This window comes from Ranitomeya imitator, chromosome 5 (genome assembly GCF_032444005.1).
Source record: "Ranitomeya imitator isolate aRanImi1 chromosome 5, aRanImi1.pri, whole genome shotgun sequence".
NCBI classification, from domain to species: Eukaryota; Metazoa; Chordata; class Amphibia; order Anura; family Dendrobatidae; genus Ranitomeya; species Ranitomeya imitator.
In genome coordinates, this window is record NC_091286.1 from 516,981,683 (window position 1) to 517,053,771 (window position 72,089).

Below are 72,089 nucleotides of genomic sequence, written 5' to 3' on the forward strand. Positions count from 1 at the left end.
AAAAAACTAACAGCAACAGTGAAGTTCATTTCCAGTTGTGCAGTGCCCCCTTGTGGTAATCTTTTGTAATAATTTATTGCAAATGCAAAGTTATTATTATAGACACTTCGTCTCCATGCTGAAACTGCAAGATCTACTCACAAGAGGATTGGGATCAACAAACCTTCATTAGTCATGGTCTTACAAGTGGTTTGGTCCCGATTAGTTGCCCTGTATATTTCTGGTTTGTATTTAGGCGTTAAGGGTATTTGCACACGCTGCGGATTTTGTTCGGATCCGCAGCAGATTTGACGCTGCAGATCTGCCGCTGTTTTCCATGAGTTTACAGTACCATGTAAACCTACGGAAACATAATCCGCAGTGCACATGCTGCGGAAAAAACACGCGGAAATGCAGTGTACATTGATAGTATGTCAATTCTTTGTGCGGAATCTGCAGCGGTTTACACCTGCTCCTCAATAGGAATCCGCAGGTGGAAAACCAAACCACAGGTGGAATCCGCACAAAAAACGTGGAAAAAACGCGTTAAATTTGCCGTAATTCCGCAGTAAATCCGCAGTGCGGTTTTTCTCCGAATTTACCAAAATCAGTGCGGAAAAATCAGCACACCTTTCCGCAGCGTGTGCACATAGCCTAAAGGTTGGTGGGGTATATAGGGCCAGGGACATTAGCAAGGGATCAACAAACCTTGACTCAGCTGGGATCTTGAGGATTGAATTGCTGATTTGTAAAGTAACCAATCTGAAAAATGTGCACAGGTAAGCACAGTACGTGTGGGCCAGGTTACTTATGGGTCAGCTTCCTCATCATGCTTCAAATGTTACTGGAGAGTGTCAAAGACTAAGACATTGGCGCTGGGCGGAAGTAAGCACTCACAGAACCAAAGATACAGGAGGGCTTTTACTGTAGACTGGGTGCCAGAGGGGCTTTTATTGTAGACTGAGTGTTAAAGGGTAGTGCCATAAAAAAAAAGTCAACATTTGAAAAAAAATGTAAAGTATTAATGTTTTAATTTTTTATTAAATATCATTTGTTTTTAATGAAGTAAATTATTTAAAATAATTTAACCACTTACTGCCATCGGATGTACAATTACGCCGATGGCAGTATCCCCTGCTTTGAAGTGGGCTCTGGAGGTGAGCCCACCGCAAAGCTGGGACATGTCAGTTGTTTTGAAAGGGGCTCAGAGGGGAACTGTTACCGGGCACGCTCAGAGCCGAAGCGCAGGAACTATGCACCGGGAGCCCGAGGCTGTGTTGTACTCCAGGTCGCACGGCAGAACCGGAGGGCATAGGACTTTATGTAATTTGCCTGCACCCACACCTGAAGGTGCAGCAGTACACTAGGAGCCCGGGTCGTGGTAGAGACCCTATAAAAAGGCTCACACTGCCCATCATACAGGTAACTGTCCCAGGACAGGAGAGAGAAAACTTTGTACAAAAGACACAGGCAGCAAGGACCTCGCATACGAGCATGAGTAGGAAGGTTTACGGACCTCACTTGGGAGAGAACTATCTTTGCCTCCAGGCCGGCTGGACCATATCATCACCTGTTCCTGGTACCCTGGACTGTGGCCTGCTAACATCAGTAAACCAGGTAAAGATGTGACAACTTTGTGTCCTCCATTTATTTGTCGGCATACACCATCATTGCCCAGCACAGCGGGAGTCCTGGGGACCCCGCTTCATCTATGGGAAGCATCACCATTTATGCTGCATTAGCATCACCCCAGAGGACCCCTTTAAGCAGTGTTGGTCCCCACTGACCGAGAACCACAGGTGGCGTCAAAAACACAAACTTTATTCCAAACCCCTTTAAAGACCTTTCCCCTTTAATTGGGCGCCCACGGACAGGGTTGCATCCACCGTGACACCCCCTTTAAGTGCGACCGGACCAATGAAATGGGTCCTGCGCACCATGGACTGTAATGGACTGTGTGAAATTGTTTAATGGCCACCATTATTGCACCACAAGGTGGATAGAGAACGAGGAGGATGTGTTGCCATGGGTGGAGCTCAAGAACCAGCGCGAAAGCTGGATCCACCCCCTACAGAGACTTAATGCCACCAAAATATGTCCGTTAGGAAGACGGATCTGCCCCTGGAGATGGATGGTGGGGAAGAAACCGCCCACGAAGTGAAGAGAAGGAGGTAGACATGGGAAAGCGTGGCCGCAGCATGGGCGCACGCTACCCGGGAGAAGCGATGGCAGCATTGGAGAGCCACCGGGACCTGCCGACACCAGAGAGGATGTGCCAGAGCAACAACAAGAAACACTGGACCTGATGAATACCTTGGATACGGAGCTCCTCGGCGCAGAGATGGAGGAGCTGGCCCGACAACTCCTGCGGACCCAGAAGACAGCGTTGACCGCATGGAAGGAGTCCCTGATCCAGAGGATGACGACCGCACAGCCTCAGACCTCACCACCAGCACTCACAGACCCAGTGGAGCCAGAGGGTGCGGTGCTACTGCAGGATACGGTGCCGATGAAAGACCCGGAGCCTGCACCTTTAAGACCACCGGAGCCGGAAAGCAAGACGCTGCTGGAGATGACAACGCCGCAGCAACAGGCCCTGCAACAAGCAGTCCTGACCCCAGCGGCGGCGGAAAAGTACATCGGCACCAGCGAGACAGGTACGCAAACTGCCCCGGTAGCTGAGGAAACCCTGGTAGGACCCATAGAACCCCAGCCAACCTTAACGCCTGGCCAGGTAGTCACCGTTACAGTAACCTGGGACCGCATGATAGACCTGGGGAATGATTTAACTGACCCAATGGTACCTGAACCCTCGCCCCTAAAGGCATGCAGGCCAAAAGAAGCCATACGCTGGAGGCACCCTAAAACAGATCTCATGGTATTCCCAATAGAGGCCCAAGCAGCAGCCAATAACGTAAAAATCATAGACAAAGAGGAGTATTGCAGACAACAGATTGTAATGCTCGTGCCCAGACTGGTTGGCGCAGGCGTCCGGGGGTGTGGACCCACTGGACCACTGACCAGACTACCCTGGAAGGGGTGTAACTAAGTAGCTTCCTTGGTGTTCGCTGGAGCCTCTGATGGTGAGCATCAGAGGACAGAAGCAACAGGAGAAGGAAAGGGGCTTAGAGGGGAACTGTGACCGGGCACCCTCAGGGCCGAAGCGCAGGAATAGGGCACCGGGAGCCCAAGGCTGTGTTGTACTTCAGGTTGCACGGTGGAACCGAAGGAGATAGGACTTTATGTAATTTGCCCACACCCACACCTGAAGGTGCAGCAGTACACTAGAAGCCCGGGTCGGGATAGAGACCCTATAAAAAGGCTCACAATGCCCACAATACAGGTAACTGTCTCAGCACAGGAGAGAGAGGACTTTGTATGGAAAACACAGGCAGCAAGGAGCTCGCATAAGAGCGCGAGTAGGAAGGTTTACGAACCTCACCTGGGAAAGGGATCTATCTTTGCCTCTAGGCCGGCCAGATCATATCATTACCTGTTCCTGGTACCCTGGACTGTGGCCTGCTACTATCAGTAAACCAGGTAAAGAGGTGACAACTCTGTGTCCTCCATTTATTTGGCAGCATACACCATCCTTGCCCAGCACACCGGGAGCCCTGGGGACCCCGCTTCATCTGTGGGAAGCGTTACCATCTATGCTGCAGTAACATCACCCAAGAGGACCCCTTTAAGCAGCGTTGGTCCCCTATGACCGAGAACCACAGGTGGCGTCACGAACACAAACTTTATTCCAAACCCCTTAAAAGACATTTCCCCTTTAATTGGGCGCCCAGAGCCACGGACCGGGTCGCAGCCTCCGTGACATCCCCTTTAAGTGTGACTGGACCCGGTACCAAGTATCCCCACTGCCCTGGCGGGCATTCCACTATCATCAGTTAATAGCCTGTCTATAGTAGATAGGCTGTGATTACATCTTCATGTGCACAAAATGATTATTAACATGATGATTCTGTGCAAATAAAATAGAATTGTTCTGTTGAAAATAATGATATTTAACGGGAGTCTGTCAGCACCAAAATGTCAATTAAACTGCATAAACATTTATGAAGTAGATGGAGACCCTATAAAATCATACCAGGCATATAATGCTTAACTTAATATTTGCTTAACTTAATATTTTACTTTTATGTAATAAGCAAATAAGGGTGCTTCAGTGCACCATAGGCATGACATATGCCTTGGTGCTCTATTATGCCCTCCTATATGCATATTTTGGCTAGTGTCTTGTCCTGATTGACAGCATTGAATTGATAAGATCCAGTGATGTCTAAAACCGTAGACTCTGATTTCACAGGGAAATGAAAAATACAAAAAACAGATAGGTCAACTGATTCTTTGGCTTCAGTTGGGCCTACAACTGCAAAAAAACATATCTCAGGCCAAAAGTCTTACTCCCAATACTTTTGATATTTGTCATAGCAGTGTAGTCATGTAGACCAATCAACTTTAAAAGGGTGGTCCAAAACACAAATTCATTTTCAGATACTAGAGTCAGACGCTCCTGATTCATGAGGAGCATTTTACAAGGGGTATACTGTACACCTCTGTGTACACCTCGCCTCAAGTCGGTAGCATACACTACCATTCATCATTAAAGAATTAGCTGGGTAGAAAGGCAAAATGAGCAATTGTACGTTCAAAGTACTATTTAACATGATGACTGCAATATAGTAAGAGGATAACATTTTTGATGGGAGTGCTTTAATTTAATGAGCGGCGGACACCATGCCTCAGACCCCTCAACTCCTCCATCTTGACGGAGCTGGGTGAAACCGGCGTGAAAAAAAACAAAAGTCACAAAATTAGTTGTGCCTAAATTTTGAGACTTTTCAAGCTCACATTAGAATTCTGTCTCAAAAGCTTTGATACAGCAGGCACGATGGCTCTGACTCTTCAAACAGCTTTCACCTTAAATTCTGATGTGCAATTGTTTGAATTGATCCAAAAATTCGTGGCAATTTTTATTTTTTTTAAAATGAGGGAGGTGAGGACATGGCTGTAAATTTTCCTAAAAAGAGGCATAAATTACAACAGAAATGTACAGACTTGGGTACATCTTTTGGGGCATCACACAGAAGTTGGACGTAGTGCACTCTGCATTAGGATTGGCGTATAAAATCCCGGTTGAATCAAGGCCTTTGACTAAACTTGTTAGTGATGATTACTTTTGTAGACAGTAAAAATGATGGCAATTTCATTTTCGTTACACCAACCTGAAACATGTAAAATGCCAATTTCTCAGTATAATCCCACTGCTTTACGGCCTGTTCCATGTCTTGTGTTACCGCCAAGGCATAGTTGCATTGGCTGGAGTTTGCATGATAAAAATCAGCGATCTTCACCAATTGATCTCGGAGATATTTTGTTAATATTTGGGTCCATTCTGCAAAAAGACATTAAATGAAAAGTGTAAGACCATCTGACATGTGGTTATACAGGGTGTCTGTACCATTTTGGAGCCAATTACTTGCTCTAGATTCTATTTCTAAGTGGTAAAAAAATATGTTTGACAGAGCAATAAGGTTCATTAGTAGTTAGCACAAGATACAATTTTCCTTCCACGCAGCAGCCTATTTCTGAGCTATATTGGCAGAGCCGCCAAGCTCAGTGATTAGCTGCAGCGCTGTAGACACAACATCACCACTGCAGCATGTACAGAATCAGTGGGGCAGCAGAGGAGATACAGCGCTAGACCAGGGGAGAGGGAAAACATGGATCACACTCAGTCCAGTGTTATTGAATACGGCAGTACAATTTTTTTCAATGACCGAATCGAGTGCGGAAAAAAATCACAGCATGCTCTGACTTCTGCCATAAATCGGATGAGACTCGCACATTAAAGTCTTTTGGATGCCATATGGAGTTACAGAATAGCATCCGATTTTTACAAATACATTACAATTCTGTAACAGAGGAAACTGTAAATGATTAATAGCTGCTGTAAAAAAATGAATTGTACACGGATGGCAAATGAGAAAAAAAATCATCCCACTTTTCTGGATGAAACTCTGAACAGTTTTTTACATCTTCATGTTAGCCTATCCTAATGCTGTTTCTAATGGAGATTTTCAGTATGCAAAATATATCTCTATGTGAGAGTAATCCAAGGGTTAACGTTCCTCCTTGCGGAGAGCGACAGGTCAAGACTGAGGTGCGGAGACTTTTAAGCCACAATGCTCCTCTGGTAAATATGCAAATTTTCTCTTCAGAGAGGACTATAAATTTAGTGCCATCTATGGAAAGTAGCAATCCTAAAAGTCAATATCGACTCTCTAACGAGCCTTGCCACATGACTTAGGATAAAAGCCTTTTTGAGGCCGGTTTCACACGTCAGTGGCTCCGATACGTGTGGTGACAGTTTCCTCACGTACCGGAGACACTGACTCACGTAGACACATTAAAATAAATGTGTCTCTGCACATGTCAGAGTGTTTTCACGGACCGTGTATCCGTTTGCAAAACACGGAGACATGTCAGTGTGCGTGGGAGCGCACGGATCACACGGACCCATTAAAGTCAATGGGTCTGTGTAAACACGTACCGCACACGGATGCTGTCTGTGTGCCATCTGTCTGCCGTCCGTGTGCGTTCTTCCTGTCATAGGGTTAAAATTGTAAAAATTGTTGCAATACACAGACACGGACACACGTACAGCAAACGGACAACACGCGGACCCTAAAAACACTAAAAACATACTCACGGACATCACATGAATCCCACACGGATGGCCTACATGGACACACGGACACGGATAACTCCGGTACCGTTTTCTCCGGTACTGGAATTATCTGGACGTGTGAGACTGGCCTAAGGCTGTATAGAAGAGACAATTTGCATCTGTGAGTGTAAAACACCCAGTTTTATGCATAGGCCAATACCATACGAATGCTATTTATATCTGTGGTAAATCAGCAGTAAAATTTGCATATGTGACATCAGTGCCGTAACTATAAACTTCGGGGCCCTGGAGCAAAACTTCATAGTGGGGCCCCTCAACATTTCAATCACTAGAGGTTGTGCGGAACGTGGTGAAGCCTGCTATGCAAGATAGTCTCTCCTGTCCTCCGGGTGACATTGTCTGACAGGAATATAGGAGCTGGGTATTTTATGAGAAATTAAAGTATTAAAATACAATTTTTTACCATCACTTAGGGGCCCCTTGGGTGGTTGGGGCCCCGGGGCAGTGCCCCGGCTGCCCCGGTTGTAGTTACGGCCCTGTATGAGACCTCTTTCACATGTCAGTGTCTCCGGTACGTGTACTGACAGTTTTCTCACGTACCGGAGACACTGACACACGTAGACCCATTATATGCGCATATTCCTCACTGTAATGAGCGGTCCCACGTGAACCTGCTGCCGGCGCTGAGAGGAGAGAGGAGACATCGCGGGAGCTGGGTGAGTATTTCTATGCAAGGGGTCGGGCGGCGCATGGGGGATGGGAGGCGGGAGCTCACCAGCAAACTTTATTTTTATCAAAAAATAACAAAAACTTGATCTTTCATCTCTTCTCTCCTGCGGGGGAGAAGAGATGAATGCGGCTTCAGCACCACACAGGGGGGACAGCGCTTAGTGTAGCGCTGTCTCTCCTGCACGGTCTGTGTGGTCCTCAGGCGGCACACGGGCGGCACATGGATGCCGCACGTGTGCCACACTGATGTGATACGTGAGCACACGTACACACAGACACGGATAATTCCGGTACCGATTTCTCCGGTACCGGAATTATCTGGACGTCTGAAAGAGGCCTAACATGCAGATTGTTCTGCGAATATTAAAAGGAGAAATCCACAGTGAACGAGCTATGGATTTGCTGACACGCTACAACCTATGTATATTTTTGAGACCACTAATATGAGCTATTTATCATGCATCTCCATCAAAATTATGGATTTCCTATTTATGGATGTAATTATCTCTCAATGATGTGTTCTTTAGTTCCAACAAACTTTTTTTCTGTGCTATTTATTTTATATTATTATTTTATTTATATATATATACAGTGGGGCAAAAAAGTATTTAGTCAGTCAGCAATAGTGCAAGTTCCACCACTTAAAAAGATGAGAGGCGTCTGTAATTTACATCATAGGTAGACCTCAACTATGGGAGACAAACTGAGAAAAAAAAATCCAGAAAATCACATTGTCTGTTTTTTTAACAATTTATTTGCATATTATGGTGGAAAATAAGTATTTGGTCACAAACAAACAATCAAGATTTCTGGCTCTCACAGACCTGTAACTTCTTCTTTAAGAGTCTCCTCTTTCCTCCACTCATTACCTGTAGTAATGGCACCTGTTTAAACTTGTTATCAGTATAAAAAGACACCTGTGCACACCCTCAAACAGTCTGACTCCAAACTCCACTATGGTGAAGACCAAAGAGCTGTCAAAGGACACCAGAAACAAAATTGTAGCCCTGCACCAGGCTGGGAAGACTGAATCTGCAATAGCCAACCAGCTTGGAGTGAAGAAATCAACAGTTGGAGCAATAATTAGAAAATGGAAGACATACAAGACCACTGATAATCTCCCTCGATCTGGGGCTCCACGCAAAATCCCACCCCGTGGGGTCAGAATGATCACAAGAACGGTGAGCCAAAATCCCAGAACCACGCGGGGGGACCTAGTGAATGAAATGCAGAGAGCTGGGACCAATGTAACAAGGCCTACCATAAGTAACACACTGCACCACCATGGACTCAGATCCTGCAGTGCCAGACGTGTCCCACTGCTTAAGCCAGTACATGTCCGGGCCCGTCTGAAGTTTGCTAGAGAGCATTTGGATGATCCAGAGGAGTTTTGGGAGAATGTCCTATGGTCTGATGAAACCAAACTGGAACTGTTTGGTAGAAACACAACTTGTCGTGTTTGGAGGAAAAAGAATACTGAGTTGCATCCATCAAACACCATACCTACTGTAAAGCATGGTGGTGGAAACATCATGCTTTGGGGCTGTTTCTCTGCAAAGGGGTTAGGACGACTGATCCGGGTACATGAAAGAATGAATGGGGCCATGTATCGTGAGATTTTGAGTGCAAACCTCCTTCCATCAGCAAGGGCATTGAAGATGAAACGTGGCTGGGTCTTTCAACATGACAATGATCCAAAGCACACCGCCAGGGCAATGAAGGAGTGGCTTCGTAAGAAGCATTTCAAGGTCCTGGAGTGGCCTAGCCAGTCTCCAGATCTCAACCCTATAGAAAACCTTTGGAGGGAGTTGAAAGTCCGTGTTGCCAAGCGAAAAGCCAAAAACATCACTGCTCTAGAGGAGATCTGCATGGAGGAATGGGCCAACATACCAACAACAGTGTGTGGCAACCTTGTGAAGACTTACAGAAAACGTTTGACCTCTGTCATTGCCAACAAAGGATATATTACAAAGTATTGAGATGAAATTTTGTTTCTGACCAAATACTTATTTTCCACCATAATATGCAAATAAAATGTTAAAAAAAAACAGACAATGTGATTTTCTGGATTTTTTTTTCTCAGTTTGTCTCCCATAGTTGAGGTCTACCTATGATGTAAATTACAGACGCCTCTCATCTTTTTAAGTGGTGGAACTTGCACTATTGCTGACTGACTAAATACTTTTTTGCCCCACTGTATATATATATATATATATATATATATATATATACATATATATATAGTATACAGTATATATACACATTAACCTAACTGCCCCTGTGTTGCCCATTCAAAATTTTTACCATAATCAGGTTCCTCGCATCATGTTCTCACATGCTTCATGCATTTAATAGCCCTCTGTGTCTGTACTGTTACATACATAGGATGAACACCTGATTCTTTCACTATGGCTGGTTCAAACAACGAAAGCATTTGTTACCATCCAACGCTCGTGTCTCCCCTTTTTCTCATAGTTTGTAAGCTTGCGAGCAGGGCCCTCACTCCTCTTGGTATCTGTTTTGATCTATGTGTTTATTGCTATGCTGTAATGTCTATTGTCTGTACAAGTCCCCTCTAAAATGTAAAGTGCTGCGGAATATGTCATACATAGTAACATAGTAACATAGTTAGTAAGGCCGAAAAAAGACATTTGTCCATCCAGTTCAGCCTATATTCCATCATAATAAATACCCAGATCTACGTCCTTCTACAGAACCTAATAATTGTATGATACAATATTGTTCTGCTCCAGGAAGACATCCAGGCCTCTCTTGAACCCCTCGACTGAGTTCGCCATCACCACCTCCTCAGGCAAGCAATTCCAGATTCTCACTGCCCTAACAGTAAAGAATCCTCTTCTATGTTGGTGGAAAAACCTTCTCTCCTCCAGACGCAAAGAATGCCCCCTTGTGCCCGTCACCTTCCTTGGTATAAACAGATCCTCAGCGAGATATTTGTATTGTCCCCTTATATACTTATACATGGTTATTAGATCGCCCCTCAGTCGTCTTTTTTCTAGACTAAATAATCCTAATTTCGCTAATCTATCTGGGTATTGTAGTTCTCCCATCCCCTTTATTAATTTTGTTGCCCTCCTTTGTACTCTCTCTAGTTCCATTATATCCTTCCTGAGCACCGGTGCCCAAAACTGGACACAGTACTCCATGTGCGGTCTAACTAGGGATTTGTACAGAGGCAGTATAATGCTCTCATCATGTGTATCCAGACCTCTTTTAATGCACCCCATGATCCTGTTTGCCTTGGCAGCTGCTGCCTGGCACTGGCTGCTCCAGGTAAGTTTATCATTAACTAGGATCCCCAAGTCCTTCTCCCTGTCAGATTTACCCAGTGGTTTCCCGTTCAGTGTGTAATGGTGATATTGATTCCCTCTTCCCATGTGTATAACCTTACATTTATCATTGTTAAACCTCATCTGCCACCTTTCAGCCCAAGTTTCCAACTTATCCAGATCCATCTGTAGCAGAATACTATCTTCTCTTGTATTAACTGCTTTACATAGTTTTGTATCATCTGCAAATATCGATATTTTACTGTGTAAACCTTTTACCAGATCATTAATGAATATGTTGAAGAGAACAGGTCCCAATAGTGACCCCTGCGGTACCCCACTGGTCACAGCGACCCAGTTAGAGACTATACCATTTATAGCCACCCTCTGCTTTCTATCACTAAGCCAGTTACTAACCCATTTACACACATGTTCCCCCAGACCAAGCATTCTCATTTTGTGTACCAACCTCTTGTGCGGCACGGTATCAAACGCTTTGGAAAAATCGAGATATACCACGTCCAATGACTCACCGTGGTCCAGCCTATAGCTTACCTCTTCATAAAAACTGATTAGATTGGTTTGACAGGAGCGATTTCTCATAAACCCATGCTGATATGGAGTTAAACAGTTATTCTCATTGAGATAATCCAGAATAACATCCCTCAGAAACCCTTCAAATATTTTACCAACAATAGAGGTTAGACTTACTTAGACTTATGTCGGCGCTATAGAAAACAAATTATATATATATGTACAGTATATATATATAATATACGGTATATAACATTTTGTAGGCCATAATCAAGGTCATGTGAGCAAAACGTTAGCCCACTGTTCTATGCAGACTTACCTGCTGATAAAATTAAAATAAATGCCTGAGTCCTTCTGAATTTGCCGTGTCTTGGTTTTCTCTTCAGAATTACCACAGAGCACCCAATCTTATTAGCAGCCGTGTGCCTACCATATTTTATATTTTACCACTTCATTTTTTTGCTATGATTAAGAACCTATTGGCGTTTGAAGTAGGCCACATGTTTCTCTGTCCTTCTAATATTTTTTTTATTTACCACATGATTTTACATAAAATAAAGTGTTATTTTATTATTATTATTATTTATTATTATAGCGCCATTTATTCCATGGCGCTTTACATGTGAGGAGGGGTATACATAATAAAACAATTACAATAATCTTGAACAATACAAGTCACAACTGGTACAGGAGGAGAGAGGACCCTGCCCGCAAGGGCTCACAATCTACAAGGGATGGGTGAGGATACAGTAGGTAGGGTAGAGCTGGCCGTGCAGCGGTTTGGTCAATCGGTGGTTACTGCAGGTTGTAGGCTTGTCGGAAGAGGTAGGTCTTCAGGTTCTTTTTGAAGGTTTCGATGGTAGGCGAGAGTCTGATATGTTGTGGTAGAGAATTCCAGAGTAGGGGGGATGCATGAGAGAAATCTTGTATGCGATTGTGGGAAGAGGAGATAATGGAGGAGTAGAGAAGGAGATCTTGTGAGGATCGGAGGTTGCGTGCAGGAGAGTACCGGGAGACGAGGTCGCAGATGTATGGAGGAGACAGGATGTAGATGGCTTTGTATGTCATGGTTAGGCTTTTGTACTGGAGTCTCTGGGTGATGGGGAGCCAGTGCAGGGATTGACAGAGGGGAGAGGTCGGGGAATAGCGGGGGGACAGGTGGATTAGTCGGGCAGCAGAGTTTAGAATAGATTGGAGGGGTGCAAGAGTGTTAGAGGGGAGGCCACAGAGCAGGAGGTTACAGTAGTCAAGGCAGGAGATGATGAGGGCATGGACTAGGGTCTTTGCAGATTCTTGGTTTAGGAATGTGCGGATCCGTGAAATATTTTTGAGTTGGAGGCGGCAGGAAGTGGAAAGGGTTTGGATATGTGGTTTAACCCCTTAATCCCATATGACGTACTATCCCGTCAAGGTGACCTGGGACTTAATTCCCAGTGACGGGATAGTACGTCATATGCGATCGGTTGCGCTCACGGGGGGAGCGCGGCCGATCGCGGCTGGGTGTCAGCTGCCTATCGCAGCTGACATCCGGCACTATGTGCCAGGAGCGGTCACGGAACGCTCCCGGCACATTAACCCCCGGCACACCGCGATCAAAGATGATCGCGGTGTGCCGGCGGTGCAGGGAAGCATCGCGCAGGGAGGGGGCTCCCTGTGGGCTTCCCTGAGACGATCGGTACACGGTGATGTACTCACCGTGTACCGAGCGTCTTCGCCCTGCAGGCCCCGGATCCAAAATGGCCGCGGGGCTGTATCCGGGTCCTGCAGGGAGTACTTCCGGGTCAGGATCAGGCTGCAGCTGCAGCTCTAATCCTGCCCGGCTGTATGTCAGATCACCGATCTGACAGAGTGCTGTGCACACTGTCAGATCGGTGATCTGTGATGTTCTTCCCTGGGACAAAGTGAAAAAGTAAAAAAAAAAAATTTCCACACGTGTAAAAAAAAAAAATCCCTAAATAAAGAAGAAAAAAAAAATATTATTCCCATAAATACATTTCTTTATCTAAAAAAAAAAAAAAAAAAAAAAAAAAAGAAAAGTACACATATTTAGTATTGCCGCTTCCGTAACGACCCAACCTATAAAACTGGCCCACTAGTTAACCCCTTCAGTGAACACCGTAAGAAAAAAAGAAAACGAGCCAAAAAACAACGCTTTATTATCATAACGCTGAACAAAAAGTGGAATAACACGCGATCAAAAAGATGGATATAAATAACCATGGTACCTCTGAAAACGTCATCTTGTCCCGCAAAAAATGAGCCAACATATAGCATCATAACCAAAAACATAAAAAAGTTATAGTCCTCAGAATAAAGCATTGCCAAAATAATTTTTTTTTCTATAAAATAGCTTTTATCGTATAAAAGCGCCAAAATATAAAAAAATGATATAAATGAGGTATCGCTGTAATTATACTGACCCGAAGAATAAAACTGCTTCATCAATTTTACCAAACGCGGAACGGTATAAACGCCTCCCCCAAAAGAAATTCATGAATAGCTGGTTTTTGGTCATTCTGCCTCAAAAAAAATCGGAATAAAAAGCGATCAAAAACTGTCACGTGTCCGAAAATGTTACCAATAAAAACGTCAACTCGTCCCGCAAAAAACAAGACCTCACATGACTCTGTGGACCAAAATATGGAAAAATTATAGGTCTCAAAATGTGGAGACGCAAAAACTTTTTTGCTATAAAAAGCGTCTTTTAGTGTGTGACGGCTGCCAATAATAAAAATCCGATATAAAAAACGCTATAAAAGTAAATCAAACCCCCCTTCATTACCCCCTTAGTTAGGCTAGGTTCACATTGCGTTAATGGGTGAACGCTAACGGACAGCGTTGCACGGCGAAAATGTCACAATTAACGCCGTGCAACGGGTCCGTTAGCACACCCATTGACAGCAATGTGATTTTCGGGTGTAGCGCATCGCTAGAGCGTGCCATCTTCGCCTCGCGCTAGCAAAGTGCCGTTCTTTTGTGGCATGCCTCGGACGCTGCTTGCAGCGTCCGCGGCGCGCCCGAGGTCCGATCCCCGATCTTCCAGAGCGGGGACGTTAACGCGACCACTAAACGCGACACCTAAAAAGACATTGCGTTAGCGCAATCCACTAGCGCTAGCGCTAAACGGATTTCCCTAACGCAATGTGAACCTAGTCTTAGGGAAAAATAATAAAATTAAAAAAAATGTATTTATTTCCATTTTCCCATTAGGGTTAGGGCTAGGGTTAGGGTTTGGATCACATTTACGGTTGGGATTAGGGTTGGGATTAGAATTAGGGGTGTGTCAGGGTTAGGTGTGTGGTTAGGGTTACAGTTAGGATTAGGGTTAGGGTGCATTTGGATTAGGGTTTCAGTTATAATTGGGGGGTTTCCACTGTTTAGGCACATCAGGGGCTCTCCAAACGCGACATGGCGTCCGATCTCAATTCCAGCCAATTCTGCATTGAAAAAGTAAAACAGTGCTCCTTCACTTCCGAGCTCTCCTGTGCGCCCAAACAGGGGTTTACCACAACATATGGGGTATCAGCGTACTCGAGACAAATTGGACAACAACTTTTTGGGTCCAAGTTCTCTTGTTATCCTTGGGAAAATAAAAATTTGGGGGGCTAAAAATCATTTTTGTGGGAAAAAAAAAGGATTTTTTATTTTCACGGCTCTGCGTTGTAAACTGTAGTGAAACACTTGGGGGTTCAAAGTTTTCACAACACATCTAGATAAGTTCCTTGGGAGGTCTAGTTTCCAATATGAGGTCACTTGTGGGGGGTTTGTACTGTTTGGGTATATCAGGGGCTCTGCAAATGCAACGTGACTCCTGCAGACCAATCCATCTAAGTCTGCATTCCAAATGGCGCTCCTTCCCTTCTGAGCTCTGCCATGCGCCCAAACAGTGGTTCCCCCCCACATATTGGGTATCAGCGTACTCAGGACAAATTGGACAACAACTTTTGGGGCCCAATTTATTCTGTTACCCTTGTGAATATACAAAACTGGGGGCTAAAAAATAATTTTTGCAAAAAATAAAAAAAATTATTTTCACGGCTCTGCGTTATAAACTGTAGTGAAACACTTGGGGGTTCAAAGCTCTCAAAACACATCTAGATAAGTTCCTTAGGGGGTCTAGTTTCCAAAATGGTGTCACTTGTGGGGGGTTTTAATGTTTAGGCAGATCAGGGGCTCTCCAAACCAACATGGCGTCCCATCTTAATTCCAGTCAATTTTGCATTGAAAAGTCAAATGGCGCTCCTTCCCTTCCGAGCTCTGCTATGCGCCCAAAAAGTGGTTTACCCCCACATATGGGGTATCGTCGCACTCAGGAAAAATTGGACAACAATTTTTGAGGTCCAATTTCTTCTCTTACCCTTGGGAAAATAAAAAATTGGGGGCGAAAAGATAATTTTTGTGAAAAAATATGATTTTTTATTTTTACGGCTCTGCATTATAAACTTCTGTGAAGCACTTGTTGGGTCAAAGTGCTCACCACACATCTAGATAAGTTCCTTAAGGGGTCTACTTTCCAAAATGGTGTCACTTGTGAGGGGTTCCAATGTTTAGGCACATCAGGGGCTCTCCAAACGCAACATGGCATCCCATCTCAATTCCAGTCAATTTTGCATTGAAAAGTAAAATGGCGCTCCTTCCCTTCCGAGCTCTGCCATACGTCCAAACAATGGTTTACACCCATATATGGGGTATCAGCGTACTCAGGACAAATTGGACAACAATTTTTGAGGTCCAATTTCTTCTCTTACTTTTGGGAAAATAAAAAATTGGGGGCAAAGTGGTCACCACACATCTAGATAAGTTCCTTATGGTGTCTACTTTCCAAAATGGTGTCACTTGTGGGGGGTTTCAATGTTTAGGCACATGAGGGGCTCTCCAAACGCAACATGGCGTCCCATCTCAATTCCTGTCAATTTTGCATTGAAAAGTCAAATGGCGCTCCTTTCCTTCCGAGCTCTGCCATGCGCCAAACAGTGGTTTCCCCCACATATGGGGTATCAGCGTACTCAGGACAAATTGTACAACAACGTTTGGCATCCATTTTATCCTGTTACCCTTAGTAAAATAAAACAAATTGGAGCTGAAGTAAATTTTGTGTGAAAAAAAGTTAAATATTCATTTTTATTTAAACATTCAAAAATTCCTGTGAAACCCCTGAAGGGTTAATAAACTTCTTGAATGTGGTTTTGAGCACCTTGAGGGGTGCAGTTTTTAGAATGGTGTCACACTTGGGTATTTTCTATCATATAGACCCCTCAAAATGACTTCAAATGAGATGTGGTCCCTAAAAAAAATGGTGTTGTAAAAATGAGAAATTGCTGGTCAACTTTTAACCCTTATAACTCCCTAACAAAAAAAAATTTTGGTTCCAAAATTGTGCTGATGTAAAGTAGACATGTGGGAAATGTTACTTATTAAGTATTTTGCGTGACATATCTCTGTGATTTAAGGGCATAAAAATTTAAAGTTGGAAAATTGCGAAATTTTCTAAATTTTCGGCAAATTTCCGTTTTTTCACAAATAAACGCAAGTTATATTGAATAAATTTTACCACTACCATGAAGTACAATAAGTCACGAGAAAACAATGTCAGAATCACCGGGATCCGTTAAAGCACTCCAGAGTTATAACCTCATAAAGGGACAGTGGTCAGAATTGTAAAAATTGGCCCAGTCATTAACGTGCAAACCACCCTCGGGGCTTAAGGGGTTAAAAGAGAGATCAGTGTCAAGGATTACCCCAAGACAGCGGGCTTGTGGGACTGGGGAGAGAGGGCAGCCGTTTACTGTAATGGATAGGTTTGTTGGGCAGGTCGTGTGAGATGGGGGAAAGATGATGAATTCTGTTTTGTCCATGTTAAGTTTTAGAAATCTAGTGGAGAAGAAGGATGAAATAGCGGACAGACATTGAGGGATTCTGGTTAGTAGGGTGGTAATATCTGGTCCAGAGATGTAGATCTGTGTGTCGTCAGCATAGAGATGATACTGAAAGCCGTGAGATTCTATGAGCTGTCCCAGGCCAAAGGTGTAAATGGAGAAGAGCCGGGGTCCTAGAACTGAACCTTGCGGGACTCCGACAGATAGGGGGTGAGGTGAGGAGGTGGTGTGTGAGTGGGAGACGCTGAATGTACGGTCAGAAAGGTATGACGAGATCCAGGATAGGGCCAGGTCTGTGATTCCAAGGGATGAAGGGATTTTATTCTATTATCTAACTTCTTGAGCTGTTTGTGGGACCCGGACAATGGAACCATGCACTAATCTCACTGAATATCGCATAATCACCAAAAAATAATGAAACCTTGAGCTGAACTTTTATTCTTTTATCTTGTACATATTTTACCGCTACATATATCTGTTTACATGGAGAAAGTCATTAAAGGGTTCTTGTCATGTGATTAATGTCCAAACCATGAAGCAACATGGATCAGAGTCTGGCTGTGTAACTACAGACTGTTAGGGTGCTTTCACATTGCTTTAGTGTCCCCGTCATGGCATACACCCAAAATCCCTAGAAAAATGGGATCCGGACATATGCGCTGATGAGGCCATAGACTGTAACAGTGACACCAGAGCAAACATGAGCTCTGACGTGCATCATTTTCGGGAGTGTATGCCTTTGTAGGCTGCATCTGAGTGTCTGCCTCCAATAGGTGTATGGAGCACCCCGTACGGCAGTGGGGTACTCGGTACCGAGTCCTTCGGTTCTCAAGGGGGATGTCACGGTGGCTGACCCGGTCCGTGGCCCTCGGGAGGTCTTTTGTAAAGGGGAAAGGTCTTTAAAGGGATACTGCAACGACCAGGACCCTGGCCTGGGGCGCTGCATGTACACTCCTGAAAAAAGTGCACCAATACAGTCTATGGTCCCATCGGCACATACGTCTGGATCTTGATTTGCTCTGGATTTCAGATGTATGCCCTGGCGGGGACACAGGATGCAATGTGAAAGCACCCTAATGCTTATACTACAACACTTTACTCTGAAAAGCTAAACGGAAACTATTCAACTCGAATGACTAGTCTAACACAGGTCCACGGCAGTTTCCCACCCCACACTTGTTTTGCCCTATAAACATACACAAGGAAGGATAGATCAGTCAGCCAAGTGGATGAGGTGTGGAGACTAGTCACCCAAGATGCATAGCCCCCATTCGGCTTTTTAATGAATATATTCCTTGAAACACGGCTGAATTACTGTACATGTATAACATCTATAACATGCATGCTGCAATAAAGCAGCCAGTTTCTGATTCATTCAGCATGCAGTACTGGCAGGATGAATCAGATGACCGGTTCTCTATAATCACTTTATAGCAAAATTAAATTTTATCTAATCCCTATCTATCTGCTGCCATAAGCAAAGGTATTTTCTAATATATTTGCTTTAAAAATTTCCTACTGTTCCCGAACTACACTAACTGCTTGTCTGTTTATTTTCTTTACTTCCTGTTGGATAACAATGTGCTTGAGAACTTATAGTGCATCCTGGCATACTCAAACAAACCAGAGCTGGGGCAGAGGCTGCAGTCACTTCTACAGCCCTTGCCCCCTCCCTGAAATCAGGCGTCATCAGTGACACTCGTTTTTGTGGCAGGGCTAGTCCCTGTTGTGTCACTGCACTGTGCAATATGCACAGTGACAGCCTCAGCTCTGTTGTCGGCTCAGATCTACAGAAATGAGCCGGCAACAGAGCAGTGTTACAATACCAAGCAAAGACCAGTGAGTGATGTCACCTGTGGGGCGACCTGTGGGGCAGCGCTGATCTCCTGCACATCGGGTACTGTAACACTGCGGTGATGGCGGCTCATTACTGGAGATCTGAGATGACAACAGAGCGGAGGCTGTCACTGTGCACATCGCACAATGCACAAGGCAGGAACCAGCCCCGCCATCCTGAAATGAGCCTCACTGATGAGTGACGCTTTGTTTCAAGTGACCGCAGCCTCTGTCCCCTGCTCTGATGATGCTTCCTTCGAGTTTCCCAGGATGCACTGGGGGCTCGCAAATAAATCGTCATCAGACAAGAAGTAATGAAAAAAAGAGACAAAACAGATAGTGTAGTTAGGGAACAGTAGAGAATTTTTAAAGCAAGTATATTACAAAATATCTTGGATTATAGCATCAAATAGATAGGGATTTAGATAATATTTATTTTCAGCTCCAGTCCACCCTTTAACCCCTTAGTGACAGAGCCAATTTGGTACTTAATGACCAGGCCAATTTTTACAATTCTGACCACTGTCACTTTATGAGGTTATAACTCTGGAACGTTTCAATGGATCCCGCTGATTCTGAGAATGTTTTTTCGTGACATAATGTACTTCATGATAGTGGTAACATTTCTTCGATATTACTTGCGATTATATGAAAAAAATGGAAATATGGCGAAACTTTTTAAAATTTTGCAATTTTCAAACTTTGTATTTTTATGCCCTTAAATCAGAGAGATATGTCACGAAAAATAGTTAATAAATAACATTTTCCACATGTCTACTTTACATCAGCACAATTTTGGAAACAATTTTTTTTGTTAGGGAGTTATAAGGGTTAAAAGTTGACCAGCAATTTCTCATTTTTACAACACCATTTTTTTTTTTAGGGACCACATCACATTTGAAGTCATTTTGAGGGGTCTATATGATAGAAAATAATGAAGTGTGACACCATTCTAAAAACTACACCTCTCAAGGTTCTCAAAACCACATTCAAGAAGTTTATTAACCCTTTACGTGCTTCACAGGAACTGAAACAATGTGGAAGGAAAAAAATGAACATTTAACTTTTTTTGCAAACATTTTAATTCAGAACCATTTTTTTTATTTTCACAAGTGTAAAAACAGAAATGTAACCATAACTTTTGTTATGCAATTTCTCCTGAATATGCCAATACCCCATATGTGGGGGTAAACCACTTTTTGGGCGCACCGCAGAACTTGGAAATGAAGGAGCGCCGTTTGACTTTTTCAATGCAGAATTGGCTGGAATTGAGATCGGACACCATGTCACGTTTAGAGAGCCCCAGATGTGCCTAAACAGTGGAAACTCCCCACAAGTGACACCATTTTGGAAACTAGACCCCTTAAGGAACTTATCTAGATGTGTGGTGAGCACTTTGAACCCCCAAGTGCTTCACAGAAGTTTATAACGTAGAGCTGTGAAAATAAAAAATCGCATTTGTTTACAAAAAAATGATTTTTCGCTCACAAATTCTTATTTTCACAAGGGTAACAGGAGAAATTAGACCACAAAAGTTGTTGTGCAATTGCTCCTGAGTACGTCGATACTCAATATGTGGGGGTAAACCACTGTTTGGGCGCACCGCAGAGCTTGGAAGAGAATGAGTGCCGTTTTACTTTTTCAATGTAGAATTGGCTGGAATTGAGATCGGACGCCATGTCGCATTTGGAGAGCCCCTGATGTGCCTAAACAGTGGAAACCCCCCACAAGTGACCCAATTTTGGAAACTAGACTCCTTAAGGAACTTATTTAGATGTGTGGTGAGCACTTTAAACCCCCAGGTGCTTCACAGAAGTTTATAAGGTAGAGCAGTAAAAATAAAAAAAATTGCATTTTTTCTACAAAAATGATATTTTGCCCCCCAAATTTTTATTTTAAAAAAAGTAACAAGAGAAATTAGACCCCAAAAGTTGTTGTCCAATTTGTCCTGAGTATGCTGGTACCCCATATGTGGGGGTAAACCACTGTTTGGGCACACGGCAGAGCTTGGAAGTAAGGAGTGCCGTTTTGGAATGCAGACTTTGATAGAATGGCCTGCGGGCGTTATGTTGCGTTTGTAGAGCCCCTGATGTACCTAAACAGTAGAAACCCTCCACAAGTGACCCCATTTTGGAAAATAGACCCCCCAAGGAACTTATCTAGATGTGTGGTGAGAACTTTGAATGCCCAAGTACTTCACAGAAGTTTAGAATGCAGAGTCGTGAAAATAAAAAATATATTTTTTTCCACAAAAAAGATATTGTAGCCCCAAGTTTTTATTTTCACAAGGGTAACAGGAGAAATTGGACCACAATAATTGTTGTCCAATTTATCCCGATTACGCTAATGCACCATATGTGGGGGTAAACCATTGTTTGGGCGCCTGGCAGAGCTCGGAAGGGAAGGAGCGCCGTTTTGGAATGCAGACTTAGATAGAATGGTCTGTGGGTGTCATGTTGCGATTGCAGAGCCCCTGATGTACCTAAACAGTAGTAACCCCCCACAAGTGACCCCGTTTTGGAAACTAGACCCCCCGAGGAACTTATATAGATGAGTGGTGAGAACTTTGCATTCTAAACTTCTGTGAAGCACTTGGGCATTCAGAGTCATGAAAATAAAAAATATTTTTTTTTCCACAAAAAAGATTTTGTAGCCCCCAAGTTTTTATTTTCACAAGGGTAACAGGAGAAATTGGACCCCAAAAGTTGTTGTCCAGTTTATCCCGAGTACGCTGATGCCCCATATGTGGGGGTAACCCACTGTTAGGGCGCACGGCAGAGTTCAGAAGGGAGGGAGCACCATTTGACTTTTTGAGCGCAAAATTTGCTGTCGTGTTTGGAGACCCCTGATGTACCTAAACAGTGGAAACCCCCCAATTCTAGCTCCGACCCTAACCCCAACACACCCCTAACCCTAATCCCAACCCGATCCATAATCCTAATCACTAACCCTAACGATAATCACAACCCTTACCCCAAAACAACCCTAATGTCAACCCTAACCATAACCCTAATCAAAACCCTAAATCCAACACACCCTAATCCTAATCTCAACCCTAACCTAAAACCTAACCCTAATCCCAATACACCCCTAATCACAACCCTAACCTTAACCCTAATCCCAAACCTAACCCTAATCCCAAGCGTAACCCTAATGTCAACCCTAACCCTAATACCAACCCTAATCCAAACCCTAACCCTAATCCAAACTCTAACCCTAACTTTAGCCCCAACCCTAGCCCTAACTTTAGCCCCAACCCTAACCCTAGCCCTAAGGCTACTTTCACACTTGCGTCGTTTGGCATCCGTTGCAATCCGCCATTTTGGACAAAAAACGGATCCTGCAAATGTGCCCGCAGAATGTGTTTTTTGCCATTAGACTTGTATTGCCGACGGATCGTGACGGATTGCCACACGTCGCGTCCGTCGTGCACTGGATCAGTTGTGTTTTGGTGGACCGTCGGCACAAAAAAACGTTCAATGTAATGTTTTTTTGTACGTCGCGTCCGCCATTTCTGACCGCGCATGCGTGGCCGTAACTCAGCACCCTCCTCCCCAGGACATAGATAGGGCAGCGGATGCATTGAAAAACTACATCAACTGCCCATGTTGTGCACAATTTTCACAACGTGCGTCGGTATGTCGGGCCGACGCATTGCGACAGCCCCATACCGACATAAGTGTGAAAGAAGCCTAACCCTAAATTTAGCTCCAACCCTAACCCTAAATTTAGCCCCAACCGTAACCCTAAATTTAGCCCCAACCCTAACCCTAGCCCTAACCCTAGCCCTAACCCTAGCCCTAGCCCTAACCCTAGCCCTAACCCTAGCCCTAACCCTAGCCCTGGCCCTAACCCTAACCCTAATTTTAGCCCCAACCGCTCTTCTCCTGCCGGCCGGCAGATGGCGACAGATGGCGGGCGCACTACACATGCGCCCGCCATTTTCTTTCCCCATGAAGACGCCGGCAGGCAGGAGAAGGACGCAGGAGGACCCAGGGACACCGGTAAGTATAATAGGGTCTCCGAATCCCCCTATTTCTCTGTCCTCTGATGTGCGATCACATCAGAGGACAGAGAATTACACATTACTTTTTTTTTTTTGCGGTCGCCGGTAAACAGTTAATTACCGGCGATCGCAAAACAGGGGTCGGTAAAACCGACCCCGATCATGTTCTTTGGGGTCTCAGCTACCCCCGACAGCCGATACCCCAAAGACTCTCCCGATGCCGGCCGGCGGGCTCACTGCGCATGCGCCTGCCATTTTTTTGCGGGAAAAAGATGTCGGCGCCCATCGGGAGCCACGAGGAGCACCGGGGGAGACATGTGAGTATCGGGGGGCTATCTGGGACCCCTTTTCTCTGTCCTCTGATGTGCGATCACATCGGAGGACAGAGAAATTAAAAAGAAATCGCTTTTTTTTTTTTGCGATCACCGGTAAACGGTTAATTACCGGCGATCGCAAAAGCGGGGTCGGTAAAAAAATCCTCGAATCATGTTCTCTGGGGTCTCGGCTACCCCCGGCAGCCGAGACCCCGGAGAAAATCGGACTCTGGGGGGCGCTATTTACTTTTTCCACAGCGCTGTTAATTAACGGCGCTGTGGTTTAAGTACCCTTAACTGCCGCCGTTAAAAGGCGTATTGGTTAAAATCTTGGGCGATTTTTCATTTTTGCACTTTAGTTTTCACTTAATCTTCTTCCAAGAGTTTTCATTTTTTTTATTGCTCCATCGACATAGATGTCAACTTGTTTTATTGTGGGAAAAATTGTAATTTTGAATGACATAATTAATTTTATCATACAATGTAGTGAAAAACAGGAAAAAAATCAAAGTGGAATAAAATTAAGAAAACAGTTCAATTCCACCATTGATTTTTTGGGTATTATTTTTACAGCGCTCATTGCACACTAAAAATGACCTGGACATATGATTCTCCAGGTCAGTACAATGATGACAATATCAAAAATTTTGTTTCTGTCGTTATTTTTCTTAGACATGTAATTTTAAATTTTCATATCGATGGAGCTCTATGAAGGTTCATTTTTGGTGTTGGTGAGTTTATGGTTTTATTGCTACCATTTTGGGGTAGATACAAAGTTTTGATCGCTTCTTATTGTATTTATTTATGGAATTGCGGTACCTGAAAAAACGTGATTCTGTCATTTCGATTTTTTTTCTTCTCTTTGTGCCATTTGCTGGTCGGGGTTAATTCATTATATATTTTGATAGGCCAGACTTTTACAGACAAGGCCATACCCGATAAGTTTAATTTTTTTATATTTATTTTTTACATTTCTTTATTTTTAATGTCAAATAAGGGGAGTTATTCAAATTATTGCATTTTTTATTTGTTTAAAAGCTTGTTTTAACTTTTACTCTTATTTTATAATTGCCTCAGGGACTTTAATCTGCAGTGGTCTGATCACATATATTACTTTCTGCAATATCATAGTATAGCGAAAATCTATGGTTGTTTTGAAGCTCAGCGTGTGTTATCAACACATGTACTATTTAAATGCTTGTCACAAAGATTAGACACAAAGGTAGACTTTTTAATTTAGCCAGCATCTACAGCATGTGCAGCATGCTCAGCTCCTGAGCCTTTTCCACACTTCCCGCCGACTCGCTCCATGACAGCTATGTCCATCCTGGAAGGGTGTAACAAGGCTACTCACTTGGAAGCGATATGAGGTATCACAGGAACAGTTTTTGTTTAAAGTCCGGCTGGTTTATTTCTGTCCTCAACCACATTGCAGGAAAACTTAAATTACCATAAGCCCTTGCCTAGCACCAAGTAAACAGTTCATGCAATAATGCGGTTTGCCCGCTTGGCTTAGAGTCCAGCTTCTTACCCATGAGGTCTGCCACCACCACACACAGCATACTGTGTCAGATGAACAGGTCCCATTTTTCAATGTGAATCACATCCAGGGGAGGAGATAGGGTGGGTAAGCTGCTCACGATAACTCCTCAGCTGCTCACAATTAGAGCTGGAACTAAGAATTAACCTCTCTTGCTACTATGTATAGTAGAACATTACTCCAGGTTTATATCCCAGAGGACATGCACCTCTGTGATACATATCTCCCATTCACTATGTGTCTTGCAGCCACTTTATAAGGGGCTAAATAAAAATATGAGAATTTTAGAGTAAAAAGGAATTGTCACCATAAATCACAATATGAATGATTAGGATACCTATGTTTGGATCGGTTGATTGACGTTTCTTTATTTTAGCTTCTGAAATAGCAGCATAGTATGCACAGGTCATCTTCACCAGCCAAGCAGCTCGTAAAAGAGGCACTGAATATTTGGCCAGGTAGCCAAAAATATCTTCTTTCTTATTAGGTATAGGTACCTGCAATGTTAATAAAATGCAAAACACATTAGAGATGCTTGTTTCTAACTTTGCCCCAATGAACCTCAATGTATGAATGTATTCTAATGGGATTTCAGCACAAAATCTGTACTGAAATATGAGAGAAATCTGCCCACAGTCTCCCATTGACTTCAAAAAGAAATTATTAACTGAAAAAAAAAAACTGACAGCCACATATTGATTAACCCTACCGAATGTGTGGAAATATGGCATGTCAAACTGCAATTCCATGGCAGAAATTCAAGAGTCAGCCTTAGAATTCTACAACAGATTCTCTTGCAAATCTGCACCAGATTGTTTCAATACAATAAAACTGTAAAAAAAATAAAAATGTAATCTAAGGGATACACCCACTAGAATCTACATAAAAATTGCTAAAAGAAGCAAAAAGGGGATTTGTCTTAATGGCAAGAGGATAAGGAGCTGACTACGATGGAGTGCTGATGGCAGTTTATGACATGTCACATGAAAGAAATCTTCAGAAAATGAAAAAGAAAAATACTTTAATTTTAAATAAGTTCATTCCATGTGCACATATGGATCCATATTGATCTACAGAGAGATTTATGTCAGAAGTTGAGATACATTTGTCCCCAATCAACAGATGTAGCAACGTGTGGCCCAAAACTATAATGCCAATACAAATATACATTGTACCTGTTTAGCTAAAACAGTCAGGTGTTTGTTACCAGCCAGATCCGTAAACCAGCTGTGAATAGCACCCTGAGAACCAGCCGTCACCAGCCAATAGTTGTCTTTGGTATTAATTTGTGGCTTTTTCTTCCCAATGTCTTGAAAGGTGTTTAGTTTCAACTTTTCAGCAAGAATACTACTGAAATATGCTCCAATCTAAAACAAGAGAGAAGACGTCGACTATATAGGTAGAAAAAAAAGTTCCATAGTTGCAACCATTACATGAGGTTGTAATCATTACATGGACACTCAAGGAATAAGTGAATACTGTGCTGTCTTGTGGCTAGTGCAGTGACTCAAAAAAATCACAGACAACTCATGTATCAGCCCCCCCATGGGTACTATTATGGAAGGTTACTTTAAAGGGGCTGTCCGAAAGAAAATGTACTTCTTTAACCATGGATTCTCAGTCTCCTGGAAGGTGAGTATGGCTAAAAAAAAATATATTGGACAACCCCTTTAATGCTTTATTGACATGTATAACTTTTATAAATCCTGTTTCCACTTGTCTCTTCCCTAGATATTGTAGGTTTTGTGTCTTACAGTATATAAACATGTTTTTTTATTTTATTGTTTCTTTTTCCCCCAAGTTCATCATAAGCTTTACACTACAGTAGGTTTTCCCAAAAGTAAATATTAGTTTACTTTTAAAATGTTCATCCTTCTTGATACTATTGTTACATACATGTAATATCTCCTTCCTCAGTGCTTGCTGAAATGAGTTGGCCACTACTATTTTTTTATTGATGGGCTATCGGCCATTAATATCTGATCAGTGGAGGTATGACAGCTGGCAGACCCACCGATCAGCTGTTATTGGCGCCAGCTTCTGCCAGGAGTTCACGAATACTGCCAGAACACAGCAGCTCCATCAGTTCTATAATGAATATGGAGTGGATCTGCAGTACCACTGACCCGGGTAACAGCTGATTGGTGGGGGTGACAGATGTTGCACCATTATTGATCAGATATTGTTGGCCTATCTTAGGATAGATCATCAATAAAGAAAAAAAGTACTGACCAACCCCTGTAATATCCTCTCAGAATATCCAACCAATCTAGTGCCATTGAAGAAAGTCTCGACTAGCGCACAGATTCTTATTAACTGGCCTGCACAATAGTAAAAATCACACCGCCACACGACTACAAGAGGATCAGTTGGGGGAGCAAGCTTCTGAGACAAAGCTAAAGTTGGTTTCTTATTCATTTAGTATCTTATTCGGAGCTGAAGTTGGTTTCTTATTCGTCAGTTTCTTATTCTGCAATTTTTTCTTTTCTGTTTTTTATAGGTTTAACCCCTTAACCCCTTACCGGCATCGGACGTACTATACCGTCCGATGCCGGCTCCCCTGCTTTGATGCAGGGCTCCGCGGTGAGCCCGCACCAAAGCCGGGACATGTCAGCTGTTTTGAACAGCTGACATGTGCCCGTAATAGGCGCGGGCAGAATCGCGATCTGCCCGCACCTATTAACTAGTTAAATGCCGCTGTCAAACGCAGACAGCGGCATTTAACTACCGCTTCCGGCCGGGCCGCCGGAAATGATGTCATCGCCGACCCCCGTCACATGATCGGGGGTCGGCGATGCTTGTATATTGTAACCATAGAGGTCCTTGAGACCTCTATGGTTACTGATTGCCCGTCGCTGTGAGCGCCACCCTGTGGTCGGCGCTCACAGCACACGTGCAATTCTGCTACATAGCAGCGATCAGCAGATCGAGGCTATGTAGCAGAGCCGATCGGGTTGCGCCTGCTTCTAGCCTCTCATGGAGGCTATTGAAGCATGGCAAAAGTTAAAAAAAAAGTTTAAAAAAATGTGAAAAAAATAAAAAAACCATAAAAGTTTAAATCACCCCCCTTTCGCCCCAATCAAAATAAATCAATAAAAAAAATATCAAATCTACGCATATTTGGTATCGCCGCGCTCAGAATCGCCCGATCTATCAAATAAAAAAAAGTATTAACCTGATCGCTAAACAGCGTAGCGGGAAAAAAACTCGAAACGCCAGAATTACGTTTTTTTGGTCGCCGCGACATTGCATTAAAATGCAATAACGGGCGATCAAAAGAACGTATCTGCACCGAAATGCTATCATTAAAAACGTCATCTCGGCACGCAAAAAATAAGCCCTCAACCGACCCCAGATGATGAAAAATGGAGACGCTACGAGTATCGGAAAATGGCGCAATTTTTTTTTTTTTTTTTTTAGCAAAGTTTGGAATTTTTTTTCACCTCTTAGATAAAAAATAACCTAGTCATGTTTGGTGTCTATGAACTCGTAATGACCTGGAGAATCATAATGGCAGGTCAGTTTTAGCATTTAGTGAACCTAGCAAAAAAGCCAAACAAAAAACCAATGTGGGATTGCACTTTTTTTGCAATTTCACCGCACTTGGAATTTTTTTCCCGTTTTCCAGTACAAGACATGCTAAAACCAATGATGTCGTTCAAAAGTACAACTCGTCCCGCAAAAAATAAGCCCTCACATGGCCAAATTGACGGAAAAATAAAAAAGTTATGGCTCTGGGAAGGAGGGGAGCGAAAAACGAACACGGAAAAACGAAAAATCCCCCGGTCATGAAGGGGTTAATGACAGCCAATACGTCTTTTAACTGACCTAAGATATAAGAAAATAGTGTCCCCATACAGGTGACAATCCAGCAGCTGTCCACTGTACACTATAGCTGACAACTTGCTGCATTAGCCACGATCAGTATTTGCACCTTCCAAATCTGTTTAACTCCTTAGATGCTGCTGTCAATAGTGACTACATCATTATAAATGGTTAACAGAGTGTGGGGGCTTCCTCTTTGTCCAAACTTGTGCCCTCAGATCATGATTTTGTGGTCCTGATGTTTGCCATGGCAATTCACGGCCAAATAGCGGCCTTACAGTCTGACAGCTCTAGTAATCTGTTCAGAAGTTAGAGATATTTAGGTGGTAAAAATACACATTTTCTTTTCTGTTATACCACTTTGCATTAACCCCTTCATGACCCAGCCTATTTTGACCTTAAAGACCTTGCCGTTTTTTGCAATTCTGACCAGTGTCCCTTTATGAGGTAATAACTCAGGAACGCTTCAACGGATCCTAGCGGTTCTGAGACTGTTTTTTCGTGACATATTGGGCTTCATGTTACTGGTAAATCTAGGTCAATAAATTCTGCGTTTATTTGTGATAAAAACGGAAATTTGGCGAAAATTTTGAAAATTTCGCAATTTTCACATTTTGAATTTTTATTCTGTTAAACCAGAGCGTTATGTGACACAAAATAGTTAATAAATAACATTTCCCACACATCTACTTTACATCAGCACAATTTTGGAAACAACATTTTTTTTTGCTAGGAAGTTATAAGGGTTAAAATTTGACCAGCGATTTCTCATTTTTACAACGAAATTTACAAAACCATTTTTTTTAGGGACCACCTCACATTTGAAGTCAGTTTGAGGGGTCTATATGGCTGAAAATATCCAAAAGTGACACCATTCTAAAAACTGCACCCCTCAAGGTACTCAAAACCACATTCAAGAAGTTTATTAACCCTTCAGGTGCTTCACAGCAGCAGAAGCAACATGGAAGGAAAAAATGAACATTTAACATTTTAGTCACAAAAATTATCTTTTAGCAACAATTTTTTATTTTCCCAATGGTAAAAGGAGAAACTGACCCACGGAAGTTGTTGTTCAATTTGTCCTGAGTACGCTGATGCCTCATATGTGGGGGTAAACCACTGTTTGGGCGCACGGCAGGGCTTGGAAGGGAAGGAGCGCCATTTGACTTTTTGAATGAAAAATTGGCTCCACTCTTTAGCGGACACCATGTCACGTTTGGAGAGCCCCTATGTGCCTAAAAATTGGAGCTCCCCCACAAGTGACCCCATTTTGGAAATTAGACGCACCAAGGAACTTATCTAGATGCATAGTGAGCACTTTGAACCACCAGGTGCTTCACAAATTGAGCCGTAAAAATGAAAAAGTACTTTTTTTTCACAAAAAAATTCTTTTAGCCTCAATTTTTTCATTTTCACATGGGCAACAGGATAAAATGGATCCTAAATTTTGTTGGGCAATTTCTCCTGAGTACACCAATACCTCACATGTGGGGGTAAACCACTGTTTGGGCACATGGTAAGGCTCGGAAGGGAAGGAGCGCCATTTGACTTTTTGAATGAAAAATTATCTCCATCGTTAGCGGACACCATGTCGCGTTTGGAGAGACCCTGTGTGCCTAAACATTGGCGCTCCCCCACAAGTGACCCCATTTTGGAAACTAGACCCCCCAAGGAACTTATCTAGATGCCTAGTGAGCACTTTAAACCCTCAGGTGCTTCACAAATTGATCTGTAAAAATGAAAAAGTACTTTTTTTTCACAAAAAAATTATTTTCGCCTCAATTTTTTCATTTTCACATGGGCAATAGGATAAAATGGATCATAAAATTTGTTGGGCAATTTCTCCCGAGTACGCTGATACCTCATATGTGGGGGTAAACCACTGTTTGGGCACTCGGCAGGGCTCGGAAGGGAAGGCGCGCCATTTGACTTTTTGAATGGAAAATTAGCTCCAATTGTTAGCGGACACCATGTCGCGTTTGGAGAGCCCCTGTGTGCCTAAACTTTGGAGCTCCCCCACAAGTGACCCCATTTTGGAAACTAGACCCCCCAAGGAACTTATCTAGATGCATATTGAGCACTTTAAACCCCCAGGTGCTTCACAGAAGTTTATAACGCAGAGCCTTTTTTCTTTCCTCAAAATGATTTTTTAGCCTGGAATTTCCTATTTTGCCAAGGGTAATAGGAGAAATTGGACCCCAAATGTTGTTGTCCAGTTTGTCCTGAGTACGCTGATACCCCATATGTGGGGATAAACCACTGTTTGGGCACTCGGCAGGGCTCGGAAGGGAAGGCACGCCATTTGGCTTTTTAAATGGAAAATTAGCTCCAATCATTAGCGGACACCATGTCCCGTTTGGAGAGCCCCTGTGTGCCTAAACATTGGAGATCCCCCAGAAATGACCCCATTTTGGAAACTAGACCCCCAAAGGAACTAATCTAGATGTGTGGTGAGGACTTTGAACCCCCAAGTGCTTCACAGAAGTTTATAACGCAGAGCCATGAAAAAAAAATATATATATTATTATCTTTTAGCCTGCAATTTTTTATTTTCCCAAGGGTAACAGGAGAAATTTGACCCCAAAAGTTGTTGACCAGTTTCTCCTGAGTACGATAATACCCCATATGTGGGGGTAAACCACTGTTTGGGCACATGCCGGGGCTCGGAAGTGAAGTAGTGATGTTTTGAAATGCAGACTTTGATGGAATGCTCTGTGGGCGTCACGTTGCGTTTGCAGAGCCCCTGATGTGGCTTAACAGTAGAAACCCCCCACAAGTGACCCCATTTTGGAAACTAGACCCCAAAAGGAACTTATCTAGATGTGTGGTGAGCACTTTGAACCCCCAAGTGCTTCACAGAAGTTTATAATGCAGAGCCGTGAAAATAATAAATACGTTTTCTTTCCTCAAAAATAATTATTTAGCCCAGAATTTTTTAATTTTCCCAAGGGTAACAGGAGAAATTTGACCCCAGTAATTGTTGCGCAGTTTATCCTGAGTATGCTGGTACCCCATATGTGGGGGTAAACCACTGTTTGGGCACACGTCGGGGCTCGGAAATGAGGGAGCACCATTTGACTTTTTGAATACGAGATTGGCTGGAATCAATGGTGGCGCCATGTTGCGTTTGGAGACCCCTGATGTGCCTAAACAGTGGTAACCCCTCAATTCTACCTCCAACACTAACCCCAACACACCCCTAACTCTAATCTCAACTGTAGCCATAACCCTAATCACAACCCTAACCACAACCCTAATTCCAACCCTAACCCTAAGGCTATGTGCCCACGTTGCGGATTCGTGTGAGATTTTTCAGCATCATTTTTGAAAAATCCGCGGGTAAAAGGCACTGCGTTTTACCTGCGGATTTTCCGCGGATTTCCAGTGTTTTTTGTGCGGATTTCACCTGCGGATTCCTATTGAGGAACAGGTGTAAAATGCTGCGGAATCCGCACAAAGAATTGACATGCTGCGGAAACTACAACGCAGCGTTTCCGCGTGGTATTTTCCGCACCATGGGCACAGCGGATTTGGTTTTCCATAGGTTTACATGGTACTGTAAACCTGATGGAACACTGCTGCGAATCCGCAGCGGCCAATCCGCTGCGGATCCGCAGCCAAATCCGCACCGTGTGCACATAGCCTAATTCTAAAGGTATTTGCACACACTGCGGAAAACGCTGCGGATCCGCAGCAGTTTCCCATGAGTTTACAGTTCAATGTAAACCTATGGGAAACAAAAATCGCTGTACACATGATGCGGAAAAACTGCACGGAAACGCAGCGGTTTACATTCCGCAGCATGTCACTTCTTTGTGCGGATTCCGCAGCGGTTTTACAACTGCTGCAATAGAAAATGGCAGTTGTAAAACCGCAGTGAAATGCGCAGAAAAAATGCGGTAAATCCGCCATAAATCCGCAGCGGTTTAGCACTGCAGATTTATCAAATCCGCAGCGGAAAAATCCGCAGAGGACCAGAATACGTGTGCACATACCGAAACCCTAAACCTAACCCTAGCCCTAACCCTAGCCCTAACCCTAACCCTAACCCTACCCCTACCCCTAACCCTACCCCTAACCCTAGCCCTAACCCTAGCCCTAACCCTAACCCTATTCTAACATTAGTGGGGAAAAAAAAAATTCTTTATTTTTTTATTGTCCCTACCTATGGGGGTGACAAAGGAGGGGGGGGTCAGTTATTATTTTTTTATTTTGATCACTGAGATATAATCTATCTCAGTGATCAAAATGCACTTTGGAACGAATCTGCCGGCCGGCAGATTCGGCGGGCGCACTGCGCATGCGCCCGCCATTTTGGAAGATGGCGGCACCCAGGGAGAAGACGGACGGACCCCGGCAGGATCGGTAAGTATGATGGGGTGGAGGGGAGCACGGGGGGGGGATCGGAGCATGGGGGAGTGGATCGGAGCGTGGGAGGGGTGGAACGGAGCACGGGGGGGTGGAACGGAGCACGTGGGGGGTGGAACGGAGCACGGGGGTGTGGATCGGAGTGCAGGGGGAGTGATTGGAGCATGGGGAGGGTGATTGGAGCACGGGGGGAGCAGACAAGAGCAAGGGGGGAGTGGAGCACAGGAAGGAGGGGAGCCGGAGCAGTGTACCGGACAGATCGGAGGGCTGGGGGGGCGATCGGTGGGGTGGGGTGGGGGCACATTAGTGTTTCCAGCCATGGCCGATGATATTGCAGCATCGGCCATGGCTGGATTGTAATATTTCACCAGTTATAATAGGTGAAATATTACAAATCGCTCTGATTGGCAGTTTCACTTTCAACAGCCAATCAGAGCGATCGTAGCCACGGGGGGGTGAAGCCCCCCTGGGCTAAACTACCACACCCCCTGTCCCTGCAGATCGGGTGAAATGGGAGTTAACCCTTTCACCCGATCTGCAGGGACGCGATCTTTCCATGACGCCACATAGGCGTCATGGGTCGGATTGGCACCGACTTTCATGACGCCTACGTGGCGTCATGGGTCGGGAAGGGGTTAATTCCTGTAAAGCACCTGAAGGGTTAATAAACTACATGACAGCAGTTTTTTAATTTGTCTAGGGGTGCTGTTTTGAAAATGGTATCACGTTTGGGAGTTTCCCAAAATATAGGACCCCTAAAGTCACTTCAAACATGGATAGGTCCCTAAAAAAATAAGTTTTGTAAATTTCCTTGAAAAAATGAAAAATTGCTGCTACATTTTTAAACCTCCTAAAATGCTAAAAAAATAAAAGAACATTTTACAAATGGTGCTGATTTAAAGCCGACATGTGGGAAATGTTATTTATTAATGTTTTCCTGTGGTATGACCATCTGGATTAAAGGGATAATCATTCAAATTTAGAAAATTGCTAATTTTTTAACATTTTTCTCAAATTTTTTATATTTTTAATAAACACAAAACATATTGACCTAAATTTACCATTATCATAAAGTATATTGTTTCACGAAAAAACATTCTCAAAATCACTGGGATTTGTTGAAGCGTTGCAGAATTACCACATAAAGTGACACTGGTCAGATTTAAAAAATTTGGCTCCGTCACTAAGGGGTTAACAACAAAAAATAAGCATCACAATAATAACATACAATGCAGTGAGGTGCCCTGGTGTGAATACACTTAAAAACAGCAACAAAAATTATAAAACTGGCACAAAAATGGGCATCAAAGTGGGCACCAAAGGGCATCTGTGTATTCATAGTGTGAGATCAGTGGCCCAAAGACATTTAACCCCTTAAAAACACCAGTTACTTATTCAAATGGCTGAAAACGACTGTCTGTCAACTTTGATGCCAGTTCTGATGCCCAGAACCTATTTGGGCCAGGCTGGAGAGACCGGGTTTTGATGTGGGGCTCCCTGTTCTATATATCTGTACTGTGTTATCAGTGGCCCAAAGTAATTTAACCCCTTAAAAACATCAGTTACTTATTCAAATCTGTGAAAATGGGCTGTTTGCTCACTTTGATGTCAGTTAAGGTGCCCAGAACCCATTTGGACCAGGCTAATAGGACCTAGGTTTGATGCAGGGCATCACTATCTGTGTATTCTTAGTGAGACCAGTGTCCCAAAGTCATCTAAGCCCTTAAAACACCAGTTACTTATTCAAATGGCCAAAATCCACTTTGATGCCAGTTGTGATGCCCAGAACCTATTTGGGCTAGGCTGGAGAGACCTGGTTTTCATGTGGGGCTCCCTGTTCTATATGTCTGAAGTGTGAGATCAGTGGCCCAAAGTCATTTAAGCCTTTGATTAATGCCCTTCGGTGCCCACTGTGATGCCCTTTTTTGTGCCAGTTCTATAAATTTTGCAGCTGTTATAAGTGTATTCACACCAGGGCACCTCGCTGCATTGTACGTTATTATTGTGATGCTTATTTTTTGTTGTTAAACCTATAAAAAACAAAAGAAAAAAATTGGGGAATAAGAAACTGACAAATAAGAAACCAACTTCAGCTCAGAATAAAAAACCAACTTCAGCCTCGTGTTTCTGAGTATATGTGATCGCCAGCCCAGGACACAATGAGTGGACGTTCTGAGAGGAGATGAAAAAACATCAGGATCCTAATAACAAGTAAGTAAGAGCAATATTTGGGTCGCAGAAGTATTTTTCCATATTAATCGAAAGCTATGTTTTGATCGAGAGGGATAGAATGGGTTGTGCACTACTTACAAATGGTTCAAAAATGGGTCCATGGTGGTCCTGACATAAATAGGACATACTCACCTACTGGATCCGCACCACTTCTTCATACTGCAGCCATGGTCTCCTGGTCTCTTGGTTTTCCCTTCTGGCAAGGGAAATCAGGTGACCGCTGCAGCCAATCAGTTGTTAGCTATTTCAGCACCACTGGGTACTCATTTGTTAAACATTTGTAAATATTGGACAGCCCCTTTAAGACTTTACTCACATCTGTTTTTAACAATGGTACAGTACCAAATTAATAGCAAGATGGACATCAACAACCATTATCTGCTGCCATAGATTTATAGGTTTTCTGTGGCTTGCAGACAGGTGTTAGCTACATGGAGAAATCTGAAGCACCAAGATCTAGATATAATAGACTGCACACAAATATTGCGGGATTCATAGCTGTACATATAGTCGCTAATAACGGAGGTGACGTGCTACTGTGCTGGGTGGCTAGGACTGGCTGTACAAATGTTTCCAACGGTAACACAAGTAATGAAAAGCAAAAAAAAAAAAAAAAAGTTACCTTAGATGGGTTAATGACAATGCTCCTGGCCGATCCATACTCATCCCCAGAAAATGCTGGCTGGTTATTGAATCCTTGTTTTACATTCACTGCAGTTAGTTCATCCTGTAGTCAATGATGACAGCTGACGGTTAGGGTTAGATATATAAACCATGTGATACTGAGGAAAATCCAATGATAAAATATGCCTATTGTCCAGAACCTTCTTCTTATCGGTTTCTCTAAAACTTTCCTGAAACTCTTGTGTAAATATTTTAGCACAATTCTATACCAAGTAAACAAGTATTACTTATTGCCACTATCTTATCTTAAGGCTATGTGCACACGTCCGGAATTGCCGCAGAAATTTCCAACGGCAATTCCGCAACTGTGCCGCGGGTATAACGCATGCGGAATTGGCATGGGTTTTCCTGTTATACACTAGCGTTTTTCAAGCATAATTAGCCTGCAGAATGCTAGCGTTTTCCAAGAGATCTGTAGCATCGCTTGGAAAACTGATTGACAGGTTGGTCACACTTGTCAAACATAGTGTTTGACAAGTGTGACCAACTTTTTACTATTGATGCTGACTATGCAGCATCAATAGTAAAAAGATCTAATGTTAAAAATAATTTTAAAAATAATAAATCGTGATTTTCTCACCTTCCGGCGTCCCTCGCAGCCTTCCCGCTCCTCGCGATGCTCCGGTTCCCAATAATGCCTCGTGGCAATGACCCCAGCATTAGCCTAGCGGCAGAGTTGCGGACGTGTGCACATAGCCTAAATGGTTTTCCACTTTTAGAAAAGTGGATCCCATGCAATTCCAGTAAAGTAAAGTAACAAAGCCAGATAGAACTTTACATCTATGGCACATAAAGAAAAGCAGAGGATTTAGATTTCTCCATTGAACACCTGAAGCTTCATCTCTTACTCTTATGAAATAAATCAACATTGCATGAAGGCTACATTTCATTAAATAAACTATGTTTATGTGATTTCCTTTGCTGCCATTTTAGAAATTATTACTATGCTGTCAATGTTTATGAGGGAACACTATGCAACTACTTTTTATGATGGGGTACCATGCCTCCACTGTTTATGAGAGAGCACTGTGCCAGAATTCCCATTATGCCACAATTGTTTATCAGGGAAAATGATGATGTCACTGATTAGGAGTGGACACTACATTGAGAAAATATCTTTAATTGGTGGTACCTTGCTGACGAGGCTTATGTGGGTACTCTGCTAGCACTGTTAATGTGGTCACTCTGCTGGCCCGGAATATGTTTGATTTTTTTTTAAACCTTTACTGACATAGGACATACTGGATATAGTTACAGCATAGTTATAGCTTAGTTATGATATTGACCCTTCATATCATGTCCTTCTTCTGTATACTGAGTTTTCATCTCTCAGATAGACTGTCATTAAGCATATATATGAAATGGCCAACAAAGGAAATCCAAAGAAAGCAGTACCATGCGTCTATAGTAGAAAGGTGCAAACCTCAGGAACCTGAGTCCATGTCCCCTTAAATCCACAAAATATTAAAACAGGTCACGCTATAATGTTCTAGTGAATCTAAAGCATTGATTTCTTGCAACTATAAGACCGCAAGATTTCCAACCTGCAAAAAAGTTTAAGGCCTTTTTCACATGTATATGTTTCTGGTATGTGTGGTAACCATTTTTTTCATGGATACCACACACACCTGTTATAACCTACACTGCCATGCACATGTCCATGTTTTCACGCAGACCTTGTGTCCATGTAAATTACAAGGAGACATGTACATTTTTTTCTGGCAGCGCAGATGCCGAGGGCCAATAGAAGTCTACGGGTCCATGAAAAACATGTATAGCACACAGATGGCATCCATGTGCCACCTGTGTGATGTCCGTGTTTACCATTGCAAAATATAGAGAAGCTTTGTAATTTAGTCTTTATCCAAACCGAAAAAACATGAATGGCACACTGATGATACACTGATCCAAAATACTGATGACACCGGTGCTCTTTATTTCCAGTACCAATTATATATGATATGCATATGTGAAGGAGCCTCTCAGGGCTTGGTTTGGGGATTTTATCGGTTGACCTGCTACTTCATGGTCAGGTATTCTGCTTGTTGAGCTATTGTTCTTTTCCCTCCCTGTCCAAATACTGATTGTTATTTTGTCCTTATTCTCCCTTCTTGGTTTTCTCCTTTCCAGGAGTTTCCATTTTCCCATTTTGGTTTGCCCTATCACATTCTGTTTATGTAGTATCCCTTCTCTGCACTTCCTTGCTGGCTATCCTGGTGGATATATATTTAGGAGTTCCAGCTCTTTATCTCAAGGGTTTACCTTGCTGGGTAAACTCCAGTTGTATTCTTGCATTAAGTTGATTTGCTTTCCCTCCCAGCACCTTTTACCTTTATCGCTGTTAGGTTCTTGGGAAGTGTTACTTGTTCCTTTTATTTTTTTGTATTCCTTAACCTTTACTCTGTCTCCTTATTTGAATGTGTGTTAATTTTTCACCCTAGGTTCTCGTATCTATCCTTACACTTTTTCCCTTGTAGGTAGCCAGATCTGAAGTTGTGTTTTTTTAGTTGTTAGGCTAGAGCCTTTGTAGTTTGTACAGGATCCAGTTTGGTTTAGGTGCAGCGTTTCCTTGATTTGAGTGTGAACACGTTAATAACAGAGGTCTAAGACAGAGCTGAAATGTTCTGGTCTTACAGATATACAGAACATCATTTTTTATTTCCTAGTACATATCATTGAACCTAATACAATGTAGCATTTTACAGCCAATGAAACCTGGATTGTTAGATTTATTATAACTACAAACTGTGTTCTCAGCATAAATGAGTACACCCTAACCGATTTGTCAGAAAACCTTTAGTTTTCTTTCAGAATCAACATTTTTTTATGAGATACTGTACTACAAAATACTCCCACACATGTGGGCCATTATTTGCAAACAAGAAAAAAAAGGAAAGAAATTTTCATAACATTCATTCAGAATCAAGTTACAAAATTGGGTAAATCCAATTGAAAGTGTTATAATAACCAAAACCTAAAGTTTATACTACAAAATTTGAATTTTAAAATGAATTCCACTACAGCTAAGTCTACTTATTTATCAAACAGGTGACAGTTGGCTATTAAAGAACGTTCCTTAACAAAGAAAACCCCTTCCCATTTCATGCTGTCAGCAATGGCACCATATGGAAAAGAAATGTAATGAGACCTCAGAAAAAAAATTCTTTACACAAGAAAGGTGAAGACTACAAAAAGATCAGTAAATGTTTCCTTGTCAATCAAAATATTGTAGAAAAAGTGATGCAAAAATTTAACAAAGATGGAAATGCAACCATCTCACAGAGATGTCCAGGCCGACGATGGAAGTTAACACTTAAACAAGAGTGTTTGCTAAAGGGAAAGGTTGAACACAATCGACATGCAAGTTCAGTGCAGTTGCTAAAGAATTGAACAGCAGTAAATTGTGCACACCGGAACCCGCACAATGGAGTTGGAACTCTGCATCTACTGTCAGGAATTCACGGGGGGGAATTTAATCAACCAGCTCAAATAATTGTATGCTTACACTAACTACCGTTCATGAATTCTTTATATATAATTGGTCATCTGTGCAGCAAGTACTTCTTGACTAACTTTAACCATACATAGAAGTGCCATATCCACCAACTTACAGTATTTGTGTGTGCTTCATTTTTTGTAGCTGCTTTCTACTTCCTTCTGATCTATTAGCATGGCAGAATCATTTATTTATCTTAGTTTTCTCTCACTTATGGGTCATCATACAGGACCCATGGATCTGCCAAGCAGCTTCTAGTACCTTCCTCTTACTAATCCATTGGGTGCTAGTGTATTTTAATACTTAATACAAATATGCAAACAGGAAATGCAGCAAGCAGGGCGTAAGGCGCATTTCCTAATCCCCGGCTCATGCTCCACACAGGTCCTCGTTGACATGAAAAAGAACTTACGATTCACTGTATTTCTCTACACTCCCTGACAGAAGTTATGTCGCTTATCCGTGTTATGTAAATAAAAGCTTATAACCTAACGTTAAATTCATCCATTGGTTGTATAAATTATTCTTTTGAAAGCTGAACTCCTCCGAAATGTGGTTTAGGTTAAGAAAATAAATTGGCATCAATGCAGAAATATTGATCAATTAATGGACACAGAATGGTCAGATTTTGGCAAGACAAAAGTTTTGTTGCCTGGTAATATAATGCACCCAATCCTAGTTTACATCCTCACCTGTGCTCAGTAAATGATTGGTTAATTAGTGTATGTGTATAAAAAGAAACCCAGCACCCCAGACCTTTACTTGAACTGCAACCTGAGCTCTGACAACATGCCAAAAATCTACCCTGCGACCCAAGCCTGGATTATTAAGAGGCTGAAGACCAGATCCACTGCAGAGGTGGCTGACACCTTTAATGTGTCTCAGCGTCACGTACAAAGAATTAAGAAAAGATTTGAAGAGACAGGAGATATGTTTGATAGGTCCAGCAGACCTCGCAAGGCAACAGCTCAGGAGGAATGTTTGTTGGTTAGAAAATCCAAAGCAAGCCCTTCTTCCACTGCAGCAGAGCTCCAACAGGCCTGGTCACCTCAAGTCCCTGTGTCAACTAGAATAGTTTGAAGGATTTTGTCTCGAAATGGCCTCCATGGTCGAATCAGTGCCCAGAAGCCAGCACTAAACAAAAGGCAAATAAAAAATTGTGTGGCATTTGCAAAGTCCCACAGCCTGCTAAACAGATGGACATTGGAAAAGTGGCAGAAGGTGGATTTCTCTGATGAATCTTCAGTAGAATTACACCACAGACCTGCACCACAAATACTGCAGGAGACCTACTAGAGCCCGCATGGATCCAAAATACACCCAGAAAACAGTTAAATTTGGTGGTGGAAAGATCATGGTCTGGGGTTACATTCAGTATGGGGATGTGCGCAACATTTGTAAGGTGGAAGGCAATATCAATAGCCTAAAATATCAAGAAGTATTAGCTACCTCTTATATTCCAAATCATAAAAGGGTCAAATTCTGCAGCAGGATGGTGCTCCATCTCATACATCCATCTCCACAACAAAGTTCCTCCAGACAAAAAAGATGAAGGTGCTCAAGGACTGGTCAGCCCAGTCACCAGACATGAACATCATTGAACATGTTTGGGATAGGATGAAAGAGGAAGCTTGGAAGACAAAACCAAAGAATCTAGATGAACTCTGGGAGACATGTAAGACTGCATTCTTTGCTATTCCTGATGACTCCATTAATTGTATGAATCATTGTTGAACCGCATGGATGCAGTCCTTCAAGCTCATGGAAGTCACACAAAATATTACATTTTACTCTAATAGCACCACAACTTAATTCACCAATGTTATGTAAAATATATTTGTATTTTAAGTTAATCATTTGTTTGAATATCACATTACTTTCTGTAGGCGACAAAACTTTTGCCTTGCCAAAATCTGACCATTCTGTGTCCATCAAATGATCAATATTTCTGCATTGATGCCAATTTATTTTCTTAACCTAAACGACATTTCGGAGGGTTTCAGCTTTCAAAAGAATAATTTATACAACCAATGGATGAATTTAACGTCAGGTAATAAGCTTTTATTTACATAACAAGGATAAGCGACATAACTTCTGTCAGGGAGTGTACTAGATCTTGTCTAACTGCACCCGTAACAGATGTCAGGAAGACCGTTCCCAGTCAAAACGTTGGACCACATCTGTTATTGATTCTTTGCTGGGTCAAAATAAATTTACACTGCAGTAAAACCTACAGTCTCATTTTCTTTTGCGGTGCTTAGGCTCTTACCTATACATGTCTCCAGTGACAGCAGGGCAAAATAAAGTTCCATTCTCAAACTGATGGAACTTGTGTCCATTACACATTTACGACATGTATTTACCAGATGGGAATGCCCCGTTAAAAAAATTGCTACTAAAACTTTGCAGCCAGGTAACCACAAGACACCTTCAGAAGGGTTGTGCTGTCCAATCTTTAAAGGGTCAGAACCGTTTGGGCAGCATGAGTGGGGGATGGGGAGGGGTAGTTATTTTTAATGCTAGGCTAATGCCTAAATCGTTTATTAATTCTAAAAACTGAAGGATCCGTCATAGAGGCCGATTTTGTTTGTCTCCAGTATACCCCTGGGGAAATATAACGCTTGTCAAGCAAGTATTCAGAATGCAGAAGGGATGCCGACTCACACAAGCTATAGTGCAGATGCTTAAATACCCACTAGAGACCTGGTGGTGATAACGGTATTAAGAAAACATTATATTACCTAAGGAATCTCTATGTTCCCCAGAGCTGATAATTATGGTTTTAGTTTCCAGAGAGATACCTTTATTCATTGGACTTACTCTTATTTCCCAATTATCTCCAGGAGATTTCCCCTTTAAGTCATTAATATGGGTCTGCTGTATCCTAAAGGTTCAGTTATATACGGTAGGTGAGAGCAGGTGATAAAAACTAATCAGATCCCCTGTCACTTGTAGTATATGACAATTATTCGTAAAGCCTGTAATTAGTCATTTTCACTGGAGCTGAGAGTTTATTTTGAGCAGTGCTGTCATTGATATGCCTCCATTTTAGAACACAACATATGATGGAGCCAATTGCTCACATTGAAATATTATAACATGTTTTGTTCTTAATCATGAACATTTTATTTTCCCATTAGTTTGCAATATATTTCCTTATCTAAAATAATATTTTTGTTCCAGATTGTTCCCTGCAGACCCTCTCTCATGAGCACAGGAGCTACAATATTAGGCTTCATTTTGAGCACTGGTCACAACATCTAACTTTTTTATTATCTAAAACAGACACATCAGCTTATTGTGAGATTTTTTTCCCGATGTGCATGGGAATTGTTAATACTTTTCAGATTACCAATATGTGTGTGTGGAAGTGTGCAAAAGTATTACAAATGTAATGTGCTGCAGGCAAACAGAATGGTTGTGTAACAAAATGGGAGTGAGCTTGAAGTATAAATCATAAAACTGTGTCCCTACTATTTGCCTATTTGCTTATCACTTTGTTTCAATTGACAATGTTTGTTTGTGAAGTGTAATGACTTTTTTTAATTTTCCTAACAATAAAAAATATTGCCAATGATTAGTGATGAGCGAACGTGCTCGGATGAGGTGTTATCTGAGAATGCTCATGTGCCGATAGAGTATCTTTGGTGTGCTTGAAAAATATGTTCGCGTCTCCGCACCTGCATGTCCCGCGGCTGTTCGACAAGCCTTAACACATGCGGGGATTTCCTGTTTGTTAAGCAAGCCCTGCATATGTTGCGCCTGTCGAACATCCATGCAGCCCCAGGGACTCGGATATTTTATTCTAGCATGCTGAAGTCACTTGGTTAGCACCCGAGCATTCTCAGAGAACACCTTATCCGAGCATGTTCGTTCATCACTACCAATGATTAAAAAAATGATGATATCAACACCATTTTCTCCACTGTCATAGTATTACAAAAATAGGCATAGTTGCCCACTGTCCCACATTTGCTGAGACTGTCTTTAATTTTTAGCTACAATTTGTAGTTGACTTGGGATTACAGGGTTATTGTTATCATTCTCATAAATGGAAAAAATTGCAAACTGCTTGTTAAAACACACAGCTGTGCACTTTACTTGATATCAAAAATCCTTCCCATTCTCGACAATGGAAGGATTTTTAATTTTATGGTAATAGCCTATGTTACTGCCACCTCTGTAGTCTATTAGCTCCTGGATAAGGAGCAAAGCACTTACAAGCTAATTCTGTGACATACTTATTGGTGCCTGCCCTTCCTGTATCTCTTTCTGTTGTCGAGCAGCCCCGCACTCTTATTGCTGGTGACAGTTCTAGTTCTGTGTCCTCTGGGACTTGTAGTTCCATCTGGGCTAGGAGGTTCAGGTAATGTCTGTCAGTATTTGCTCTCTGCTGTACGGCCTGGATGAGGCTACATGCAATTTATGCCCCTGGAATCTGACTGTCCACAACCAGTTATAACTTGACTTGCTTCACTGAACTTCTGTGTATCTTGCTTTTATTCCCAGCTGTCAGTCCTGATTTTGTCCTTGGTTCATTTTTTTTCACTACTGCTTTACTATTTTGTCCCTGTACCAACCTCCTGGTTCTGATTTGGCTTGCAAACCATTTTTTCTGCCAGTCTGAATCACTGGCCAGCAGCTGACTTTGTGGTCCTAACCCTGGATCCCCCTGTGTACGTCTACATTCCTGTACAAGGGTTAAGAAGAGAAGGACAGAGCAACCCCTTTGGATCTGGAGAATAGAGTGGCTTGCGCCATGTCTGTGATAGACATTTTAGTGATGCCAAGCGACCATTGATAGGCGACTGCTGATAGTCCCATGGTTCACTTTCCAATATAGCTTGCAAGTGCTGCCCTGAAGCTTGCTGGATCCAGCCTCCTTCAATGCCCTTGTACTACACTGATGCTGAAGAGTTAAATTTGCCTCTGCTTGCAGCATGGGAGAATGCAGAGTTTGGGCCAGCAGCGTGCCAACTCAGTTGGTCCAAGCAAACAATAAAACCAGAGCACACCGCCCTCCAACAGGTTTGTGAACTGTTCTGAAATTCCAGGACTGTCCGTAAACATAGGGCACTTCTGTGCCCTGTCCGTAAAAAAAAAAGTAAGGCATCCGTGTTTTTTTTGAAGCTGAAGAAACTGCTACAGATTATTTTGACTGTAATTATTTGACAGTGAATGCCGCTGATGTCTCATATCAGAATTATGGGCTGTAGACATGGATCATTTAGACTATGTGCACACGTTGCAGATCCGCAGCATTTTTTCCACATGGAATTGCACCAAATCTGCAAAAGTTAGCTCAATCAATGTTAATCAGTGGGAATTCAGAATTGGTGTCCACATGCTGTGGAAAATTCCGCACTGATTTGCAGTGTTTTATTTTCCGCAGCATGTAAATTCTTTTTGCGGATCTTCAGCGTTTCTGCACCCATTGACTTACATTGAGTCAGTCAAATCAGCAGCTAAACCGCAGGTGTTAAAAGGTTTGCTGATTTGCTGCGGATTTGCATGCCAAAAATGCTGCCAAAAGGAAGGAGGAAGAGTGTGTGGGTGGAGAATATGTGTGTGGGCAGAGAATGTGTGTAAGAGGAGAATATGTGCGGGTCTGTCTGTTTGTCTGCAGGCATCTGTGTGTGTGTGTGTGTGTGTGTGTGCTTGTGTCTGTGTGTGTCTGCCTGTGTGTGTCTGTCTGCGGTTGTCTGTGTGTAACCAGGCATTGTCTGATGGGACTACTACTCCCATCCGGCTATGTCTGCTGTCACATATAACAGTGACAACATGAGCCGATGATGGGACAGTAGTAGTCTCATCATCTGGCGACTGTGTTCATTGTAAAACAAAAAAAATTCATACTCACCAAACACCTAATCCCCGACACCCGTGTCTCCTGCAACAAAAAAAATAAAATAATAAACCAACATATACTCTCTGTCCACCGTAGTCCATTTAATAACTAGTGTCCCACGATGATCTCACGTGTAGAACAGAAGATGTGACCGCTCTACCCGGGATCCGGTGATACACTGCAGGAGGTGACCCCTCCTGCAGTGTATCACTGCGCCGCCGTGAGAGTTCACCGGAGTTCGTGCTTTCACTTGTGGCACCACTGCGTGAGAAAATTCTCACGCAGTGGTGCCGCAAGTGAAAGAACGAACTCTGGTGAACTCTCAGTGATATACTGACAGGAGATAATAGCTTCCACGGTGTATCACCGGAGGCCGGGTAGAGCTGTCACATCTCCCGATGTGACTGTTCTGCACATGAGATCATTGTGGGAAACTTGGTAAATGGACTACAGCGGACAGGGAGTATTTATGTTGGTTTATTATTTTATTTTTGTTGCAGGAGATCGAGGGAGTTGGGGATTAGGTGATGCAATAAGTATGGTAAATTAAGATTCAATAAAGGAGTCTGTGTGATTAGTTAAATTAAAGGATTTTATTCTGGCCGTGTGTTTATTTACCATATAACTATAGAATTAGTAATGGATAGTTGTCTTATAGATGCCTCTCCAATACTAATCCGTGGGCTTGATGTTACCTGACAATACAAAGGTAATATCAACCCACAAACATTACCCCACTTGCCACCGCTACAGGGCTAGTGGTAAGAGCGAGGCTAATTGCCAGAATTGGCGCATCTATAAGATGCGTCATTTCTGGGGCAGTCGAGAGCTGATGTTTTTAGCCTGGAGGGTTGCCAATATACATGGCCCCTACCCACACTATTAATATCAACCCACAGCTGTCTGCCTAGCCTTTGCTGGTTCGATTTTATAGGGGGACCCCATGTAATTTTTTTTCTGGGGTTCCTCTGTAAACCAGCTAATAGAATCTATTTTGTTTTGATCATCCGCCATCTTGTTGTGGTTTTCTGGCTGCTGGTCTTTTTTCCCTGGTGCTGGGTTGTTTTGGTCAGGTGATTGTATCACTCTTTATTACCCAGCACCTGCCTCCCATTCCTTGCTGGGCAACAGTGTCAATCCGCTAGAGTTCTAGCTAGGTGCTTAGACAGCTTTCTGTGTTTGATATTTTGCAGTTCTGGGACCTCTGGTTCTGCTATCTTTTGTTTGTGTTTTCAGTTTGTTTCTGCAGTTATCTCTGTGTTTCCTATTAGGAGGTGACCTGTTTTTTTGTACCCAGTCCTTAGATCTTTTAGGGACCTCCTTCCCCTTATCTACAGGTCTTTGCTGAGTTTAGACTAGGATCATCGGTGGGTCTATTCGTAAGGAATGGGTCACCCACTCCATCGTAGGGTTTCAGCCTAGTTTTAGTGCAGGGTCAGCTTTTCCCATCTCTCCTAGTTTTGTGCTGCAGTTTCGTAACACTAGCCAGTAAAGGTTAAGCAAACGGCTGTGACCTGATATTAATAGCCTAGGTACCTTTATGGCTATTGGCTCCTTCCCATATTATCAACATCAGCCCTCAGTCGTCAGCTTTCCCTCTGCTGGTTAAAAAAAGTATGTGGGAGCTCACGCAATTTTTGTTTTACAAATGTTTTGAAACAGATATTGCGTTTGACGCAGATTTCGTGTGTTTATTTAACTCTTTATGTACCATTGTCTTCATGTACCATTATATTAATGAGGGTGTCTGGCTGACATCTGTTCATTACTAAACCTTGAGCTGAGCTTGGTATAAAATACATATATAGGCCGGCTTCACACTCAGCGTATGAAAATACGGTCCGTATATTACGGCCGTAATACGCTGAAATGTCCCGAAAATAGTGGTCCGTAGCTCCTCCGTAGGCAGGGTGTGTCAGCGTTTTTTGCGCATGGCATCCTCCGTATGTAATCCGTATGGCATCCGTACTGCGTGGTTTTCTCGCAGGCTTGCAAAACCAACATACCGCTATAGAAATGATCCATGTGTCCCAAAAAGAAAAATATATATATATATGTTGTCTATATATATATATATATATATATATATATATATACAGTGGGGCAAAAAAGTATTTAGTCAGTCAGCAATAGTGCAAGTTCCACCACTTAAAAAGATGAGAGGCGTCTGTAATTTACATCATAGGTAGACCTCAACTATGGGAGACAAACTGAGAAAAAAAAATCCAGAAAATCACATTGTCTGTTTTTTTAACATTTTATTTGCATATTATGGTGGAAAATAAGTATTTGGTCAGAAACAAAATTTCATCTCAATACTTTGTAATATATCCTTTGTTGGCAATGACAGAGGTCAAACGTTTTCTGTAAGTCTTCACAAGGTTGCCACACACTGTTGTTGGTATGATGGCCCATTCCTCCATGCAGATCTCCTCTAGAGCAGTGATGTTTTTGGCTTTTCACTTGGCAACACGGACTTTCAACTCCCTCCAAAGGTTTTCTATAGGGTTGAGATCTGGAGACTGGCTAGGCCACTCCAGGACCTTGAAATGCTTCTTACGAAGCCACTCCTTCGTTGCCCTGGCGGTGTGCTTTGGATCATTGTCATGTTGAAAGACCCAGCCACGTTTCATCTTCAATGCCCTTGCTGATGGAAGGAGGTTTGCACTCAAAATCTCACGATACATGGCCCCATTCATTCTTTCATGTACCCAGATCAGTCGTCCTGGCCCCTTTGCAGAGAAACAGCCCCAAAGCATGATGTTTCCACCACCATGCTTTACAGTAGGTATGGTGTTTGATGGATGCAACTCAGTATTCTTTTTCCTCCAAACACGACAAGTTGTGTTTCTACCAAACAGTTCCAGTTTGGTTTCATCAGACCGTAGGACATTCTCCCAAAACTCCTCTGGATCATCCAAATGCTCTCTAGCAAACTTCAGATGGGCCCGGACATGTACTGGCTTAAGCAGTGGGACACGTCTGGCACTGCAGGATCTGAGTCCATGGTGGCGTAGTGTGTTACTTATGGTAGGCCTTGTTACATTGGTCCCAGCTCTCTACAGTTCATTCACTAGGTCCCCCCGCGTGGTTCTGGGATTTTTGCTCACCGTTCTTGTGATCATTCTGACCCCACGGGGTGGAATTTTGCGTGGAGCCCCAGATCGAGGGAGATTATCAGTGGTCTTGTATGTCTTCCATTTTCTAATTATTGCTCCCACTGTTGATTTCTTCACTCCAAGCTGGTTGGCTATTGCAGATTCAGTCTTCCCAGCCTGGTGCAGGGCTACAATTTTGTTTCTGGTGTCCTTTGACAGCTCTTTGGTCTTCACCATAGTGGAGTTTAGAGTCAGACTGTTTGAGGGTGTGCACAGGTGTCTTTTTATACTGATAACAAGTTTAAACAGGTGCCATTACTACAGGTAATGAGTGGAGGAAAGAGGAGACTCTTAAAGAAGAAGTTACAGGTCTGTGAGAGCCAGAAATCTTGATTGTTTGTTTCTGACCAAATACTTATTTTCCACCATAATATGCAAATAAATTGTTAAAAAAACAGACAATGTGATTTTCTGTATTTTTTTTCCTCAGTTTGTCTCCCATAGTTGAGGTCTACCTATGATGTAAATTACAGACGCCTCTCATCTTTTTAAGTGGTGGAACTTGCACTATTGCTGACTGACTAAATACTTTTTTGCCCCACTGTATATATATATATATATATATATATATATATATATATATATGTCATTAGACACATATATGTATATATATTAATATTTTTTCCAGCGCTATACAGCTTGAAAGCCGGTAATTCAATTACCGGCTTTTTCTTTCTCCTTCCTAAAACCCGACATGATTTGAGACATGGTTTACATACAGTAAACCATGTCTTCTCTCCATTTTTTTTGCAGATTCCACACTACTAATGTCAGTAGTGTGTATCTGCAAAATTTGGCCGTTCTAGCTCTTAAAATAAAGGGTTAAATGGCGGAAAAAATTGGCGTGGGCTCCCGCGCAATTTTCTCCGCCAGAGTAGTAAAGCCAGTGACTGAGGGCAGATATTAATAGCCTGGAGAGGGTCCACGGTTATTGGCCCCCCCCTGGCTAAAAACATCTGCCCCCAGCCACCCCAGAACAGGCACATCTGGAAGATGCGCCTATTCTGGCACTTGGCCACTCTCTTCCCATTCCCGTGTAGCGGTGGGATATGGGGTAATGAAGGGTTAATGCCACCTTGCTATTGTAAGGTGACATTAAGCCTAATTAATAATGGAGAGGCGTCAATTGTGACACCTATCCATTATTAATCCAATTGAATGAAAGGGTTAAATAAAACACAAACACATTATTTAAAATTATTTTAATGAAATAAAAACAATGGTTGTTGGAGTATTTTATTCTACGCCCAATCCAGTCACTGAAGACCCTCGTTCTGTGAAAGAAAAAACATAATAAACCAACAATAAACTTACCCTCCGCAGATCTGTAACGTCCAACGATGTAAATCCTTCTGAAGGGGTTAAAACATTTTGCAGCAAGGAGTTTTGCTAATGCAGGCTGCTCCTCGCTGCAAAACCCCTGGGAATGAGTCTAAATATAGATCAATGAGCTATATTTAGCTTCATTTGCGGTGAGGCGCCCTCTGCTGGATGTTCATAGATCGTGGGAAATTTCCTAGAAAGCTCCCAGGCTTTCTAGGCAAGTTCCCACGATCTATAAACAGCCAGCAGAGGGCGCCTCACCGCAAATGAAGCTAAATATAGCTCATTGATCTATATTTAGACTCATTCCCAGGGGTTTTGCAGCGAGGAGTAGCCTGCATTAGCAAAGCTCCTTGCTGCAAAATGTTTTAACCCCTTCAGAAGGATTTACATCGTTGGACGTTACAGATCTGCGGAGGGTAAGTATATTGTTGGTTTATTATGTTTTTTCTTTCAAAGAACGAGGGTCTTCAGTGACTGGATTGGGCGTAGAATAAAATACTCCAACAACCATTGTTTTTATTTCATTAAAATAATTTTAAATAATGTGTTTGTGTTTTATTTAACCCTTTCATTCAATTGGATTAATAATGGATAGGTGTCATAATTGACGCCTCTCCATTATTAATTAGGCTTAATGTCACCTTACAATAGCAAGGTGGCATTAACCCTTCATTACCCCATATCCCACCGCTACACGGGAATGGGAAGAGAGTGGCCAAGTGCCAGAATAGGCGCATCTTCCAGATGTGCCTTTTCTGGGGTGGCTGGGGGCAGATATTTGTAGCCGGGGGGGGCCAATAACCGTGGACCCTCTCCAGGCTATTAATATCTGCCCTCAGTCACTGGCTTTACTACTCTGGCGGAGAAAATTGCGCGGGAGCCCACGCCAATTTTTTCCGCCATTTAACCCTTTATTTTAAGAGCTAGAACGGCCAAATTTTGCAGATACACACTACTGACATTAGTAGTGTGGAATCTGCAAAAAAAATGGAGAGAAGACATGGTTTACTGTATGTAAACCATGTCTCAAATCATGTCGGGTTTTAGGAAGGAGAAAGAAAAAGCCGGTAATTGAATTACCGGCTTTCAAGCTGTATAGCGCTGGAATAAATATTAATATATATACATATATGTGTCTCACTGACATATATATATATATATATATATATATATATATATACCTATTCTATGTGTACACATTTATTCTACTGTAAGCTGTCAGTGTGATTTTACTGTACACCGCACTGAATTACCGGCTTTTCTCTCTAACAGCGCTGCGTATTTCTCGCAAGTCACACTGCTTGTCCGTGTGAAATCCGTATTTTTCACGCTTCCATAGACTTTCATTGGCGTATTTCTTGCGCAGTACGGTGACAAACGCAGCATGCTGCGATTTTGTACGGCCGTAGAAAGCCGTATAATACTGATCAGTAAAATACGGCAGATAGGAGCAGGGGCATAGAGAATAATTGTGCCGTATTTTTTGCGAGTTTTACGGACGTAGTTTCTGCGCTCTTACGTCCGTAAAACTCGCAAGTGTGAAGCCGGCCATATACAGCTCTGGCAAAAATTAAGAGACCACTGCAAATGTTCAGTTTGTCTGATTTTTCTCTTTATAGGTATATTTTTGAGTAAAATGCAATTGTTCTTTTAGTATATAAACTTCTGAAAACATGTCTCCGAATTTCCAAGCAATAAATTTTGTATTTTTTTTTCTGACAAAGAAAAATGGTCAAAGAAAACCCCCAGTGCTTTCAGACCTCAAATAATGCAAAGAAAACAAGTTCATAATCATTTAGAAACAACAATACTAATGTTTTAAGTCATGAAGAATTCAGAAATCAATATTTTGTGGAATAACCATGATTTTTAAACACAGCTTTCATGTGTCTTGGCATGCTTTCCACCAGTCTTTCCCACTGCTTCTGGCGCAAAACTTTAAGCAGTTCTTCTTTGTTTGATGGCTTGTGACTATCCATCATCCTCTTGATTACAATCCAGAGGTTTTCAATGGGGTTCAGGTTTGGAGATTGGGCTGCCCATGACAGGGTTTTGATGTGGTGGTCTCTTAATTTTTGTCAGAGATGTATATTATATTCACCTATATTTGTTTTGTGTGTGTAAACATTATATTTGAACATGGTATGTAATGATATTATGGTCTTCAATGGAGAATGTAAAAGAAGAGGTTGGACAAGGAAAATACATCACAGTTCTTTTTTTTGTTAAATAATATATCTTTATTTAGCTTGCAATTCCGCAGACAAATCAGCAGAGAGAACCACATGAAAATCTGCATCAAATCCGCATCAACACCGCACGGATTTTCTACTGCATTTTCTGCCAAGAGAGGAAGAATCCGCGCACAATTTTACAACAGCAATTTTGCAACGTGCGCACATACTGTTATAATCATAATGATTTATTATTATAGCTTTCTGTCTGTAAAAAATATTGTCTGTACTTTTTTGAGAAGCTGTCCAGAGAAGTCAAGTTGTCAACACTGCCCCGCGACAAGCTGAAGAGCGGGAGAAAGAGGAGCGGTGAGATACTGAAGAGCATTGGTGAGACACCTTTAAAACAGTTTATGAAATCCTGATCAAAGTAGGTGGTCTTAGGCCAGTCTCACACGTCCAGATAATTCCGGTACCGGAAAAATCGGTACCGGAATTATCTGTGTCCGTGTGCCAGTGTGTTTCTGTGGCACATCAGTGTGGCACACGTGAGGCACACGTGTGCCACCCGTGTGCTCACTGGGTACCACACGTACCGTGCCGGAGACAGCGCTAAAGTTTAGTGCTGCCCCCGGCATCGTGCTGAAGCCCCATTCATATCTTCCCTGCAGCAGCGTTTGCTGTAGAGAAGATATGAATATTAGTGTGTAAAATGCAGATCCAGGTCATCAACCCCCTCCCACGCCCTGTGCGCCCCCCCGCTGTGATTAAAATACTCACCTAGCTTCCGGATCCCTTGCAGCGTCTTGTCCTGGCCGCACCTTGTACTGTATGAGCAGTCACGTGGGGCTGCTCATTTACAGTAATGAATATGCGGCTCCACCCCTATGGAAGGTGGAGCCGCATATTCATGATTGTAATCGGCGGCCCCACGTGACCGCATACAGGATAAGATGCGGCCTGGAGAGGAAGCAGCGCCGGAGAGGGAGCGAGCCAGGTGAGTATTTTCAGAACAGCGGGGGGGGGGGGGGCGCACAGGGGGTGGGAGGGCGGGGGGTACATAGATCTTTATTTTAAACACACTTATTCATATCTTCTCTACAGCAAACGCTGCTGCAGGGAAGATATGAATCGCGGCTTCAGCACCAGTGGGGGGGATAGTGCTTAATGTAGCGCTGTCTCCTGCACGGCACACGGACTGCACATGGACAACGTCCGTGTAATACGTGCGCTCCCACGAACACTGACATGTCTCCGTGTTTGGCACACGGAGACACGGTCCGCAAAAAATCAATGACATCTGAACAGATGCATTGATTTCAATGTGTCTACGTGTCAGTGGCTCCAGTACGTGAGGAAACTGTCACCTCACGTACCGGAGCCACTGACGTGTGAAACCGGCCTTAGTTGGTTTGAGGTTGTTCTCAGGGGTGGGCACACCATATGCACCAACAAGAATGTTGATGGTAAGTATGAGTAGTAGTTTGAAGAAATGCACATTTCCTGCAGATGGTCAGAGCATAATATTAATGTTTCTCATGATTACACTGCCTATGACTAATGTGGCAATACAACTTCTTTTTTGGAATATTGAGGAAGATCTGGTGAAGAACAAAACTAGACCTGCTGCCCATGACAATCAGATTTCTCTTCCACTTTTTCAGATTTAGGCTATGTGCACACGTTCAGGATTTCTCGCAGAAAATTCCTGAGAAAAACCGGACATTTTCTGCAAGAAATCCGCAAGCGGTTTTGCCGCGGTTTTGCCGTGTTTTTTTCCGGACATTTCCCAATGCATTTTGTAGTGGGAAATCCACAAAAAAAAACGCAAAATTAATGAACATGCTGCAGTTTTTACCGCGATGCGTTTTTTTCACGGAAAAAAACGCATCATGTGCACAAAACATGCGGAATTCATTCTAAATGTTGGGATGCTTATTGTATGTGGGTTTTTTTTGCGGTTTTATAGCGTTTTTATCTGGAAAAACCACAAAAAAAGGCAACGTGTGCACACAGCCTTAGAGGCACATTGGAAAATAAAAGCCATAACCTGATTGGTCGCCATAGACAACTAGTCCACTATCTTATGTGCACCAGTTTTAAGACCTCTCCCCTTCTGTTGCATTTCTGATACAAATTGACATTTAAGACATCTATCGAAGCCGTCCAAAATTAAAAACTCAAATCATTACCCACAGCAACCAGTCAGAGCGCAGACTTTCTTAAAACTTGTGATAGGTTGCTATAGGTAGGAGACACTATAGATAGTTTTAATAAATTTGTAGCATAACTGTTCCCCAGGATCTCATGAATGTAGAAAACAACACTCACCTCTTTCTGCTTGGCATCCTGTGGGTAGACATCGGGGGGTCCAAGCCGAGGTCTTTTCAGAGGTCTTTGTTCATAGCTAAGAATTCCCAAAGCAGCCATAATCTTTCATGATAAAGTGCTGGAATGAGACAAAGACCTCTTTAGGCAACTGGACAGTTTTTTACTAAATCTGAAAAAGATGACAATAGACACCAGTTCATACGTACAGTGATAACCTATTTTTCGCATTCCCATAGTGTTCCTAAAAATGTATTTTTTTAAAAGACAACAGTTGCCCATAAATCCAGTCTTTGCCGGGGCAAATGAACTATGCCATTAGCTGTGTCCTGCTCTACTTTGTATACTCTTTTGGGATGCTTAGTGGTTTCTTGGATGAGTTGTCTCTGTGCCCTGTGCTACATCTTCTACATCTGAAGATAATGGAGGTGATTCATTAAGGTGCTTATGGCAGAAATCTCCTACAAACACCTTGACATGATGCAGTACATTTTGCACAACTCAGCAGTGGAGCAAAAGTATTATGACTTTTGGCGTCTACATGCCGGCCCCTGCCAGCTGCGCCAATGAGGGTGAGGTGTGGGTGAGACATGTGCGGGGCATAGCATGGTCACATCCGCCTATCAAATTCTGCAGAAGTTATGCCACTAAAGTGGCGTATATTACTCCAAAGATGTAGTATGCCAGACTCTTGCTTACATTACTGGTGATGGCGCATGCTGGGTTCCAGATGCGCTTGATTCATTAAGTGGTGAATGCCACTGAATGAATCAGGTCACTACGAGTGCTTCACCAAGACCCACACACGTAGCGGCAGTCTTAATGAAATGTCTCCACAATCGCTTTCATTGTGGATCAGTGTAGCACATCAGTATCTTTTTTTTTACATCCATGCACAACAAACAGTTTTTTCCCTCATGTGTCATACGTATTGCCTTCATGTTACATCTGATCTGCATTCATTTTCTCTCCGGGCCATCAGGTATTGCACCCCTGTGTGCCTTCTCATATACAGGCTACTTTTGTTTCTGATCACCTATTGGCCACACTGTGTCCCTCACCAGGTATTCTCGTCTTCCTCATATGGCTGTCCTATTGCTACAGAACATATAATTGCAATATAGTGCTTTTAGTTCATCTCTAAGCTCCATGACAGGATCCTTGGTTTGTCTACGCTATTCATTATTGTGGAACCACTACACTTTCTGGTGGATGCTGCCATTATTTACCTATAGTAATACTACAGGTGCATCTCACAAAATTTGAATATCATCAAAAAGTTAATTTATTTCAGTTCTTCAATACAAAAAGTGAAACTCGTATATTATATAGCATCATTACAACAGAGAGATATATTTCAAGTATTTATTTCTGTTAATGTTGATGATTATGGCTTACAGCGAATGAAAACCCAAAAGTCATTATCTCAGTAAATTAGAATACTTTATAAATCCAGCTTGAAAAATGATTTTAAAATCCGAAATGTTGGCCTACTGAAATGTGTGTTCAGTAAGTGCATGGCTATTTTCAGGTTTGTTTGTTTTTTTTTCATTTTTGTTTTTCCCTCCCAGAACTTTTTTTATTTTTCAGTCAATGTAGCCATTTTAGGGCTTGTTTTTTTTGAGGATTGTTTTTTGCGGGAAATGTGTGAAAATTGCAAAAAAAACTTCAATTTCACAATTGTTTTTTGGGTTTTGTATTTACCATATTCACTATATGGTAAAACTGACCTTACAATATGATTCCCCGGGTCAGTTGAAATATGCAGATACCAAACATGTTTTTTTTTTTTTTTATTTAACTGGTTACAAAATGTTTGGAAATTTGTGAGAGGAAAAAAATGTTGCTTTTGTTGCCATTTTCAGAGACCCGTAACATTTTCATTTTTTAGGATCTGGGGTTGAGTGAGGGCTTATTTTTTTTGTACCCTGAGCTGATGTTTTTACTGCTACCATTTGGGAATAAATACATATTTTGATTGCCTCTTAATTCTGGTGTTTTGATTTTAATTTTGTTATGTCGTTTGGATTAATTTATTTTATATTTCGATAAACAGGACTTTTACAAACGCAGCGATGCCAAATATGTGGGTTTTTAATTCATTTTTTATTGTTTTATTTTTAATGGGGTAAAAGGAAGTTGATTTGAGCTTTGCTTTTTATTTTATTTTTTCATATTTTTACCTGTATTTAATAGTCCCCACAAGGAACTTGAAGCTGCAATCCTCTGAACAAGCGTTCTACACATAGCAGTGCATCAGCATTGCTATGTATACATGTAGCTAAAATAACAATCTCCCATGAATGTCGGCAACGGGCTGGTTTTCACAGGAGGATCGCAATGATAGGCATAGTGGTCTTCAGCAGACTCTCGACTGCAATAACAACATGGAAGCATGAAATGATGCACGGTCCTCTTGGCATGTATTAAATGCTGCTGTCAGAGATTGACAAGGGGACTTAACATGTTAGCCTTGGATGGAGTTGTGCACCACCTGCAGCAGTTAGGCGTCTTTTTCACACTTTCGTTATCTGGCGGCCGTCACAATCCGTCGGCGTGATGTATCGACGAATGTGTCAAAAATAGTTTCAAATGGATGCAATGGATCCAGTTGTTAAACGGATCCGCTAGACGGTTCCGTCGAAAAACTGGATCCGTTACATCCTTCTTATCCGTTTTTTTCATCCTTTTCATCTGTTTTTTTGACGGATCTGTTTTGCATACCTTCAAATGGGAGGCTCCCAAATGTGATTGGCTACTGGAAAATAATGGAAACCTATATATTGAGTGTTTAACACCTCATATTTGAGAGCTTGTAGAGCAAGTGGCAGAAATGGAAGGAGTTCTAGCAAATATTGTGACCATCTATGCATCTATCCATCAGGCAGGTTGCTGGCAGGCTTCTTGCTTGTAGGCTTCTTGCTGGCACATTGAGGAACGAAGCCACATGGCAGGTTTATATAGATTTGGGGCTGTCTGGCCAATTGGCTACTAAATTGCTACTAAATTGCCAATTGGCTACTAAATACTGATTTGGAGCATGCCCAGTGTAAAAAAAAATCCAGCGCTGGATTCCGTCATGTGACGTACCATGACGGATCCTGCATCCATAGGCTTCCATTCTAGCCAACGACGTATGCCACATTATATGTCGTGGCACGTTTTTCCCGACGCAGACAAAAAATGCTTCATTGTACGTTTTTTCCAGATGACAAGTCGACAAATTCCGACGGATCCAGTGAACGATGGATGAAACATGTGGCCATGCATCGCGATCCGTCACTAATATAAGTCTATGAGAAAAAAACACATCCTGAGGGCAAATTCGCAGGATCCTTTTTTTTTCACAAAATGACGCGTTATGACGGAAAAAGAAAGACGGAAGTGTGAAAGAGGCCTTAGAGGCACATGATGACTTATTACATCAGCCATCATGTGTGGGGAAAGATGTCGGCACAGCATGCGAGCTTGATCAAAGTCAGGGAGCCAGCATATGATATACTGTTACGTCATATGTCAGTAAGGGGTTAAACTCCATGGGTGATGTTTTCATTCGGAAATATAATTTACATACATAGTTATTTTGCTTTCATTTATATTTAAGAAAAAAATGCATTATGTAGCAGAATAAAATAAAAATGAAGATAAGTCTGAGGTTCCAATAATATAGATGTCGTGTAGTGTACCTCTTACAAAAGATAAAGTGGAAAAGTAAGATGTATATAGTAACCGTGCATACATATCTGTGGAATATGATGGGGTTATATAGGCAAAGGGAAAGAGAAAGGTAACAGTATCAGCTACATATTAGAATAACTATATCTCATTATACGGAATATTAGGTAATATTACTGGTGTTACACATCCTGATATAGTAACACAGCATAAGAGAAGACCAGTTATGTTTTCATTACCATCACTTCTTAGTTCAAGTAATACATACCGGCACTGTGCCTAATATTGGTTTATAAGATATGGAGTTCAGACAATGATATACAGCTTCCTTGGCTGAATCTTTAATGCAATATGCAGACATCTGGCTCTTTGCCCCTTATATCATAGTGAATATATATGCTTATAACACCGTTCAATTGCATCTTAAGTGGATATGTCACTACATTTCTCATTACAAACTGCATACATTATAAAATGCATTACTTAGACCGGCTGAGGCTAATGTACTTACTTTGAAAATCCATGACTGAATGGCTGCATAATTCTAATATTAAAATAAGCATTTTATGAGTCCAACTAAAGAGAGAAACTGCTCATGATTCCAAATGTATTCAATCTCTACAGTTCCAGCCCACTGACAGCAGCAGCTTTCAATCTCCACTGATCCAGCCCACTGACAGAAGCAGCTTTCAATCTCCGCCGATCCAGCCCACTGACAAGAGCAGTTTTCAATCTCCACTGATCCAGCCTACTGACAGCGGCAGTTTTCAATCTCCTTCGATCCAGCCCACTGACAGCAGCAGCTTTCAATCTCCACCCATCCAGCCCACTGACAGCGGCAGCTTTCAATCTCCACTGATCCAGACCACTGACAGAGGCAGCTTTCAATCGCCTTTGATCCAGCCCGCTGACAGCAGCAGCTTTGAATATCAACCGATCCAGCCCACTGACAGCGGCAGCTTTCAATCTCCACTGATCCAGCCCACTGCCAGAGGAAGCTTTCAATCTCCTTTGATCCAGCCCACTGACAGTGGCAGCTTTGAATCTCAACCGATCCAGCCCACTGAAAGCGGCAGCTTTCAATCTCCACCGATCCAGCCCACTGACAGCGGCAGCTTTGAATATCAACCGATCCAGCCCACTGACAGCGGCAGCTTTGAATATCAACCGATCCAGCCCACTGACAGCGGCAGCTTTCAATCTCCACTGATCCAGCCCACTGCCAGAGGCAGCTTTCAATCTCCTTTGATCCAGCCCACTGACAGTGGCAGCTTTGAATCTCAACCGATCCAGCCCACTGAAAGCGGCAGCTTTCAATCTCCACCGATCCAGCCCACTGACAGCGGCAGCTTTCAATCACTGATCCAGCCCACTGACAGAGGCAGCTTTCAATCTCCACTGATCCAGCCCACTGCCAGAGGCAGCTTTCAATCTCAACCAATCCAGCCCACTGACAGCGGCAGCTTTCAATCTCCACCGATCCAGCCCACTGACAGCGGCAGCTTTCAATCACTGATCCAATAGATACAGCCCAGCATGGACCAAGACAAATACGATCTCACACACATGCATGTAGCCATGTGTTCAAACCGTGAGAACCAGAGATCGCATAACTACCGATACTGAGGACACTCCAATTACCATAGATAAAAACCAAAAGAAAAAATAGGAGTATACGTCCAAGATTTTTGTAACAAGGTATCAATACAAATTTTATTACATCATGATCATCATTGTGACAGTGAGGGAAGCTATGGAACAACACTGAAAAGAAGCGGGGGCGCGTTGGGGTTCCAGTGGTAACCCCTGGTGGTCCGTAGAATGGGTAAGACTCTGGCAAGGATAGTTGGCACTTAGTGCACTTTACCGGATGTGATTTCCAAGTTGGGACATATGACGTATAGTCTAATATTGACATATTCCTTGCAATCTATTTCTTACCTATTCTGTGACATGCACTAGTAGCACCTTACTTTAGACTCGGACATTTTCAGAGGTTGCCCCCGGTTCTATTCAGTGTTGATCCTTAGCTTCCCTCACTGTCACAATGTGTTATTTGTCATTTTATGTGATGTTTTTGTATATGATGATCATGATGTAATAAAAATTGTATTGATACCTTTTTACAAAAATCTTGGACGTATACTCCTATTTTTTCTTTTGTTTTTTTTTTCAATCACTTATCCAGCCCACTGACAGAGGCAGCTTTCAGTCTCCTTTGATGCAGCCCACTGACAGCAGCAGTTTGTACTGAGCAATGTGAGAAACCAGCAGCAAGAGAGAGACAGAACACTGTGTGACTGTCAATCAGACTTGGTAGGTTGAGATTGAAATTAAACTTTACACAACTGTTATGATCTGGTGGTTTAGGAGCAACATGGGATGAGCTCTGAAGGAAGTGGTACCTGTACTGACCGCAGTCCCTAAGCTCAACACAACACTAGAAGTAGCCGTGGGATACTCCTGACACTCCCTAGGCACCTCGTCACAGCCTGAGAACTAACTACCCCTAAAGATAGAAACAGGAAAACTATCTTGCCTCAGAGAAAATCCCCCAAAGGATAGATAGCCTCCCACAAGTAATGACTGTGAGTGGAGAGGGAAAAAACATACACAGAATGAAACCAGGATGAGCACAGGAGGCCAGTCTAGCTAGATAGATAGGACAGGATGGAATACTGTGCGGTCAGTATAAAACACTACAAAAAATCCACACAGAGTTTACAAAAATCACCACACCTGACTAAAGGTGTGGAGGGTAAATCTGCTTCCCAGAGCTTCCAGCTACACAGAATTAATTCATACTGACAAGCTGGACAAACATAGAAAGCACAGAATGGATAAGTCCACAACCTGTGGACAGAAAAGAGCAAGCAAGGACTTAGCTTTGCTGAACTGGTCAGGATAACAGGGAAATCCAAAGAGATGTGAATCCAACCAGGAACCATTGACAAGTGGCACTGGCTTTAGCGAGAGCCAGGCATAAATAGCCGAGCAGAAAGACAATCAGTGGAAGCAGCTGCAGACTGCTAAATCCAAGGAGCAGCCATACCACTTAAAACCACCGGAGGGAGCCCAAGAGCAGAACTCACAAAAGTGCCACTTACAACCACCGGAGGGAGCCCAAGAGCGGAATTCACAACACACAGCCATTCTAAAATAAATCTTCAAAGTAAGTACACCAGCCTCATCAAGCCTAAGATATCTATTCAAAAATACATGCACTTCGTATGGGAAAACCTGATAACATATTTAACAACATTTGGCTGCGTTTGCACATTGTGCCATGCTTTTTGTGGTCTCTTAACTGCTCCGTAAAGAATCCCTTTATTTTGCAGTGAAACTGATTTTTTAACAGCAAAAGTGGTGGCCGCAGCATGTAAACACAGCCTTTGGGAGGGTTATTTAAGGCTTTGTTCAAATCTATGTTGGGAATCTTTGTAATCTTTTGTTTTTCATCATCAGAACAGAAAAACAAATAAATCTAATATAAATCCACCCCAAGACAGCAGCACCAAACGCCAATGTGTCTGTTGATTTATCTGAAAAAAATAACCTAGCGTAACTGTATGAAGACCTGTAGAAAATCTTATGCCAAGTAGAAATAAAAACTTGTGAGAATATGTAAATTCCGCTTCATATAACTAATGACAAACAACTAAACCCTGATATTGTATGTTGGAGACTTCATGAGTGTGTTCTTACAGCTCTGCAGAAGTTCTGCAGGACGGGTAGGTCCAAAAGGTCAAAATCATCAAAAATGAAAAATTCCACCTTGTGCACCACTGAAACGTGTGGGCTCCACGGATTGTTCCCCATTAATAAATCTTTTTCAATTATGAAAAATTCTTGGCAAACAATGTCCCAAACCTCCTGACTGAAGCTTGTGGTCCATACGGACTGTTTTTCCAAGCGGTAAATGCAGCAATTAAATCTGTATTTTGTTCTAAGGTTTTTTTTTTAAACTATTTCCGCTCTGATAAGGCCATGATAGAGTTAATAATAGCGAGCTCTTACTTGGCTTTATTATTCTGTGGCACTATTGTAGTAGTTTTTGACTGCAGTTGCTAAGCAGAATTTTAACTCCTATACGACATGTGTGAACTACTTATGCTACCGGCTACTGGATTGTGTGTGCACTTTTACTTGCCTTGGCCTCAGGCTATGTAGAACAGGTTTCCAGCCTCCTGGTGATAGGAAGACCTCCTAGTCAGGTTACTTGTAGGTGTCACCGGTAATACGGTACATGCTGTGGATGCTGGTACTCCAGGGCTGCTATTGTATTCATCCCTCACTTAGTGCATCAGGGGGGTGGGATGACGGGGCTCACAGCTGAAATGCAGAACAGGTCAATGAGCAGAACTCAGGCCCTGGGAGGGATCCAGTGAGTGCTGCAGTGCTCCTCTCACAATCAAGGCACCACCATGCACTTGTTCTTCCAGCTGCACAGGCTGACGTCTGTCAGGCTGCCGGCTTCCAACCCACTTCACAGCTGGCCACGTCACAAGGATATTAAAGGGAAAGGATGCTAATTTGTGTCGGCAACGCCTCAATCAACGATGCCCGTGGGAATGTCTGATTGTCATTGTGCTGTGACTCTGAGATGTAGTGTATAGATGATAAAACAATTCATTATATATATAGGGAGGAAGCCTAAAGCATTTATTTCTAGTGCTTTTCCTATAGGACTTAAACACACAAAAAATGCATAATACAAACACATCATAATAATTAAAAAAAAACCACAAAATTACATGTAAAAATAGCTATAAAAAATACCTGAAATTTATGGTGTATTTATCAGGAAATTAAAAACACTGAAAAATTGTGAGCCCTTTACCATTGATTCAGCACGGGCCCATATGAAAGTGGTCCCCTTAACTCTTGGTTTCACCAATGATATGGCCACCCCTGAAATGTAGTATTGCAGTGCGGTAAATCAAGAGATAAACTGCTGAGACATCAAAAAGGAGAGGCACTATTTGGTATGGCTCTCTAGCCTGGCTCTTGAAGAGGAACCTGAGTGAGGGAACAACTTCTTTTACTTATATGTTCCATAATCCACATTTAGGTCCCTAGAGAATAGAAATAGAAGATAAATTATATTAAACTTGGATTAGAAAACTTCCCCGTGCATGTCGGACAATTTTTTTTCATCATTTGGGGCTTAAAGTGGTTTTCTCAACTTCTACAAGAGTGCAGCAGTCGCAAGTCTCCTGTCTTCCTCCTTCATTGGGCATGTGTGGGGGCACTGCTGCTTGAGTTAACACCGATGCCATCGTTGCACCCCTTGCCCAAACTATGTACTTTCTAATACTACAAACAGAGGCAGCTTTGCCCCAAAAGCAACAGGAAGACACAAAAGCACTGGAGCTGGTCAGTGATTACAAGATCTACAGAAAAGAGAAGCCATCACTCACAGATTGCTGAAGTTAACATTAAAGAAGCACTTCCACTAACTTTTTTTTAAATGAAATCTGCGTATACATGCATCTAATGCAGTGTGAGTGCATTGATATACTCACTAACCGCTGCTCTCTCTGGTGTCTTCTGCTCTTCTGAGTGACGTAACCGTAAATGAGACAATCCAGTTCATTTTGTATGCGCTATGCGTGAGCCGGGAGTCGCTGTTAGGCTACGTTCACACTAGCGTTGTGCGCCGCTGCGTCGGCGACGCAACGCACAATGCACGCTAAAACGCAGCAAAACGCATGCAAAAACGCTGCGTTTTGCAACGCATGCGTCGGTTTTTGCCGAAATTTGGACGCAAGAAAAATGCAACTTGTTGCGTTTTCTTGGTGCGACGCTAGCAGCAAAAAAGACGCATGCGTCGCACAACGCAACAAAAAAAAAATGCATGCGTCCCCCATGTTAAATATAGGGGCGCATGACGCATGCGTCGCCGCTGCGTTGCCCGACGCAAACTAGCATAACGCTAGTGTGAACGTAGACTTACACTGAAAGCCTATGGAGCCGTGTTCTGGCGCTTTATACATTGTAAAAGCCATTTCCGGGTCAGACAGAATGCAGCGTGGCCGGAAGGAGTCTGCATTCAGAAGAGCAGAAGACTCAGCGTTGGACACCGAAGAGAGCATTGGGTGAGTATATTAACACACACAAACTACATTCCATGCGCATACACACAATCAATGAAAAAAGTTAGTGAGAGTTCTTCTTTATCAATTCCTCCATTCCTGAGAAAGGACAGGATTTTTAAAGTAATCAAATAATTTGCACATTTGTTTTTTTTGCAATTTTAGCCATTAAACTGTTTAATATATGTAAGAGGGTCACTGGTAATGTGCTGGAGGGGAGATATTACATAGTTACATAGGTTGAAAAAAAACCTAGGTCCATCAAGTTCAGGAAAAAAAGGGAAGATTCCAGCTCCTAAAATTCCAGTGTTCACACACTCTTTCTGAACCTCTTTTTCTTCCATCAAGTTCGACCTTTCTCCACCAATTGTACATTTCGTCACTAATTTAGCTATAACCTGCAATGTTATGTGTATCGAGGAAATTGTCCAGCCCTTTTTTAACCCTCCGTCACATACAATATTCGGACTAACGAGTTCACATACAATGTGCCTGTCAGGCGCCTGCTGGAAAAATACCTATAATATCTAATGTTTGCAATTTCAGTGCTCTAAAAGTGATCAGTGACCTTCATAGGGATGTAATAAAAGAGACTACACATAATCAGTTGCAAAAAAAAAACTAATAACTATGAAATACAAACTTTTCAAAACTCCCGCCAAATAGTCCCCAGTTCTACTCTCACAAAAAAATGTACAAAGAAAATTTTTGAACACAAACTTAATTTTAAGGTACCTTAAGTACTATTAAAAACATATTCAAACAGAAGTAGATGCTGAGGTTTTCCCAGAAAAGTCACACTTGCAGAGCAAATAGCAAGAATTACACACCATTTTTGCATGTGTCAGGCAAATTGCTTTATGACATTTGAGACATTCATAATTTGAAAGCCTTCTGGTTCCGCTTTCCGTTTGGCAGGTGGTGCATCTCCTTCTTTTGTGAGGTGGTGCAGATGGTGACTTTTCACCATCATCTTCTGGGCGGAACCTTTTGAGCTGAACTTGAAGGCGAGAGGGGATACCGATTGTTTTCACGCTTCTCCTGCGTAGCTCTCCAAGTACTAGTTCATGGGCCAATTTTTTCAGATACAATCGTCTACGGAGTGGTTCAAGCTTGTTTTCAAGATAAATTACTTGTGAATTTATAGCACCCAAATTCAACATAGCAAAAAATATGACCATTGGCCAGCGTTTGATGTTTCTGCTGATGTTGAAAGTGGAGCACATCTGATCTGCTGTATCCACACCCCCTTTGGTGGCATTGTAAAATGTAATTATCTCCCCAGTCCCAGGATCGATGGCAGCATCATCATGAAGTGTTGATAGAAGAAGTACAATTTTTTTGGCATGTGGTACATAGGAAACTAAAGCCTTTCCATTATGGAATGCAAACATACTGCTGTACTGTTGTCTCTCTTTCACACTTACAAACTGTGGCGGCAATTCCCTTTTGTTTTTTCTTACAGTTCCCACATATGACAGCTTCTGAATTTTCAGATAATCAATCAGATCACAACTTGTAAACCAATTGTCAGCTGTAATATTGCGACCCGATCCAAATAAGGGTTCAGCCAGTCTTTTTACAACATCAATGGGTTTGTTGCTCACACAGTAAGGACCTTCTGGTTGTTTTCCTGCATAAACTTCCAGGTTGTAAGTGTAGGTCTTACTGGCATCAACAAGGGCATAAATTTTTATTCCATATTTGTTTGGCTTTGATGGAATATATTGACGAAAGGCACATCTACCACGAAAACCAGGGAGCATTTCGTCAATAGTGAGATTCTCTCCAGGGTAATAACTTTGTTTACAGTTTACAACAAATCTTTGAAATATATCACGAATTGGAGCAAGTCGGTCATGTGTTTTGCGTTCGGTTCGGGTAGTTCTGTCGTCAAACCGAAGGCAACGAATTAGAATCTTGAATCTGTTTATGGACATAACAAGGCTAAATTTTTCAACTCCATCCCCATCTTTACCCCAAAGTTCCTCCAAACTTTGTCTATTTGCCCTATAAGCTCCTGCAAGGTACAGTAATCCAAAAAAAGCACGCAGTTCTATTTTATCTGTGGGCTTGATGGTTTTGTTGCAGATGTACTTGTCCTTTATAATGTCTATATATTGGTTGGTATATGTGACAATAGAGTCCAGAATGTCATCTGTAAATATACTGTTCCAGCATTCAACTGCAGTTTTTGCATTACGTGCAGTTCCTATTACTGCAGGAAGGTGAGTAATAATGTTTAAAGGTTCCCTACGTTTTTTCTGGAATGGCTTCTTGTTCCATTTAGTATTTTTATCTTTTCCAATATAATATGATCCAACTTCTTCATCCTCACCACTGTCACCATCTTGCTCTGTTTCAGAATCCAGGACACATTCTTCCACCTCATCATGAGAATCAATCTCACTTTCCTCTCCTAAATCCTCATTCAGTGTGAGGTCTCTATCATCTAACAGCATGTTTGTTACTTCCTCAACATCAAGTTGTTTGGATAAATTGTACATTTTCCTCTCCATTTCAGCAGATAATCTGAAGCAAGAGAAGGAATATGTTAGGGAACTACTGTATATGCCTGAGCAGCACACTTTCTTTTATAAAATCTCCCTTATTTCTATGAAATATCCTCACATTTTGTGCTATACATTCATAAAACAAGCTAAATAAACTATTGTGATGAATAAAAACATAAAATACCAACCTTACTGAATGTGACGTATTCACATACAATGAGCCTGAGAGATCTGTGCAGCTATATCCTCTCCCCTGAAGCTCTGAAATCCAACTGTGATATCAGATTTCACAGACCTTCAAGAGACAGGAGACTACCTGGAGGGAGGGGGTTTCCTCACAATCTGGTGAGGAAGGAGAAATGAAAGTAAAAGAGAAGCGCCTGTCAGATCAGTTGTATGTGACGGAGGGTTAAATGCTGTTATAGTGTCTGCCATTACTACCTCTTGTGGTTGGACATTCAACACTCCGAGTCCTGAGTCATCTTTTTTCTAAACTAAACTAGCCCAACTATTTCAACCTCTTATCATATAAGCGGCCTCCATCCCTTGTAATAATCTAGTTGCCCATCTTCGAACTGATTCTAACTTCTAAATATTCCTTTTAAAATATGGAGCCCAAAACTTGATCCCATATTCTATATGTGGTCTCACCATTGATTTATAAAGGGGTAACAAAATGTTGGGATCACAGGATTTTATCTCACTTTTTATACTTCCTAAAATCCTGTTTGCTTTTGCGGCTGCTGCTTGACACTGAGTACTGCTGCTCAGCTTACTTGTATCCAGAATACCCAAGTCCTTCTCCTGTTCTGTAGTCGTGAGTATACTCCCATTTAATGTATATGCAGCAATATGATGACTCTTTGTTTCCTGTCATTTGGCCAATTCCTTACCCATCTGCATATAGTTTCCCCCAGTCCTTACCTCTGCAGCTTCAGTTTAGGGCTGTTATGTTGTAGACTGTGTTTCACTGAGGTTATTGGCTTCAGTGATATGAGCCTGGAAATTTACTCCAGCATGTTATGTGCTGAGAGGGTTTAATCGGCCATGACATGACCAGGTTTTTCTGTTTACCAGCTAAAGAGTTAGGCAGGATGGCTGTTCACCATATCTCCACCTTATAGTGTGGTCCAAACCTTTGGGCTTAATGATTGTTCTGTATGTACTCTGGAGATGAAGCTAACCTATAGAGCTGTGCTCTTGCTAAAGAGAGCAAAGCACTCTTTTCTGAGGGGGCAGATCCCTTCAGTTATACTGACTGTAAAGGCTACACAAAAATGGAAACATTGGCTAAAGGTTTAAACTTTGTTCCTACTGGCAATTTCAATCTATTCGAGACTATCAAAGATGTCAATAAATTTACTCGTCTTCTTACTGTGAAAAGACATTTTTTTTCAGACAATCAAAATGACCTCAATTCTGGCAGAAAAAAATCATATTGTACCAGGGAAAATAATGCGTCTCTTTCCTTTATGGCACAATGTACTTTACTCACTTTAACTTCTCTTCAGGAAGAAAATTTTGACGAGAATAAAATAAAGGACGAGGATGTGCAGGTGCTTTCATCTAATCCGGCATATTATCCCCTCCAATCAAGGGTTCCTACCTTAGACCTTTTTCAGACTCTGGTCGAACAAGATTTGAAAAAATTACATGCTGAAACCCGGAGTGCAAACCACCGAAGTAACCTGAGTAGAGACCAATCTCAGGCTGTTAGAGATTTACAACGTAATTACAACTTGACAGTCCGCCAGTCGGACAAAGGGGGCTGTATAGTAGTCATAGACACTGCTTTGTATTGTAAGTTGATAATGTCTATTATACGGGATACTAGCACATATACTTCTTTAAGATCTGACCCCACTTTATCCTTTAAATATGACATGACTGAAATACTCAATAAAGCACAGAGATTGGGGGTTATCAGCAATAAGATTTACAAATGGCTACTGCCTAAACATTCAATTACTCCCATTTTCCATGGGCTCCCAAAAACGCATAAAAACGTTTTTCCCCCACCGTTACGACCTATAATTTTTGGGATGGGTTCCCTTAATGAAAACCTCAGTCATCTGATTGACAAGTATCTCCAACCTTTGATCCCAAGAATTCCAGGGTACCTTAAAGACACCTCAACAGTTTTAAAGGTTTTTGATACTTTTCAATGGTGTCATAATTATTATTTTGTAACTTGTGATGTCACAAATTTATATTCATGCATTCCCCATTCTTTGGCTAAGTAAGTATAGTAGCTATTCAGATTCATTGAAATGGTTCATTCTTGCGTCTCTACATTATTTACATAGTAACATAGTAACATAGTTAGTAAGGCCGAAAAAAGACATTTGTCCATCCAGTTCAGCCTATATTCCATCATAATAAATCCCCAGATCTACGTCCTTCTACAGAACCTAATAATTGTATGATACAATATTGTTCTGCTCCAGGAAGACATCCAGGCCTCTCTTGAACCCCTCGACTGAGTTCGCCATCACCACCTCCTCAGGCAAGCAATTCCAGATTCTCACTGCCCTAACAGTAAAGAATCCTCTTCTATGTTGGTGGAAAAACCTTCTCTCCTCCAGACGCAAAGAATGCCCCCTTGTGCCCGTCACCTTCCTTGGTATAAACAGATCCTCAGCGAGATATTTGTATTGTCCCCTTATATACTTATACATGGTTATTAGATCGCCCCTCAGTCGTCTTTTTTCTAGACTAAATAATCCTAATTTCGCTAATCTATCTGGGTATTGTAGTTCTCCCATCCCCTTTATTAATTTTGTTGCCCTCCTTTGTACTCTCTCTAGTTCCATTATATCCTTCCTGAGCACCGGTGCCCAAAACTGGACACAGTACTCCATGTGCGGTCTAACTAGGGATTTGTACAGAGGCAGTATAATGCTCTCATCATGTGTATCCAGACCTCTTTTAATGCACCCCATGATCCTGTTTGCCTTGGCAGCTGCTGCCTGGCACTGGCTGCTCCAGGTAAGTTTATCATTAACTAGGATCCCCAAGTCCTTCTCCCTGTCAGATTTACCCAGTGGTTTCCCATTCAGTGTGTAATGGTGATATTAATTCCTTCTTCCCATGTGTATAACCTTACATTTATCATTGTTAAACCTGATCTGCCACCTTTCAGCCCAAGTTTCCAACTTATCCAGATCCATCTGTAGCAGAATACTATCTTCTCTTGTATTAACTGCTTTACATAGTTTTGTATCATCTGCAAATATCGATATTTTACTGTGTAAACCTTCTACCAGATCATTAATGAATATGTTGAAGAGAACAGGTCCCAATACCGACCCCTGCGGTACCCCACTGGTCACAGCGACCCAGTTAGAGACTCTACCATTTATAACCACCCTCTGCTTTCTATCACTAAGCCAGTTACTAACCCATTTACACACATTTTCCCCCAGACCAAGCATTCTCATTTTGTGTACCAACCTCTTGTGCGGCACGGTATCAAACGCTTTGGAAAAATCGAGATATACCACGTCCAATGACTCACCGTGGTCCAGCCTATAGCTTACCTCTTCATAAAAACTGATTAGATTGGTTTGACAGGAGCGATTTCTCATAAACCCATGCTGATATGGAGTTAAACAGTTATTCTCATTGAGATAATCCAGAATAACATCCCTCAGAAACCCTTCAAATATTTTACCAACAATAGAGGTTAGACTTACTGGCCTATAATTTCCAGGTTCACTTTTAGAGCCCTTTTTGAATATTGGCACCACATTTGCTATGCGCCAGTCCTGCGGAACAGACCCTGTCGCTATAGAGTCCCTAAAAATAAGAAATAATGGTTTATCTATTACATTACTTAGTTCTCTTAGTACTCGTGGGTGTATGCCATCCGGACCCGGAGATTTATCTATTTTAATCTTATTTAGCCGGTTTCGCACCTCTTCTTGGGTTAGATTGGTGACCCTTAATATAGGGTTTTCATTGTTTCTTGGGATTTCACCTAGCATTTCATTTTCCACCGTGAATACCGTGGAGAAGAAGGTGTTTAATATGTTAGCTTTTTCCTCGTCATCTACAACCATTCTTTCCTCACTATTTTTTAAGGGGCCTACATTTTCAGTTTTTATTCTTTTACTATTGATATAGTTGAAGAACAGAGTTTGGGATTAGTTTTACTCTCCTTAGCAATGTGCTTCTCTGTTTCCTTTTTGGCAGCTTTAATTAGTTTTTTAGATAAAGTATTTTTCTCCCTATAGTTTTTTAGAGCTTCAATGGTGCCATCCTGCTTTAGTAGTGCAAATGCTTTCTTTTTACTGTTAATTGCCTGTCTTACTTCTTTGTTTAGCCACATTGGGTTTTTCCTATTTCTAGTCCTTTTATTCCCACAAGGTATAAACCGCTTACACTGCCTATTTAGGATGTTCTTAAACATTTCCCATTTATTATCTGTATTCTTATTTCTGAGGATATTGTCCCAGTCTACCAGATTAAGGGCATCTCTAAGCTGGTCAAACTTTGCCTTCCTAAAGTTCAGTGTTTTTGTGACTCCCTGACAAGTCCCCCTAGTGAAAGACAGGTGAAACTGTACAATATTGTGGTCGCTATTTCCTAGATGCCCGACCACCTGCAGATTTGTTATTCTGTCAGGTCTATTAGATAGTATTAGGTCTAAAAGTGCTGCTCCTCTGGTTGGATTCTGCACCAATTGTGAAAGATAATTTTTCTTGGTTATTAGCAGAAACCTGTTGCCTTTATGGGTTTCACAGGTTTCTGTTTCCCAGTTAATATCCGGGTAGTTAAAGTCCCCCATAACCAGGACCTCATTATGGGTTGCAGCTTCATCTATCTGCTTTAGAAGTAGACTTTCCATGGTTTCTGTTATATTTGGGGGTTTGTAACAGACCCCAATGAGAATTTTGTTACCATTTTTCCCTCCATGAATTTCGACCCATATGGACTCGACATCCTCATTTCCTTCGCTAATATCCTCCCTTAAAGTGGACTTTAGACAAGACTTTACATAGAGACAAACCCCTCCTCCTCTCCGATTTTTACGATCCTTTCTAAACAGACTGTAACCCTGTAAGTTAACTGTGCAGTCATAGCTTTCATCTAACCATGTCTCGGTTATTCCCACTATGTCAAAGTTACCTGTAGATATTTCTGCTTCTAGTTCTTCCATCTTGTTTGTCAGGCTTCTGGCGTTTGCGAGCATGCAGTTTAGAGGATTTTGTTTTGTTCCAATCTCCTCGCTGTGGATTGTTTTAGAAATGTTCTTACCTCCCTTCTGAGTATGTTTTCCTGGGTCTTCTTTGTTCAAGTCTAATGTTTTTCTTCCCGTCCCCTCTTCTTCTAGTTTAACGCCCTCCTGATGAGTGTAGCGAGTCTTCTGGCGAATGTGTGTTTCCCAGGTTTGTTGAGGTGTAGTCCATCTCTGGCGAGGAGTCCATCGTACAAGTAATTCACACCGTGGTCCAGGAATCCGAATCCTTGTTGTCTGCACCATCGTCTTAGCCAGTTGTTTACTAAAGCATAATTTTTTTTATGTTTCAAAATGAGTACTTCATCCAGACCATGGGTGCTCCTA

The 72,089-nt window shown here is 42.2% G+C and overlaps 1 long non-coding RNA gene across 1 annotated transcript; it reads right to left on the reverse strand.

The window, feature by feature from the left end:
- Window positions 1–26,038: 26,038 nt before the first annotated feature.
- LOC138680850 (uncharacterized) lies at window positions 26,039–54,322 on the reverse strand. Its single transcript, XR_011321809.1, has 3 exons — window positions 54,244–54,322; window positions 35,849–35,953; window positions 26,039–26,168 (listed from the first exon to the last, which is right to left on the reverse strand). It is a non-coding gene; the product is annotated as an uncharacterized lncRNA (long non-coding RNA).
- Window positions 54,323–72,089: the final 17,767 nt, after the last annotated feature.